At 45.7% G+C, this 54,143-nt stretch overlaps 1 protein-coding gene across 1 annotated transcript; it reads left to right on the top strand.

Moving 5' to 3' along the window:
* Positions 1–12,822: 12,822 nt before the first annotated feature.
* LOC311321209 (A-type voltage-gated potassium channel KCND2-like) lies at positions 12,823–52,190 on the top strand (the record flags this gene model as incomplete). The annotated part of the gene is made up of 6 exons (XM_084453149.1): positions 12,823–13,931; positions 44,965–45,127; positions 49,314–49,412; positions 50,344–50,439; positions 51,448–51,665; positions 52,010–52,190. 6 exons carry the CDS (start codon positions 12,823–12,825, stop codon positions 52,188–52,190), a joined length of 1,866 nt encoding a protein of 621 aa, XP_084309275.1.
* Positions 52,191–54,143: the final 1,953 nt, after the last annotated feature.

Genomic DNA, 54,143 nt, shown 5'->3' with positions numbered 1-54,143 from the left:
GCAGAGGCCCATAGACCTCCATTATTAAGGGGGTGCGCGCACACAGGAAAAAGGAGCTAGCTTACTACTGCACAGATCGGTTAAATGTTGGTGTGTACGGATCGGTTTCATTGAGGACAAAGCGACGTTTGAGCTAAACTTGCTATGACAGCGGCGTTCCCCTTTAAAGTAGTTTTTATATTCATATTAACTCATAGTAGTTAGTAGTTATAGTAGTTATAGCAGTAGTTGTATTAGTAGTTATACAGTAGTAGTACTTGTAGTAGTGTGTATATATTAGTGTATATATATATATATATATTAGTTTTCATACTGTATATTAATATGTATTTATAGTAAATAATAATAATTGTAGTACTAGCAGTAGCTGTATTAGTAATTATATTAGTACTAGTTGCAGTAGTAATAGTATTGACGGTAGTGAATAAGAAGGTATCCTCGTCGCCTGTCAGCTTGTGAAGGGTAGGAAGGAGTCACTGCAGCACAAGGGCATAAGCCACTTATTTGGTGCAGGTAAAAACACGAACGTTTCGAGTTGACATCTTCATCAGTCATGACTCTATGAAGATGTCATTTCGAAACATTAGTCTTTGGGAACCGATGTATGAGAGGTTTTGGTCACCCTCGTGGGGCCCAGAAACAGCCCCATGTGTAGGGACTGTCTGGGTCACCCTCGTGGGGCCCAGAAACGGCCCATGTGTAGGGACTGTCTTGGTCACCCTCGTGGGGCCCAGAAACGGCCCATGTGTAGGGACTGTCTTGGTCACCCTCGTGGGGCCCAGAAATGGCCCATGTGTAGGGACTGTCTTGGGCACCCTCGTGGGGCCCAGATATGGCCCATGTGTAGGGACTGTCTTGGGTACACTCGTGGGGCCCAGATATGGCCCATGTGTAGGGACTGTCTTGGGTACACTCGTGGGGCCCAGAGACAGATGGGGAAACAAATCAGAGCAGCTCCCGTGGGGCCCGGATAAGCATTCAGGATCTGCTAACCAACTATTGGACCCCAAGGCGCCGACTTCTGCCTTCTCCCGTACAGTACACAAACATATAAGTCGTCTAGGCTAGTTAGCAAGACTGGATAGATTCAAGTCATGCTAAGCTAGAGCTAGCATGGCTAAGCATAACAGGCGGTTAAAACTGTGTCAAACCATGAAAGGAGCCATGAAAACCTTTTCTTGAACAAAAGGAAATGGCAACTTATTGGTCTCAGCCCTGCTGACAGCGCCACGCTCCAAAGCTAACTCGTGTGGAGGGCCAACATTGTTGAAATATAGCTATCGGCTAAAGACACACAGTCCACCATCCCCACGCGGTCGTTTGCTTACCGGCGGCCCGGCAGGGGTGGCCTTGTGCTGTCTCTTAGGTGCCGTCATCATCGTAACCGTCTCGGCTACCTAGGTGCACATGTGCTCATTGGTCAAGGTGCGTGCAATGAAAATTGCTCAGTGTGTGTAGCTAGCTATGATTGGTCAAGTCAATAGGAGTGAGCCCTGTAAGGCGGAGCTCCACGAAATAGAACTACTGTAGCTTAGCTTTCTGTATATGGACACGTTTGGATGGTTGATAATGTCCTCTAACTACACATTTCAATTATTCATCAGTTTATACTGTACATATATTTGCATGTATTTTAGGGCTCCAAGGCATAGTTATTATCCTGTGGGTTGACAAAACATTCAATTATTCATGAAACATTAATCCAAAGTTTATATAGGGACATTTGACAGTGTTGCCCTCAGACAATCTTAATGGGAGTTGAATATTTCATTGAGCAGATCAGTCGAGGCTAAGAGTTGAGTAAGCTATCTGGAAACAAGATGCTCAGAATTAATACTTGCATCTCAACCTGGAGATTTAGATGACTATCTTTGCTTAAAATGTACACCTTCCTTAAGCATCAAGATGGTTGAATAACTACTTCACTACTTCATCAATACCAATGACCTTAGCTTTTTATCCCAACAGCACAGTGGCAAGCAGGCCAGGACTGCAGCAGTCATTCTGTTATTAACACGACTGTGTTAATAACACAACTGTGTTAATAACAGACATTAACAAAGTATACGCCTGCTTTGAAATTCAAATGTTTTTTGAAGGAGCTCAATTTGAAATTCATTATAGGTATACGAGGGCTCATTAATATGGGCCTGAGGAATTATGAATACTCTTGAGCCACATGTCTGTCATTAAGAACGGTGTCAGATCTGCCTGGGCTGGGGGGGCTGTTAACGGGAGCAGGGGGGCTTATCTGCTGAGCTGTAAAATGATTTTCTGTCTCTTGGAGAGATGTGGAGTGATACCAATGATCTGAGAGTAATTAAGATAAGGGCTCATATCACACGAGAAGGCCTTTGCACCCGAGAGACATGCAGAAAAAATTGAACGGGAAATAGTGTAGTTTAAAGCGAGACTTTGATTAATTGCAAAACTCTCAATGGACAGTCCACCCCCTTTAATTGAACTACCATCCAATAGAAGCAAGCACAGCACTGATGACCTAACCAACCCCCCTCTATCTTTAATAGGCAAGTTATCTTGTTATTCCTCTAAGGAGACCAATTCATCTCCCATTGCTCATGTACATGCTCTCTTGCTCTCAAGGCGAGGTAAAAAATACATCATTATCGTTACATCATGCTGTGCTTGGTAAAGATTTTCTTTTAAGGCTGGGATAACAAGAGAGAAGGTGGACAATAGAATTCCAATTGAGATTGAGATACACAAACCCATTCATTTAAATGCATTGCAGGTTAGTTTTTATCTCCCATTTGGTTAGCATAGGCTGTGAATTCTGCAGGCTGTTACAGTACGTGTTTAAAAGGATTTCACAGAACAAATGATGGGCTTGTCATAACAGTGTCATGTGTGGATATGTGATGCAGTATGGGAGGGTGGTTTAACTCCTACATAGTCTGTGGTTTTCAGTCCTGCTGTGTGTTTCTGTTCTACTGTATTTCTCGTTGGACCTTATTTAGTGGAAATCTTTTCCAATGACAGCTGATTCCTCTGAAAGATAGTGTGGCTGGTGAACAGAGCTGGTGATGAGAGAGAGAGAGAAAAGGGGGGGAAGGGAAAGATGTTGAGGAACTGATGGCAGAGGATAGCTCGCATGCTAGGCCTCATGATGATATCTCCCCCAGAACAAACAAGTATCACACAGAGGGAAACATTGATCTCCCAGGATCCAATCATAATACAGTGCATACTAACCCCCCTACACACATTTTCTATCTACTGTGTTCAATCAGCACACTTCAGAAAGTTTTTTTTTTTTTTAAGACAAATTGATTTGTTGTGTTCCCTCTTTCTGCCTTTCTGATCGATGGGATGGTTGATTGTGGCGTGTGTGTGTGCGTGTGTTTCTGTGGAGTTGCAGGGGGTGCAGTTCTAATGTTACCGCCATCTGGCCTCAGAGCACCGGGGCTGCATGGTGGGACAGCAAATGTCAGCGGACAGGCCAGGCCGTGCCAAGACCCGACTAATGATGTCACGCGAAAGGCGCCCACACACCACAATCCAAAAACCGTTTGGAACCAAACTCCCCTGACAGCAGGCTCTGCTTCCGCTCATAGAAAGCAGAGGGGATTAACTAGGAGATCTGAGAAGACATGCGCTCCAAAATACTTCCAACACGCATGGCCACGACTTGGGGATGTTTGTGAACTATTCCCTCAGTAAGGGAATCAAAAGGGCAAAGAAATGTGGACCAAGAGAAATTGTTTTACGTATTCATCTGAAAGTATCAAAGTCAGTGACATTTAAGCATCAATCAACCAGAAGGATAAAGTAGCCTAGTTATGAATAGTGCACATAGAGCCACTAATGTACTTTGGAGAATCAAAATTAGCTTGCATAGCATCGTAGATCAGATCATGCTTTTCACCTTGGTTCTGATCCCATGTATTCATGTGTAATTAGGGTCAGAATTGATACAGTATGTTTGGCCAATCAATGAATCAATCAATGAATCAATCAATGAATCAATGAATCAATGAATCAATGAATCAATCAATCAATCAATCAATCAATCAATCAATCAATCAATCAATCAATCAATCAATCAATATCCTTTATTTAACCAGGTAAAAAACTTGTTGAGATTAAAAACCTCTTTTCCAAGAGTGACCTGGCCAAAAATGACAAACAGGTAAACTACAGTCAGGCACACAATAGCAAGATTCCACCACAGGGCAATCACAGGACCAAGAGAGCTCATTTCTCTGTCCTTTAAAACTGACTTGAATTCCCCCAAAGTTATGAAATCTGAGAGTTTTAAGTCCTTCTGCACATCGTTCCAGGTAGCGGGGGCAGAAAATGTGACTCCTGGGACCTGCATCAGAATGATATCCTGAGAGCGCAGGCCATAATGACTAAGGTTCCCACACATATGCGAACGCAAATATGTAGGGAGAAGCCCAATAATGGATTTATAAATAAAAGTGAGCCAATGAGAGAGTCTACGGACAGATAGAGATGGACATTTCGCCACAGCATACAAAGTACAGTGATGTACACGATAGCTGCAATCAGTAATAAAACGCAAAGAACAGTGATACACAGTATCCAAATGGCCAATGAACGGTTCATCTCAATGTCCTGGTTTGCCTCACCTCCACCCAAAGCAGAACTCTGTGACTAATCTCTCGTCTTTTCTCAGTCATTACTTGGACTCTGGGAAGCAGACGGAGCGTCGTTTGGAAACCTGCCATGACTTGAGCTAAAAAGAAAACAACCTCCACTTCAATATGTGGTTGTGTTGCACAGATGGTGCAAACCTGTTGCAAACACAGTGTTAAGATGTTTAGATATTAGCATCTGTTCGGCTCCTCGGTGCTGGTGAGGATGCCACTGAGATTAGAGTAAACAACACTGCTGTGTCCTTGTAATGGTATTACTGTTTCCATGGTTGTTGTTCAGGGGGGAACATCCTACCTTTCTGTTTGAGTTAGTGTGTTTGGCAGAAGTGCACAGCTGCCTTTTCAACAGAGCCCACAAGGCCACAGGAGGGAACACTAAGGAGGAAGGTAGAGGAATGTGTTTTTACATTTCAAAGTTTGTGACATGAAATTTAATGAAAAATTTGGACTGAGATGGGCTTTCCAAAACCTTTGTTGCTGTTGAGTTAGCTTCTTGTTTCAGCTTCACAGAGCTGTGAGAGTTACGCTCAGAATCAATGTTTGACAGTCAACTCCCTATACCTGAATACAATTCCTACTGTACAACAACAAGGTCAGCAAGATGTTGAACATCAAACGTATCTTTCTGTGAAGGCTTTTGGAACTCAATAATGTACAGTACTTTTGCGATCCTACAAGCCCAATGCACGCACGCATGCACACACACACGCACGCACGCACACACACACACACACACACACACACACACACACACACACACACACACACACACACACACACACACACACACACACAGCTTCCTTGCCGAATGCAGTAAGGAACTAAGAAGGCCTATTTTATCTTACACTTCTGCAGGGGGTCAATAACTCATTAGAGGCAAGGCCAGAGGAGCCTGGGGGAGAGAGAGGGAGGACTGGCTCCTCTAGCTGGGAGGAGAGAGGGAGGACTGGCTCCTCTAGTTGGGGGGAGAGAGGGAGGACTGGCTCCCCTAGCTGGGAGGAGAGAGGGAGGACTGGCTCCTCTAGCTGGGAGGAGAGAGGGAGGACTGGCTCCTCTAGCTGGGAGGAGAGAGGGAGGACTGGCTCCTCTAGCTGGGAGGAGAGAGGGAGGACTGGCTCCTCTAGCTGGGAGGAGAGAGGGAGGACTGGCTCCTCTAGCTGGGAGGAGAGAGGGAGGACTGGCTCCTCTAGCTGGGAGGAGAGAGGGAGGACTGGCTCCCCTAGCTGGGAGGAGAGAGGGAGGACTGGCTCCCCTAGCTGGGAGGAGAGAGGGAGGACTGGCTCCTCTAGCTGGGAGGAGAGAGGGAGGACTGGCTCCTCTAGCTGGGAGGAGAGAGGGAGGACTGGCTCCTCTAGTTGGGGGGAGAGAGGGAGGACTGGCTCCTCTAGCTGGGGGGAGAGAGGGAGGACTGGCTCCCCTAGCTGGGTCTTCTACCTGGAGAAATTAGCATGTCATTGTGCCCCGAGGTCGGAAGGCTTCATTAGTAGCATGTCATAAAGTATGGTGGTCTGTTTCCAGGCCTGACACCAGTGTGCTATGCCACACATCACCGCGGCCCCTGTCCTCTGTGTACTGTACCACAACCGTCCTCAACCATGAAACCATGTATCTCATTCTCAATTGACATTCCATGCCAGATCCACGAATGAAAACAAAACGTAGAAGGAAGCCAGCTCCCTGTGTGGGGGTGCTAGAGACACAGGGTTTGGACTGGGGTGTACGGAGGAGTGTGGAGTGCACCGCACTGCCCCCCACTGGCTGCGACCGGAGGGGGGCGCCACAGAGCTGCCCAAGGACGGCTGCCCATTCACCTCCAATCATTCTTTGGACTTAGGCTCAAGACCGCTTATTTCTCCAAGGTGAAAATAAATGGAGGATATCCACCGACTTGGACTCAGGAGCAAATATTGATTGTCAATGGGGTTGAAATGTGAGTAGAGAGGAAAGATCCGCACACTGATATCTCCCGGTTCACTTTATTGAAAATACGCAACTTTTCGACCCTTAGGTCTTCATCAGGCAATTTGGGGGGTTGAAATGGCCATTTCTCAATGTGGGAAGGTCACGGAGACCAGGGGTTTTGCATTCCATAAAGCTCTCAACCTAACAATTGCAGCAATACCAAACATGTCCTGTTCACACACAAGTGTGCACACACAGCCAGGAAACGCACTCATGGGCGGAGGTCTGTGCTCTCCGAGCACCCTTCTTTGTTATTATTCTGTTCACCCTGCCCCAGTAATCATTGTCCACATAAATTGTTAAGGCCATAGAGGGCCGCCTGGTGACGGTGGCCAGTCCCTTTAGCTTAGTTTAGAGTTTAGTTAGTTAATTAATATTAGTATAGAATAGGATTCTACAATCCCCCTAATTTGTAGCCCAAAACATATCATTATCGTGATATGTTTTGGCATGGTAATCGTATTGTGAAAATGTGATATTGTGACCGCCTTAGTCCGAAATGAACATTTTGCTTACCTCCATCTGAGATGCCTGAGGTTTGGTTCCCACCTCTAACAAGGCTCATGAGCCAATAGTGTTCTGACGTTGGTACCACATGGTATGTTGGGGGGCGGGAACGATCAGGAGTCCTACTGTATACTATTGGTTCACAAGCGTTGTTAGTTAAAAAAAAAAATCGAAAATCTTGACTCTTGCACCTTTAACATCTTTGATCGGATGTTGTAGCCTACCCAGGTTACACTGCCGTAATCCCACAATGCAGAGAGTTTACAATTGTGATAGAAGAAAGATTTTCTTTCGTGAGACAGGAAATTCGTATACAAACATGGCTGCGCCCATTGTATGCAAAACAATGTACATTGATTGAAGTAAAATATCTATTGTTTTATGAGTATATGGGTCATTGTATCACTAGAAAATGTCACCAACACTGCTGCCATCTAGTTAACCTGATCCTCTCTCTTGACAAGCAGTGGCACGTTTCCAACGAAGGGGACTCATCTGTTTAATCATCTCAATCATTGAGCTGGACTGGACTAAATATAGATGAGAGAAACAGGACACACTGAGGGCAGTCACAATAGTCTGCACTATATCACTGCAGTCCACTCCACTGAGCAGACTGCTAAGTACAATATAAATGGCGATATAATCCAATCACTTTCAAACCATAGAACAGACGCTTGTCTTTGGGATGGATGTGATACAAGGGGGGTGGGGGGAGCATGTACAGTTGTGTATGTGAGAGAGAGCATGGTTGTGTGAGCATATATTTAACTGTGTGTGTGTGTGTGTGTGTGTGTGTGTGTGTGTGTGTGTGTGTGTGTGTATGTGTGTCTGTGTGTGCTGTGTGCGTGTCAGTATGATAATGAGTCCGTGATGAGAGATTCTGGACACGCAGTACCCAGTAATGTGCAAGTGCCAGAAGGTTGCCTCTGGCCACCATGGGCTCGGTCAAGTTTGAGCGGATGTGTTCTAACGGTGGGTTTTTTTCTGGACAATCTCTGTCCCCTCACCTCCAGGCCTGCACGGCCAACTCCACCTGCCCCATGGCTGTCAGACTCAGTGCATACTGAAAGACGGAGCCTGAGAATAGCTGAGCGTAAATGGAGAAAAGGCAGACTCCTAGAGGACCTTCTTAATTTCTAATCTCTTCTTTCCACATTCTCCTCCTCCCTATCTGCGGCTAAAGCTACTTTCTTCTGCTCTAAAATTCTAACCTCGGCTTCCAATCCTAAAAAACTCTTTGAAACCTTCTCTTCACTACTCCAGCCCCCACCTTGTACTCCCAACTCCTCCCTTCTCCCTGACGATTTTGCCAACTTCTTTGACAAGAAAGTTAACGATATCAGATACTCTTTCCCTCCTCCCCCGGTCAACGCTCCGTGCACAAACCTCATCCCCCCCACCCTCTCTCCCCTCTCTGCTCACCCCCTCCTCTCCACCTCCCACCTTATCCCACTTTTCTCCCCTCTCCCCCAACGAGGTCCTCAACCTTGTAACATCTAACCGCCCCACCACGTGCTCCCTAACCCTGTCCCCTCCTCTCTCCTTCAGTCTGTTGCACCCGAACTCCTTCCCTTCCTAACCCACCTCATCAACGCATCTCTTGTATCAGGATGCTTTCCCTCCGCTTTCAAGACTGCCAGAGTCACCGCCCTCCTAAAGAAACCATCTCTCGACCCCTCTGATGTCAAAAACTACAGACCAGTTTCCCTTCTATCCATCTAAAACACTAGAACATGCTATCTTTAACCAACTGTCTTCGTACCTCCACCAGAACGACCTCCTAGACTCTCACCAGTCCAGGTTCAAGGCTTGACAGAGACTGCCCTCCTTGCATTGACGAGTCACTCCATGCCGTGAGAGTGAACTCTCTCTTCTGTCCTGATACTCCTAGACCTGTCAGTAGCATTTGATACGGTAGACCACCAGATCCTCCTCTCCCCCCTCGAGGAGAAAGGCGTCGCTGGCTCTACACGCTCCCTGTTTGCATCCTACCTGACGGGCTGCTCCTACCAGGTGACATGGAGAGGGTCGATGTCGGAACCGCGTTGTCTGACTACGGGGGTTCCACAAGGGTCTGTCCTGGGTCCTCTCCTTTATTTCCTCTACACTACATCTCTGGGCTCTGTCATTCGCTCACATGGCTTCTCCTATCACTGCTATGCAGATGACACCCAACTGGTCCTGTCATTTCCCCCTTCTGATACACAAGTGGAGGCACGCATAGCTGGGTGTTTGGCTGACATCTCGGAGTGGATGACAACACATTACCTCAAGCTCAATCTGGACAAGACTGAGCTGCTGTTCCTCCCGGGGAAGGGCTGCCCGCACCGGGACCTGGCCATCACCATTGAAGACACAGTGGTGACCCCGACTCGGACTGCGAGGAATCTGGGTGTAACCCTGGATGACCAATTGTCGTTCTGCGCACATGTCACATCCGTCACACGCTCCTGCAGATTCATGCTCTACAACATCAGGAGGATTCGCCCTTTCCTCACTGATGAAACGGCGCAGGTACTCATCCAGGCCCTGGTCATCTCCCGCCTGGACTACTGCAACTCCCTCCTTGCTGGGGCCCCGGCGTCAGCCATTAAACCCCTGGAGCTTCTCCAGAAAGCTGCTGCTTGCCTGGTGTTCAACCAGCCCAAGTTCTCCCACACAACTTCCCTCCTCCGTTCCCTACACTGGCTCCCTGTAGCGGCTCGCATCCGGTTTAAAACTCTGGCACTAGCCTACAGGGCAGTGAAAGGAACAGCCCCCTCCTAGCTCCAGGCCATGGTCAAACCCTACACCCCCTCCCGACCGCTACGCTCTGCTACCTTGGGGCAACTGGTTGCCCCGTCACTCCGAGGCCCCTGTGGTCGAACTGCCCACTGATGTCAGGACAGCAGAGTCGCAGGCTCAAAACTCTTATCTTCAATTGCCCTATTAAGATCTGGTACTCTCCCTCTGGCAATAGAAACTGGTAGATTTAATGGAATTCCAGAAGAAGACAGACTATGTCCATTATGTGATCCTTGGGAAGTGGAAAATTAAATCCACTTCGTTATCTATTGTTCTCTATATGATGATCTAAGACATATATTATTTGAAAAAGTGTTTAAAACTCACCCTGAGGCATTCTGGCTGCGGGATGAGCTCAGACTTGAACTTTTCTTTAAAAAAGGAGTTTTTCAGATTGCCCAATACATTTGGAGGATACAGAGAAAAAGTGTGATGTTTGTGTAACGATTAACTGTAAAGTGACTGTAAGTGTGTTATCTATTTTACTCTATTTCGGTTTCTTGTTGTTTTGTGTGTAAAAAATGTGTTTGCTGAAGAAAGTGTGAGTGTCTCATAAACCCTTATGGGCTGGGCACCAACAACGGTGTGTGACACTAAAATAAACGAATCAATCAACTCTTCAAGAAGTACTACAACAATCCTCCCTCTTAAGCACCTATTGTAATTTAGATGGATTTTCTCACCCTTAGCTTTCAGCTCTAGATTATGATCTTAGTCACTTTAGGAAGGAGATGCACTTGTGAGTTCTGGCAAGTAGTAGATTACTAAAAATGACTGTAATGTAATGTAATGTAATGTAATGCAACACTGGGGCAGCACTGCAGAGAGGAGACAGCAATGACCAGTTCACATTACCCACATTACACAACCTAATCCCAGGATCTCAGGGACGCAGATCAAATCCCAAGATCAAACTGTAGGCAGGCAATGAGAGGCATGTTATCCCGCAGTGTGGCATCATTAAAACGACTTGTAGCTTGAACATGTTCGAAACTGATACCAGGTTCTTTGAAATCTCTTTCATGCATTTAATCCTTGGAGAGGCTCTGTATTTTAATAGGAAATCGTCTTCCTGAGCAGACTGGGGAAATCTGTTTGAAATGTCATATTATCAGAAGCGTTTGCTAATGATGTAATGAGTAAAATGACACTGAGAACGAAATTAAATCACATGCATACCTCCGCGTCAACACCAGTCACCAGCGAAGTGCACAGTCATTTCAAATGACCTTGACCCTCCTGCAATTAACAGGGTTTCGCGCCGGGGAAATTGACGTCTGCTGTCCTGTATGACGGGATAGGGAGCTCTCCATGGTACTGAACACATGACCTTGTCTGCGCCAAGGTTTGTGACGGCCAACACGGCAAGGCTGAATGGGATTGTGTGACTCCCTCCATGTTTACGATACTACGGATGCTTTCATTTAATGCTTTCTAATTCACAATATAAGCGGCTACACAGGCCTTTAGCGAGGCTATTTGACAGGCACGCGCGGACGCAGCTGTCTTGAATCCCGCGCGGAACGCGTCCTGTGTGCGTCATGCGTGTCTTAATTCCCCCTGGAAAAGAGGGTTTGCATTATAGTCTATAGCCTACATGAGAGACATTCATTATGGTTATTTTAGAATACGTCAGTGTGGAACTAGACAAGACTATATCAAAATGGGTAGCTTGTAGGCTATTGACTGTAGGCTATTGGCTGTTGAAGTAGCCTAATGTGTCGCAAATGTTCTCTTTAGGACTAGAAAATAAGCCGCCTAGCCTACATTAGCTACAGTAAATGTCAAATGCATCAGGGGAAGTAAGATAGCCTAACCCAGTGCAGCCCGCTTCACTTTCTTCCCTTCTATTCATTGAAAATGAATGAGAAAGCTGTAGCCTACCCAGCAAAAATATCTAAAAGCAACATTAGGCTAATTCGATAGCCTAATCATAATTCAGAGTCTATTCTAAAGTTAAGTAACTTCATTCGAATTAGTAGCCTACATTACAGAAGCTTAAACCACGGCGTGGGCGAAGGTAGGAAGGCTATATCGCAAAAAATGGTTATCCAATTCAAACCGTGGAGGACTCTTTCAGTCAGTAACTTCAGCCCTACTCTATGTTTGGGAGAAGCCGTATAATTAATTAGCCCCGCGTTGATTTTTTTTCCTGACACATAGGCTACCAGTTGTGGAATTTCTGATTGCGGAAAACCACTCCTACCACTGCATATTCCTCGTCTCCTCTCTCCACAGTCGGTTCCTGAGGGGGTGGTCTTGCAGTCGGCGTGAGGAGCAGAGTTGCGCTTTTATTGAGAAGCAGCTGCATCGGAAGAAAGCTACCGCCAACGGACCATAGTTCCTTTGCGGAATAGAGAAATAAAAGGTGGATGGATGAACGACTGATCACGGACTGAGAGCGACCGCACGAACCACATGCATTTTTTAACTTGTTGATGCAACATTTTCAGTGTTCTGGTTGTTGCATTTTCCATGATCATCGGAGCGAAGCGAGGCAGATGAGCTGCATTCAAGTGTCCGTCTCTTCGGAAAACAGGTGTTTTCGTCACAATATAGTTGAACTAAACATAAATGCAGTTGAAAGATAAGGTAAGATTAATTTTAGTTTGCTCGTGGCCCATGTGAATGTAGCCCACATAGCCTAACCAATGTATCCTGATATTATTCCCACTGCTAGTCTCTTTAACCTGTATAATTCCACAGCCCCATTCACATTTATTAGCTTACATTATATTCTCTATTTAAAATAATAAGCACCTTTACCCAGGACTGACTAAAGGGGCCGGGCGGTAATCTATCTTTGGGTACTTTAAACAAAATAATGTGGTAAATCGAATCTTCTGTTATCTCCTCTTTAGATGTCAATTCATCGCCAAACCACATCACTGTGATATCTGAAGGGTTCTGTAACACATAGACCAGCATGGCAGCAGGAGTGGCGGCATGGCTCCCCTTTGCTCGCGCTGCGGCCATAGGATGGATGCCTGTGGCGAGCAGCCCTATGCCCATACCTCCAAAAGACAAGAAAAAACCTCAAGACGGACTTATTATCCTCAATGTGAGCGGGACCAAGTTTCAGACTTGGCGAAATACTTTGGAACGGTATCCAGACACTTTACTTGGGAGTACAGAGATGGACTTCTTCTTCCACGAAGAAACGAGTGAGTACTTTTTTGACCGTGACCCTGACATCTTTAGGCATATCCTTAATTTCTACCGCACCGGAAAATTGCACTACCCACGTCAAGAGTGCATTTCTGCGTACGACGAGGAACTATCTTTTTTCGGGATAATACCCGAGATTATTGGAGACTGCTGTTATGAGGAGTATAAGGACAGACGACGCGAAAACGCGGAAAGGCTGCAGGATGATGAGGACGACGACAACAATGACATTGCCCCTTTGAACATGACCTTCCGCGAGTACCTTTGGCGGGCTTTTGAAAATCCTCACACTAGTACCACGGCTCTGGTCTTCTACTATGTCACTGGGTTTTTCATCGCCATTTCAGTTATGGCCAACGTGGTGGAGACGGTTCCATGTGGGCCCATGCCGAACAATGCCAGGGAGGTCTCCTGTGGAGACCGTTACGCAGTAGCGTTCTTCTGCCTGGACACGGCGTGCGTCATGATATTCACCTTTGAGTACCTGTTACGTTTAATCGCTGCCCCCAGTAGGTGCCAATTCATGAAAAGTGTGATGAGCGTCATTGACGTGGTCGCTATCATGCCTTACTACATTGGGCTGGTCATGACTGACAATGACCAAGTAAGTGGAGCTTTCGTGACCCTGAGGGTCTTTCGAGTGTTTCGGATTTTCAAATTCTCCCGCCACTCCGCAGGGCTGCGCATCCTGGGCTACACACTGAAGAGCTGCGCCTCGGAGCTGGGCTTCCTCCTGTTCTCCCTCACCATGGCCATCATCATATTTGCCACTGTGATGTTTTATGCAGAGAAAGGCTCCACGTCTAGCAAGTTCACCAGTATCCCTGCTGCTTTTTGGTACACCATAGTCACCATGACAACACTGGGGTAGGTGGTTGCATTTTGCACCTCTCATTGTGAATCTTAGCCTGAGTCTCAGATGAGGTTCGACAAGCAATCTCATTAAGGGCTGGTCTGAAGTTTATACCCACATTTATGGAACCACACCCATAGGTGGTAACTGACTGACTGGCTGCTTACAGGCCTAGCCAACTGAACCCAGGTAGGTATGATTCCTTCTGATAGCTTAGGCAAAAGATATAGCTTATTCATGGCTACCAAATGTAGTCCTAGACCTGCCATCTTTGTGTCCTCCACAGGTGTATCAAGTGGTCTAATTGGCTCTAGTGAATAGAATCCTATGCAATCAAGACAAATTGACACACCTGTGTAGGACACAAATATGGCAGATCTTGGACTACATTTGGTACCCATGAATAGCCTACTAGCCTACTCCAGTTAAGGGCTGGTAGGCCTGATGAGAACATTCACATTATGTTTGGCCACATCGAACCACATTGAACCAGGGCTGGACTGGCCATGTGGCGTACCGGGCAAATGCCCGGTGGGCCGGACCTACTTGTGGGCCGATCTAAAAAAAAAAGAGCTAACGAACGGCCCATAGAGCAGGGACAGCGGCCCATTGGTCCATTTTCTATACTGACACTGGGCTGGCCCAATGATATGTAGGCCCCACCCCTCCCTCTGTTAGTTTCTGGTGTTATTTGCGTGGGCCGTTAGAGAGCCAACTGGCTGGCCCGCAGTGAATGGCCTGTCCCCCCGTCAACAAATCGCGCAGCACACCCCCCCCCCCCGTCAACAAAACGAAACTGAAGGTGTTCCATCTCACCGCGTCGGCTCGGCTAGTGGCCTGACTGGGGCTACATTTCCCGGTAGGAAATATTCACCCAGTCCAGCCCTGCATTGAACTAACAAAAGCCAATTGTTAATGAGAGAGGCTACAGCAAGGTGTAGGTCAGGGCTTCTCTCTCTCCCTCTCCCCCCGTCTGAATTTCAATTTCATGCTCCTGAACAACTTCGGCTGGATGTGCTGATGCAGCATAAATTAATTAATCATGGTTACGGAGATTATTTTAATTAATTTATATTGATGTCTGTGCACTCATGCCGGCAGCTGCTCGTCTTGAGTTATTGTTCATTGAGGGTTATGTCTTCTCTGCGTGCCGCGGTGGGGCGCTTTCCACGGTGCTGAAACTTCCTGTCCTTCAGTGAGCTGCTCTGAGGTCAGCTCTAAGATCCTGGATGTCTGTGTTGAACTGCCGTCAAAATAATACTGAACTGCCGCGTCTGGCCTACTGAAGCTACACTGAAAATAACCAGACCGTTCCTAATTCAGGTGTATAAATACCCCGGTTGCTACTTTGATCACCGTTTCTATGCATGTGTGTTGCTATTCGTGTCGTCAAGAAAAAATGAGCCCGTCGTGTTAGCTTCCATGCCTCCTCATAATGGAAGATATTGATGAACGTTTTTTATTGAAATTGGGTTGGCCAGAGATTAGATTCTGACCAATGATTATGATGGACAGAGAGAAGGAGAGACGCAAACATAACTGCCAAATATAATAATACAGGCTAAAAGGAATGTCTGCACCTGTGAGACATCTTGCTATCTGCACGTGCAATTAAGTCCATGGATTACAATGATGACAATTAAACAGCAAACAGATCCAGGCAGCATCATATTTATGCGATTTGTTTTCAGACAATTCAACAAGTAGCCTAGTCTAGTCTAGCCACTAGCCTGCATTGCAGCTGGTTAGCAAACAGGTCTGTAGAAAAAATGTTGCCAGAATACTGACCATCTTGTGTTGGCCTTTCACTGCAAATAACCCCATTCTACAAAACATTTACAATAGTTAGGCAGACACTGACCACTTAACTGACAGGTCACTAGAAAGTACAGTATAAGCTACTAGCCTGCTTTCTAAATTGATTGGGATATCTTTGAATGGTGGATAACAACCCCCACCTCTGCAGGAATAAACCGTGTGTAACCGTGTGTAATGTGTGTTACAATATTGATAATCACCAAGGTAACCATCACTGTACCCATCAGTACGTTACTTTGTTTGTCATCTTTATGAAACTCAAGGCTTCTTTCACTAACTCAATATCTATTCACCTTTCATTCACCCACGAAATGGAGCATAATTACTGCTTGATCTCCACGAGTGGCATTGCCTTTGGTATTTAACATCATTATAAACTCCAGTTGGGGATTTGATGGATTATACCCATTATTTATCTCCAGGGAGCAAATAAGGTCGTGTCCCATTCGACACGCTGGCACAGATGGGTTTGAAAAAGATCTTCCACTGTTACAAGGACGAAACTGAAACTACCTTGGTTGTAGGGGCATTGTTGTCAGTCCTTTGTAACCCCTGACAGCTATGTTGATAGATTTGCAACCTGAGCTGAAGGTTTAATGCACCCTGACTATTGGAATGCTTATTGAAAGGCTCACTGGCCTACAGTGAAAATCCATCTCCTGAAGTCACCTCCCTTTCAGAGGAAGACTACCAAAGATTTCCATTCATCAATACATTCTGCCAGGGCTTTTATTGTTGTGTTCAACCCTCTTTAAAAAAAATCCCATCTCCAATGCCTCGTTGAGTTCTATGTTACTTTTGTCACTCTCTCAGTGACAGGAGAACCATTGTAGCATATTTTCCAGTAATCTTGAGACAGTTATTCACAGTGGGAGGAATTCTGATGGCCTGTTTCGAAGCACAGTATGAACGGACATTGATCAAAGTTAACTGAATTCTTGCTCAGGTCTGAAATGAATATTAAGTTCAACTTAGATTGATGTGAGTAAATCTACTTGTGTGTGTGTGTGTGTGTGAGAGAGAGAGAGAGAGAGAGAGAGAGAGAGAGAGAGAGAGGGAGTGGGGGGGGTGGTAGGGGTGGGCAGTCTTCTCTACTCAAGCCTGATTGAAATCTGATTGACTCCCGGACGATGGCCACAACTGCTTTAGACGATCACGATCACATTGTGGTACCTTTCCACTGCATATATTATTTTCAATGTCCCCTGCCGGCTTGCTCACACCCTATGGAGAGACAGTAAAGACAGTGGCATTTCCCCCGCTGCTGAAGGCCCATTGATCGTGCTTAAGCAGACGTGCAGACACTGGGAGAGCAGGGCCCCGGTTCTCAGGCACCTGGCAGGCAGCCTGAGCGAGGGAGAAGGGAGCCCGGAGACCAGCGGAGAATCAATAGCTCTGTGCAGCTGCGTGTTACGCCTCTGTGTCCCTCCGGCTTTCTGGCTGCGCTGGCTAGCAAACACAAGGAGACGACCCACGTGTCCCTCCCCGTTTACGGTGCCCAATCTGCGGTTGCATGAGGATATCATACGAGGAAGAACACGGCTCCGTGCTGAGTTGCCACTGCCAGGGTTTCACAGTATCCAAGAAAAGCTGTGATAATCTTCCAAATGTAAAATTCATAAAACACTGTTATTCAATATCTGGTCTAGGTTTACAGTAGAATATATTACCTGGTCTGGGGTTAGAATGAGGTGCCTTTGATCATCAAGGTAGCTCATTGAAATGGTTGCAGGGGTTTTAGAACCATGTCAATTAGGCTGAGATCCGGCCTGGAGAGGACTTTGCTTGTTCTTTGGTGGATCCACGTGGTCAGTGTGAACTATCCCTAGAGTTTTTTGGGGCACTTCATGTTGCCTTAGTGATTTAAGATGTAACTGGGTACACCGGCGAGAGCATCTGTGAGAATGGGCGGCGGCGGTATAGCTCAGGAGGTAGAGTGGGTGGTTCAGTGATCGTAGGGTCGGTGGTTCGAATCCCGGCTCCACCCGACTACCTGTCAAAGTGTCCTTGGGCAAGACAATGAACCCCAAATTGCTACCAATAAGCAGGCAAGCGCCTTGCATGGCAGATGTCGCCATTGGTGTGTGAATGGCGCTCCGGGCCAGTGTAACAACTGGATGGGGAGCGTGTTACAAATGCAGTACCTATACCTATAATGCTGGAGGTCAAGCGATGCCCACAGGAGAGGCAGGGTGGGATAGAGGGCAGCAGAGCAAAGAGGAGCAGGCATGCCCAGCTCTGAGCACTCATAAACGCACTCTCCCAATCCTAAATTTGCTTTGGTTCAACTGAGCATGTCCTGGTTCCTCCACACAAACCCAAACACATCACGTTTGCTTCCAACTTCTGACCATTGACAATTGACCATTTCTGCCAACCCGCTACCTACTTGGAAACATGACTCCCTCTGAATATCTTTTGGGGTGAAAGGTCACGCTAGGCCGTGGGACATAATGTAGCATACACTGATGTAGGTGGTCCATTTGTGAAACGGATGGAACGTTAGTACAACGCTACTCATATCAGTACACACTTGTCAGAGCAATGGCGCCAGCTACCAAAAGAATGGCTGCTGGATGAGATCCATAAACATGCCGGGGTCTTGATTTAAGAAGAAGGAAGAAGGTTAAGAGACAGCAGGGTCAATGGGAGGCCAGGGTCAATCTCTTCAACCACCATTATTGTAGCCAGCCTTGACTTAAGACCCATACCGCAGTCAACGTCAATATGCAAAACAGACAGTTCATGGTTGGATATCACACGCTGTTTGAAATCCATGACTCCAATCCATAGCTGATGTAATTGAAATGTACATGGTAGATCTTGAGGCTCTCTTACTCTAGCTGTTCCCAAGAGATAATAAATGTGTTTTTATTTACTGTTCATGCTGTTGGTTAATCTCCAAAGCCTCAAGAGAGATTGCTTTTTTCAAAGACAAGCATCAATAACATAAGTGGGCTCTTGGAGAATAAATAATGTACCTAGCATTGTGTGTATTATGTGCAACCGAATGGAGATAATACTGTATAAGTGTTGTGAGACCATATAATGCAGGTGCTTTGAACGAGGAGTGGAAGTTGTGAGATGTGGGCCATTAGCCTACAGGTTGGCTGTGGCCTCGCCAGGTGCTTGGATTGGGGTGGAGAGGCTCTGCTAATGGGAACCTGCTAAAGCCTCTTTCAAGTGGCAGGTGTCTCCATGATGAATCAGACATTGAAACATTTAACGGTAACATGCGCCCTGTATTTTTCCTCCCAACGGAAATATAGAGGAAAGGGGTGGAGAATGAATGGAGAAGGATGAGTGAGGAGAGGATGAGTGAGGGGGGGGATGAGTGAGGGGAGGATGAGTGAGGGGAGGATGAGTGAGGGGAGGGAGCAGGCAGACTTATTCAGGGAAGATTAGGTTGATTGTGAAAGATAGATCCTTTGAAAACGGCAGGGAAGCTCCTTTCAGCGCTAAATTGAAAATCCGCCTGCCCCAGCCTTCCTTTCTCCGCGCTCATTTCCATGATGGCGAGACTATTCTAGACTCCAGCAGTAGAGAATCTCCCGCTGAAGAGATTTACCCGGGAATTATCATTCGGGACCAGAGTGCTTGGCGCTTTCTAGCGCTATGATTGATGTATAGAAGAAGTTATCAATGTATTGATGTCAGTGTACAGAGAGAGAGAGAGAGAGAGATGGAAATACCAGAGGTAGGTCTCTGGTGCCTTCCATTGAGTTATCAGTATTGGTATTCCTGGTGCGCTGCAGTCTCTTTCTCACTCTTCCTCTCATGTTGTTTCAGAAGCGTAAAGGACCAGAGATGCACATATTAATGGCCACTGTGCCCGAGCTGCAACAGAGCTACTCGCCTGACGTTCCGTTGATGTCAGGCCACAGAATGTGGACTGCGTCTAGAGGGAAACATATATCGTCTCCCCTGACAACCAGTTTGATAAATCAACCATAGGGCAAGGACAAAATGTCTGTCCTTCCAATTCATTCCATTTTCTTGACATCTCATCTTAGAAGCTGCGCCGCATACTTGATGCTGGACGTTTTATTAATGCAGTTTGAATGTAGTGCATTAAACAGTCAAATGGAGTGGCATGTTTTCTATTTCATCTTGGGTAACAGATAGTGTAAGAACATAAAAAACGGCATCAGTATTTCCACACCGCTCAGCATTTTCCCTTCTCTCTTTTGCATTGCAAGCGTCAAAGACTAATGGAATTTCCCAGAACAAGATGAAAGTTACCGTGAACGAAGCCGGCATCACTGCATTAGGAAGTAAGGAGATATGTGATAAAAACACATCACAATTTCATTGTTGTTAGGGAGCATTTGCCCAGCCCGGCCCAGCCAATCCAATCTATTGTAGTAGCGCAGAAACCCCAACCCAGCTGGAGGGAATCAAAGATGTGGGAATGTTATATGAGTCTCCTATCTCAGAGCCTGATATGTTGTACAAGATATCAAGACGCAAAATGTATTCCCTCAGATCACTGGATCAAATAGTGTGGAAGTGATGAACCCAAGTCTAGCAGCAAGCTTATCTTGTCAGAGTGCTGTGGGTCCCATTTACATATGCATTTACATACTAATGGAAATGGCATGTGTGATCAAGGTGATCGGTGTGTGCACACACACAATGCTCCCTCATCACTTTTGTTGAAATTGAACAACAATATTCCAAGTCTCTCTTTAGCTCAATGCTTAATGCTTTACATCCCATTTGCAACCGAATTCAAACAAGCATCCCGTTGGTGGGGCTGGTTCTGCATATTGCCCCATGGGGAGGCTAGAGCTACTCTGGCCTGGCTTCAGGTAATTTGCTTTAATGACTTTGGCTTGGTTGTCCATCAGCATACAAAGGGTGAGGCTTTGTTTGTTTTCATAGAGAGACGTGTCAGTAGTCTGTCTGTCAGTAGTCTAACACCAATGCTCTGGCTGTTGAACATGTCTTTGCTCCTGGCATGGGCCTGCAGTGAGAGATGGTCATCACACACAGCTGTCAGTGTATTTATAGGTGCTGCTATTGTCGCATTGGTAACCACTGACGAGAACACTCCTTTTCCCAGACTAAATCAGTCCATCACTCCTAATTCTGGACATTTCCTGTTGGTTCCATTTCCTGGTAGTTCAATTTCTTGGGTGATTACAATCATAGCTCCACTTATTTCTATGATGGAAAATACGTTTTTTTTGTCACCGATAAACAGAAATGAACTGTTAAATAAATTATTCTTATCATTGAAAAATGAGTAGTCGATATGCCAAGGTTCATCTTTGTAAGTCCAAAACTGGTTACTGGTTCCAAGAGTTTACGAGTTTGCAAATCCGGGCTTTCTGGAGGGAGACAAGAGTTCAGCCAAAAGCCATAATAATATTCAAACACTGCATTACTATATATCCACTCTGGGCACAACCCATACATGAATATGCAAACCTCCACTAACCAATTATATGAGAGGGTTACCAGAGAGTAGGGCAGTTCTACAGGTCAATGGCTGACTCTTATGTGAAGACCCCAGGTCATTGTATGGTCTTGGGAATCAGCTACTAGTAGTATTAAGTAAATTGGGCAACCCCCTTCCTTGCTATCACTGGCTAAGCAGAGGAGTTTACACGAGGAGAGAAAGAGTGTTCATGTAAAAATGTTCTCACAAAGCCACATCCACATACGTTCTGGTTACACTGGTGTCAGACATAATAAAGATAGATTTTAATTTATCTATTCCAGTACTCTGTAATGTTCAGGTGGGAAAAAATCGATATATTTTTCTAAATTAATAAAAAAATAAAATGCATGGCACTCAGAATCATAGGAGAATCTATTTGAAAGGAAATCATCAGTTCTCGGTTAAGATATCTTACGGAGAAAGCCTCGATCCCAGATGTATAATGTGATTGTTATGCAGGCAGGCGGGAAAACAATTCAATAATGTCATGTTGAATGTGTCAGGAACAGAGTCAGACTGCGTGTCTACACAACATGTCGTTAGGGAGATCTCACTCTAAGATGACCCACAGGTGACACAGAGAGACTAGGATGATCAAAAAGATTTTAAAAAAAAAAGGCTAGAAAGAAAATACATATACTGGTTCACAGAACACCAGCTTTTCTCCTCGATATATAACCTGAAGATGGACTCACTTGTTTTTCTCAAAGTAATACTTTTTATGTGTAAGGTCACTTATTGATTTCCTAGCTAGCTATTACTTATTCTCAAGATGCAAGTTATATAGTAGTTTAGCACTAAAGCACAAGGACGCAATGTAAAGTCACTACCTGCAAAGTGCACTTTCCACTTAATGTGCACTGAGATGTGCCAGGAATCGAATCGGCCAACAACAAAGGTTATTAATCAACAGTGGCACGCTGAAAACACTAGCCTCGTAGCGGACACAGTCAAAGGCATTTCAGATTCTGGCTGTGTAACCCGTAGAGTTATTACAGTATCTGGGGCCACCCAGTGTCTGGTATCCTCGGCACAGTAAATGAATAATGCGGGGCCCTGCCCTGCCTCCATTTCATGCTGGCCCATTTTTGTGTGTTTATAAAGAGCTTCACTCTGTCTGCCTGCCAGAGAGGCCCTGCTGAGAAGAGTGATGTCAGCCTGTCACCCTGACGCATGGCAGCTGCTTCTTGCCTGCCCAAACCCCTATAAATAGCCAAACATGTCACCAATGTAGGCCAGGTGGTCAAACAGCCACAAAGCAGGCCATGCATGGGGGCTACATTTTTCTCCCTGATCCCAAAGCTATTCTTTTTTTTGACATGTTTTTCAGCATCATTACAGCATTAACAGTTATTTTCTCCTTGCAAACTACAGTATGTAGATCAATACCGTCCCCATTGGCGCAATTAGGAGTTCAATGTATACATTATGACACCAATGTTAAAACACACTTTACACTTCCATGTAAAGCCCCCCCCTGCAGGTTTTTTTTGATTGAGACCTTTATCAGGTGGATCACAGACTTCCTTTCTGACAGGAAGCAGCATGCCAAACTGGGCAAGCGCGGCTCTGACTCCAGGACCATCAGCACAGGCTCCAAAGCTGTTCTTTCCCCTCTACTCTTCTCCCTGTACACGAACAGCTGCACCTCCAGCCACCAGTCTGTCAAGCTCCTGAAGTTTGCAGATGACACCACCCTCATCGGTCTCATCTCCAAGGGCCACGAGTCCGCCTACAGGTGGGAGATGGACCAGCTGCTGTCCTTGTGCGGCCAAAACAACCTGGAGGTCAACACTCTGAAGACATTGATTCTTGTAGACTTTAGAAAGAAACCAACCCCCACCCCCATCACACTGAATGACACCCCAGTGATCACTGTTGACTCCTTCCCCTCCCTGGGCAGCACCATCTCCCAGGACCTCAAGTGGGAGCTGAACATCCCTCACCAAAGAAGAACAGCAGAGGATGTACTTCCTGAGGCAGCTGAAGAAATTCAACCTGCCAAAGGCAATGAAGATAGTCTTCTACACCTCCATCATCGAGTCCATCCCCATGTCCTCCATGGTTCTCCGCCGCAATAGACAAGGACGAGGGCAGACTGCAGCGCATCATCTGCTCCGCTGAGAGGGGGAACGGCTGTAGACCGCCCTCCCTACAGGACCGGCACGCCTCCAGGACCCTAAAACGGGCTGGAAAGATTGTGGCCGACCCCTCCCATCCTGGTCACGGTCTCTGTGATCCACTCCCCTCTGGCAGGAGACTGCGGTCCATCAGGACCGGGTCCATGCCCTGCAAATACAGCTTCTTTCCCACGGCCATCAGACTCATTAACAAGGCCCATGTCCCCCCACGATGCCCCCCCCCCCACACACACACACTGACTCTATACCCTCTACACCACCCCCCCCCCCCCACACACACACACTGACTCTATACCCTGGACCACCTGCACACGACCTCTGATTGTTCCACATACCTCAACAGTACACACATTGCACACACTGTATATATAAAACATCGCTCATCTATCACATTACACTCTGCACACACTGTACAGGTACATACACTCACCACAGTCCATTCTGTATATATTACATACATTGCATTTGTGCCTCCCTTTTTAATAGTATATATTTTATATATTGCACTGTATTTTGTTTGCACTGTATTTTATATTTGCATTTTTTTCTATTGCATATGCACTGTCTTGTCTTTGCACTGTTCACTGTCCTTCACCCTCGTCCCAGGTCATCTGTAACAGCATATGCCTCAACCCTAGTCACAATCCTAGTATGTGTGAACCATATACTTGGCTAATAAACGGATCTTGAAATCTTTGGATAATGAAAAGCCGCCATTGTTCTCCTTATCTGCCTTCAGCTGCGATCAGTGGTTTTATTTTTACCAATAAATTCCGCTAGATGGCAGTAAAAGACTCACGTACATTTGTTTACAAACGAATGGCCAGAGCCATATAAGGCACAGGGGGGCGGAGCAAAGGCACAGGGGGGCGGAGCAAAGGCACAGGGGGGCGGAGCAAAGGCACAGGGGGGCAGAGCAAAGGCCCAGTGCGACAGGCCACCAGTAGGGATGAGTCATTGAAGTAGAGCACTATTACGACGCTATGGCTCCATAAAACAATCTTATAACAGGTGGTTTTATTTAGTTTTGACAATGAGAATAAAAAATAAATGACTGCAGCTTTAAGTTGCGACAGTAGAATAGGTGGATGTACTGTAGCCCAAGCCTATTGTGTTGGGAGAAGAAAGGTGAGCTTGGCTGATGGATTGGTCTGTTGGATGGGCTGGTCACAGCAGGACACAGAGCCAGATCAATACTCCACAGCTAGATCAATAACACATCTACACACAGTCTTCTGTTTTGCCTGGAGAGGGGGTCAAAGGGGTTGGGGGGCATTTTGAATGATGGAAAGACAAATCAAAGTTCATTACATATTATGTTGAGATAACGTTATTTTGTAACATACAAACCCATGCTTGGAAAGTCCAATATGCACCTCAGAACTGCTTGGGTACACTGAACTGACCACACCCTCTGTTTGGCACTTGTTTGGCACTGTGCTACAACCTACCCTGTACCTACTTATATGCCACCACCCGTGACAGACACCTCTGCCCTATGGGAGACCGGGTGAGGATGAGGGTGGGGCAGCTTGTGTTGTAGAGGGCATATAATGTACTAGGAACCACTAATTAGGTCATGACCTTTTTATTGCATCTGTCATGACCTAATCCTTCTAATGATGGGTGGAAATACAACACTGACCTGCCATCGGACCAGCTGAGACCAGCTCTGACCTCACAGGCTAAGATTCAATATACCTCCTATATGCGTTGCTCTTTTGCCTAAATAAAACGAATATGAATATATTAAAGCAATATTAGCTTTAAGACGACTTTAAGTAGTGAAGAGAACAACGAATGTGAGAGGTGATGGATGGATTTGGGTGTTTGTAGGGGTGCTGTTGGACTGATGTGTGGGCGCCCACACAAAGGGCCTCCCTGCTGCGTCATCCCACCAGGAGCAGCCTAGACGCTTCAGGACTGCATCTCTGCATTCATCTCACTTCTATGTCTTAGTATCATGACTAAAGCGTAAACATGATTATTATTAGTCTCCCCCTGTTAATCCCTGTGACTGTGTTAATCCGTGTGGTGGAGATTATGTGTTTGGTTTCCGGCAAGCATGGCCTTATATTCACATAAGGGCAGCAGCCGAACAGTGAGCTTGTGGTTCTGGCTAAGATGGACATTCATAGAATAGGATGGAACCCGCACACCGATTATAGATTGATTCTTTATCTGGGTGACAACGTTTCGATCCGTTTGGATCTTCGTCAGGTCAGTTTAGTATTGCGATGAGCAGGCAAGCTAAACGGAACAGACAGCCATATAGACAGATGAGCGGATAGCATTAATAAAGGAGGTGCCGCTATTAATTTGACATTCAGCTGGGGCCCATTTAAAACTAAAGATGTAGGCACACACACACACACACACACACACTCGCGCACACACACACACACACACACATTTGTATTCAGACAAGCCTGTAATCCCAACTTGTTGCCAGAAGCCGTATGGATTCCTTGACTCCAGTGTTCCCTTGGAGGTCACCAGGGATCATGTCAGCCGGCCAGGAAGAGAGATCCCACATCAGGCTCTCTGATGTGACATTCAATTACCTCTAACGGTCAACTGGTCTCCAAGATTACAACAAGGGAGGGGGAGAAGGGATCTCAAAATCAATTTTGCGCAGGGTTTGTTACCATATTGCCGTGTTCCCCTTCTCCATACCCGTGACGATACATGTTGGTGACAGAAAAAAACGCTGTCATTCCAACCCGCCAACATTTGTTCACAGAAATGGAATCAATCAAAGTTAATGGACCGTAATCATCACCACAAATACCCTGTCACTCATTCGTGCTCCTCCAGAGCATCAGTCCTCTCAACAATATGTCAACGATGACACACATTTCCTTATTGACGCTTATACACATAGATAGAATTCACCAGCTTTAAAATTGTTCGCCCGCTGGTGGTATTGTAGTGTACATCACAGTGCTTTTTTGATTTATTTGCCAAGAATGGATTTGTAGCTCTGCAGATCTACAGCTCATTTGTCCTCTAGACTTGGCCGAGAATAAATGATTATATTGTCCATGCTGTGCACTGTTGGTTTCTGATTATAAATCATACACACATGTAGAATGCTTGGTATGGATGCGCTCCAGAGAGACAGTCCCACACGTATTGGTGTTTGATGAGTTTTAACAGTCGAATCCCGACTGTGCTTCACAGACCTCAACAGATGGAGGAGTCCAATTAGAAAGAAGCAGAGTGAACGGGAGTGGATCCTCCATCTTTATCCACCTCCCATAGGAGGTTCTCAGTACAGTTTCAGCACAGGCACTAAACAAACGCCACCACTCATTTTTGGGGACGTGAAAAAAAAGATGTTGGAAAGGTACAAAAAAGCCTCACATTTTGTTCTTTAATGTGAAATGGTCAAAGTAATTTGAAGCCGTTGAATATTGATAAAGCTCTCTGTCCATGTTAGGCTGTGAACATCCCTGTCTGATTGATTCTCCAGGGGCAGGCGTCCTGTAAAACGATGGCTTCGCCGTCAGCCCACGGAAAAAAAGGGAAGTGAGAAAATGTTTAAAAATAGTAACCCCCCCGGGGGTTGAGAGAGGGAGGGAGGAAGGGAGGGAGTGACGATGTGGGGTTATTAAAAGGAATAACCTTCATTCAGTCATGAATATGTTAACTATTTACCAAGACATACCCCGCTGAACCTGAGCTGTTGTGCATGAGCTCAAACATTACTACAAACATTACTGCTGCAATTATTCATGGGGGGGGGGGGTCTGTCCTCTCCAATGACAAAGATGCTTGAGTGATATGAATAATAAATAATGTGTATTATCAAGCAAGCATTCTCCTGATTAGTGCCCCAAGGGTCACTTTAATTCAGTCTTCGCCAGCTCCTATGGCACAAACTTGAAATTCATTGCCACCGAGCAGCATTGTTAATAAAGAAGAGATTGTGTCCACGACTACACAATCTCACACATGACTAACCCCATTTGTTCCCTTGTAGAATGATCTTTGCTTTATGTTATTTTTATTTTTTTTATTTTATTTTTTAACAACAAAGCCCCTGAGGTATTCTCTTTCTGTCACCTTTGTGATTTGACAAGAGAGTTCCAACTCACGAGGGCGGGCGGAGTCGGTAATGATGTCCCTGTTCACGCATGAAGCCGGGCTGGAGAGGCAGGTGGGGGGAGGTGGGCCCTGGAGGTGGGCCCTGCAGGGGGGCCCTGGAGGTGGGCCCTGGAGGGGGGCTCTGGATCCGGCGCTCCGGTGCTGTGTTCAGGGCTCTGCTCCACTCGGCCCCGGGGCCCGGTCCACAGCTGTTGGAGAAGGTGCCTCTCTGCCAGCCCTGCCGGGCCCGCTTCACAACCCTTCCCCCAAGGTTCTCAGCGGTTCCTGGTGCCGGATGCTATCTGGGCCCACTGCTGCGGCCCTGCGCTCGGTGGAGAGCTTGAATACGTCTCTCCCCTCTCATCCTTCTTTTTCTCCTCGTATCACCCGAAGAGCTGAAGTGTTCTTTTGAGCTGGCAGCTGCTGTTTGGTGTTTTTAAATGCCTGGAAATATTGTCTTCTTGAAGCCTGTCTCAGACATTCCCTGAGGTAGTCGATGCGGTAGGGGACTAGTTCATCATTACACTGAAGGAAAATCTCTTACAAGCATTTTTAGCTGCACATCCTCGGTATGTTTGTGTGTGTGTGTGTGTGTGTGTGTGTGTGTGTGTGTGTGTGTGTGTGTGTGTGTGTATGTGTGTGTACATAACTGTATAATGCATGTTCCAGCTTCTCTCCAGCTCTGGACATGCTGTATATGAGCAGCAGACCCAGAGATAAGGGGAGCAGGCCGTAGGGAGCAGAGGGAGCAGATCAGACGCTCTGTGAAATCACACATCACAGTTAATCTCTCACTGTCTACGTCGGCGCTGCCGCCGTAATCTGCTGTCAGAGCGACGGCGCTCCTGGACCGGTTCCCCTTCACGCCACGTACGTCCTAATCCTCAAGACCTTTCCCTCACTTCCATCACCTGACCTCTACGTTCAAGGTCAAAGGGCGGTCTGAACCGTTTCTTACCATTGCATGATCGATCCAGTGGGTGGACCCCGATGTTTGACCTCCGACCCTTGAGTCTGTTTACGTCAGAGGGGGGGGGACGTGCTATTCTTAGGAGCACAGCTCTCTGCTAAAGAGCAATCTGGAGCCCCTCTGTTTCTCTCTCTCTCTCTCTCTCTCTCTCTCTCTACCTCTCTCTCTCTCTCTCGCCTGCATGGCGATTAACCTGTGATGAATACAGAGTGAGTGCATTACCATAATCGCTTGACTGATGATTTCATTTTATCTTCACATTTTCGCATAATCCAAAGCTATGCAGTGCTCCCCCCAACCCCCCCCCCCCCCCCACCCCCCTAATTCCCCTTTCATGTTCCTCTGCCCTCCTCATTCAACCATGGAAGAGTGTCATTTTATTATCTAAATGTTACACTGATGTTTTATTTTTTGCCACTGGCTCCAGAAAGTAATGTAAAGAGAAATGAGGGGAAAATCATGTGGAAGGAAGAAAGAGAGATGGCCTCTGAGCAACAGTGGAGTCAGTTTACTTGTGTTTAATTACATCTGGGCTGATCAAAGAACTGGATCTCTCTGCCTCTAGTCTGCCTGATGCGAGGAGGCTGATGAAAAACACTGTATTTCTGAAGAGTAGGCGTACACACACACACACACACACACACACACACTCAGCCTGGATATTCATATGTGAATACCCTCACCCCACACATTTGTATGAGGGTGAATACCCTCACCCCACGCATTCGTTTTATTAGGAGTTTGCAGACATCTAACCTTCATGTACAACATCTATTAAATCGCAATTAAATTAAACTGCTAGAGGGAATTATTCACAATGACGAGAGGGGGGAATGAAGTGAAGGTATTTAGGTTTGTGATGGGAACGAAACCGTGCGGCCATTTTGCACAGCACAGCATTTGTTTTCACGTTTCAGCAGGCAAAATGGAGAGATGGGAAAGAGAGAAAGAAAGGGGAATATCATAAAATGGAGAGATGGGAAATGAGAGAAAGAAAGGGGAATATCATAAAATGGAGAGATGGGAAATGAGGAAGAAAAGGAAATATCATAAAATGGAGAGATGGGAAATGAGGAAGTGGTGCTGGCACTACATGGCAAAGAGAAGAGAGAGAGAGAGAGAGAGAGAGAGAGAGAGAGAGAGAGAGAGAGAGAGAGAGAGAGGGCCCTCAGCTCATAGGGAGAGGCAGGTCCAAGCAGAGCAAGAGTGAGTGAAAGTCATCCTGCAGAGCGGTAGAGAGGAAAGCTTTTTTTAATTCACGCCTGACTCTCTTAAGACGATGTCCTGAATAAGGAAGCCTGTGAATGCTAAAGTCAAAGCCATGGCGATAACTAGCTGCCTGGTTTCACAGGGGTCAGGTTTAAGATGGGATTTGGATGGGCTCTGGGAATACATAGAGAGAGAGAGAGAGAGAGAGAGAGAGAGAGAGAGAGAGAGAGAGAGAGAGAGAGACGAGGTGCCTTTGCCAGAGCTATATGTGAAGGATTATTCAATATGTTTTATCTGTCTTTGCATGGCTAAAAGAGAGATACTCAATGGCCTTTGTGCCGGCTGTGCTCTGTCAGAGCCCAGAGTAGCTGAATGGTGCAAAATCAATGCTAAATGGACTTCTCTGCATAGCAAGACTTCATTTACATAGACTGCAGCCAAACATAAAGCATCTTTGTTTTATTTGACTTGAATTCACCAACCTGGAAGACAAATTAACTTTTCCTGTGAGGCTGTGCAGACGGCTCTCAATTTCAATACAGTTCAATTCAAGATTTTATTTCAAAGCTTATAACCACTTAGGAGACTTTCACTGGAAGAAACGAAAACCATAACTAAAAAACAATAAAAAATAAAAAGTAAAAATAAAAACACTACAAATCACTGCAAATGCATCCCACGGTTTGAAAAGGAAAAGGAAGAAGCAAAGCTTATCTGATCCATCCAACCCCCCTCAACCAACCCCCAGCTCTATCTATCTGAATCCAACCCCCAGCTCTATCTATCTGAATCCAACCCCCAGCTCTATCTATCTGAATCCAACCCCCAGCTCTATCTATCTGAATCCAACCCCCAGCTCTATCTACCTGAATCCAACCCCCAGCTCTATCTATCTGAATCCAACCCCCAGCTCTATCTATCTGAATCCAACCCCCAGCTCTATCTATCTGAATCCAACCCCCAGCTCTATCTTGACGTTTACGCATTTGTTTCTTCTCAGTGATCATGTCGTCCAGATGCAAATGACAAAAAAAAATAAAAAAATAAAAATAGATCCGCACTCCCGATTAAAAAACAGGTCGTAAACGCATCCGTTCTGCTGCTGTCATGAAATAAAACAAATATCATAACCGTTAATCGGGAGTGAGGATCTATTTCTTTTTTTTTCATGTCCATCTGGACGACATGATCACTGAGAAGAAACAAATGCGTAAACGTCAAGATAGAGCTGGGGGTTGGATTCAGATAGATAGAGCTGGGGGTTGGTTGAGGGGGGTTGGATTCAGATAGATAGAGCTGGGGGTTGGATTCAGATAGATAGAGCTGGGGGTTGGTTGAGGGGGGTTGGATGGATCAGATAAGCTTTGCTTCTTCCTTCTCCTTTTCAAACCGTGGGACTCATTTGCAGTGATTTGTAGTGTTTTTATTTTTTACTTTTTATTTTTATTATTTCGTTCGTATTATTTTCTTTTCTTCTGGTGAAAGTCTCCTAAGTGGTTATAAGGTTCGAAATAAAATCTTGAATTGAACTGAATTGAAATTGAGAGCCGTCTGCACAGCCTCACAGGAACAGTGAATTCGTCCTCCAGGTTGGTGAATTCAAGTCAAAGAAAACAAAGATGCTTTATGTTTGGCTGCCGTCTATGTAAATGAAGTCTTGCTATGCAGAGAAGTCCATTTAGCATTCAGCCGCTCTGGGCTCTGAGAGAACACAGTTGGCCTAAAGGCCATTGAATATCTTAACTTTAATCGGGAGCACGGATCCACTTCTTTTTTGTTGAACTTCCGAGTATCTGCACCCGACGTGAGTCTACACTTTTGAAGTTGAGTGCGCCAGTCCTTTGTGTCCAGAGGGACATGCTCACTACACGCGGGCTATCATCACCGAGCTTGTTTTGAGAGGTTGCCGAGTGCAGTGCACCTGTCCACCTCGTACAGTACAGAGTCATTCAGATCTCCTATCAGACACAGGCTCATTGTGCTGCCCTTCATCCCCTGCAGTGGAGATCCGGCGTGCTAATCCCAGCACCCCTGGGGTTCCCCTGTATAGTGGTGGATATCTCATCCCAGCACCCCTGGGGTTCCCCTGTATAGTGATGGATCTCAGGAGGAGGATCAGAGCAGAGCCCTATCAGCTCACATACTCTAATACCACCAGCCCTTAGACTCTGATCCAGGGAGAGACAGCAAATCTGGGGTTGGGGTGGAGGTGGTTGGGGTGGAGGTGGTTGGGGGTGGAGGTGGTGGTGGTTGGGGGTGGAGGTTGTTGGGGGGGGGGGTCTTGGTTTGGGGGGTGGTAGTGTTTGGGGGTGGAGGTGGTAAGTGGTTGGGGGGGTGGTGGTTGTGGTTGGGGGTGGAGGTGGTGGTGGTTGGGGGGGTGGAGGTGGTGGTGGTTGGAGGTGGAGGTTGTGGTGGTTGGAGGTGGAGGTGGTGGTGGTTGGGGGTGGAGGTGTTTGGGGGTGGAGGTGGTGGTGGTTGGGGGTGGAGATGGTGGTGGTTGGGGGTGGAGGTGGTAAGTGGTTGGGGGTGGAGGTGGTGGTGGTTGGGGGTGGAGGTGGTTGGGGGTGGATGTGGTGGTGGTTGGGGGGGTGGATGTGGTGGTGGTTGGGGGTGGATGTGGTGGTGGTGGTGGTTGGGGGTGGATGTGGTGGTGGTGGTGGTGGTTGGGGGGGTGGATGTGGTGGTGGTGGTGGTTGGGGGTGGATGTGGTGGTGGTTGGGGGGGTGGATGTGGTGGTGGTTGGGGGTGGATGTGGTGGTGGTTGGGGGGGTGGATGTGGTGGTGGTTGGGGGGGTGGATGTGGTGGTGGTGGTGGTGGTGGTGGTTGGAGGTGGAGGTGGTTGTGGTGGGGGGGTGGATGTGGTGGTGGTTGGGGGTGGATGTGGTTGTGGTGGGGGGGTGGATGTGGTGGTGGTTGGAGGTGGAGGTGGTGGTGGTGGTGGTTGCTCCAAGGTGCATGGGCTGGGTTTGGGCTCTAAGGAGGTTCTTCTAGAGCCTGTGGAACATATCTGTCTGGGTATGGGAGGGAGGAAGCTTAATCTCCATACCCAGTGTTACCCAGTGTTACCTCAAGGTTAAACCTCTTTAAGTGACAGATTGGACGTGGACATGAGAAGTTCATGTTTGGTGTTGGTCTTTTGACACATGTTTATGTTCAGTTGGCATTGGACTCTCCCCATGTCCTCTGTTACAGTCAGCAGTTGCCTCTATTCTCATGTGGATGAATGGTATTTACTCCTGGCAGCTAAAGCATTGTAAACTGCACTCTACATTTCTGCAGCCACTATCATCAGTCACTTGAAATTTTCATTGAAGGAACATCATTTTTGTATGACTACATTTTTCAGCGGGACATTCTTAATGTCACATTTCTGCTCTCAAGACGTTCTCACAGCTCTCAGCATGGATGCTGGCAGTAAATTAATCATATGGGTAGTAAAACCCATGACAGTTTTAATAAATATTTAAGAATTTGGTAGATTTTGACATGTAGTACTCATTCCGTATAATGTGACGAGAACTCCTCTGGATAATATTTCTTTTTTGCGGGAAGCTGAATAATATGCTTTGGCATTAGCTGCTGCTGCTCATGGATTTGGTTAGATAATTAAACTTTCATTGTATCCATTATCTAACTGTCCGCAATGATAAAAGTACTGTATATCTTTAGATATTTACTCAGTATTTTATCCAAAGGTTTAGAGAATCCTATAACCATGGAGCAATGAAGTATGTTCTTGTTATGTTAAGAACATCTTCTACAGCTTCTACATAGCAAGAACATTTGTGAAGAAAAGTCCCTGGGAATGCTCTCTCCCTGCATTCTGTGGAATGGCAGTTTTTACCCAACTGAGAGCCTCACCGGATGTGTCCTTCAAAGCTGGGGACACTCATCGTTAGGGCTGTACGATATATCGTTTACGCATCGCCATTGCGATGTGCGCTTGCGCAATAGTCACATCGCTGGGCCTGCAATTTTCCTCCTGCTAGTCAAACTCAAACACGTCATGATAATTCAAAATTCAATAGCCTACTAATTTACCAGCTGGCTTTTTCTATCTCTCTACTCTGACCTTTGGAAATTGCGTTTTGACTATTATAATGCATAAAAGAATAACATAGATAGAACAGCTTAGAATAGCAGAACATATTCAAATCGAATAGAATATCCTAACAAAATGAAATACAGATAGGCCTACTTTTTACAATGCTGCGCAACCATGCATTTTAGAGAGATTGCCAGATTGGGCTGGACTTTGGTCAGCAGAAAATACTGCACAAAATACGCTCCCGTGGCTATGTATGGAAGCAATCAGTCATCAGTCTTATAAATCATATAATTAGGAAACTCATAGTCTATTTTATCATTGTTGTATAGCATAGGCCTATATTTTGTCTTGTCTATTTTTTGTAGTTTGCAAAGAACTTTCACGAAGGAAAGTAAAAGGGCTGAGGGCAGCTCAGTTGGTTACTCTAGATGGGCAAAAGCGCCTATTTGGCAATATTTCAGATTTAAACCCAATGCTAATAGCTGGAGAAACTCATAACATCAATGAGGCAATCTGTGAACTCTGGAGCTCGTGAACACCGTTGCTCTGTGCTGCGAGGCTGCGAAGCAGACACTTTCAGCTTATAATTGTAGACTCCCAAGCTTAATATTTCAAAGTTTTTTTTAATTAATTGAATGAGTAAAATACAATTAAATATATGTAATTTATTTCGTTTAAACAGTTCACATTCCTTCTCCGCCTCAGCAGACAGCAAACACGGAGATCAGTAGGCTACACCTGACATTGTATAATTCCATTAGCCTACTTTTCCTGATGTTTTAAGTTTGTGCCGTGGTATCGTTTCAGTATCGGTATCGAGATATTTTTAGCAGGTATCATATCAAAGTTGTAATTTTGTTATCGTGACACTGTATGGTAGTCTGTCTGACATAACATGAATGATTCAGACCAATCACAATTTTAGTTAGTTTTAGTTGAGTTTTTAAATGATGCTCAGCAGCGCTGCCCCGCCCCGCTGGAAGGCGAGCACAAGTCAAATAAAATGAAAATGACAGAGAAAGGGGACGATTTAGTGGTTAAAAGAAAGTCAACGTCTGACATTTGGCGTTACTTGGGCTCCTGGTTTTTGCCAGGTCTCAGTCTCACAGGTGTGGTGGATCGGGCTGTGCCTCTACTGTGGCAGGTGCTGGACTGTGAAAGTGGGGAAGTGAATTACCACTTAAAGGACTATGGAGCTCTGTGGCGCCATTTGCTTGGTCAAGGTCACACATTTTCATTTTTATCTTGTCACCAACCGAGCCGGACGGCCATGACAAAAGTGGGAGACGCAGACCCAAACTAAAAGTTTAACAATAATTTATTTGAAGGATAATGCACAAGCAAAATAAAGTCAACCTAAACTAAACTAATAAATATGGGATGTGTGGATAATCAGGAAATCAGTAGTGTAGTGGGTGTATGCATGAGTGAGATGGTGTGCCTGTGTATAGTGTTGTAAGGTTGCAAAGTTGCAAAATGAAAGGAAACCAATCTAACCAAGGAGAGCCAATTAAAGCTAACCAAGGAATCCAAACACAACTTAACTAAAGCCTATCACAACCAAAAGATATTAAAACAGAGGTCAAACACAACCAAGGACAAAATGGGTGCCTCCAGGGAGGAGAGGAGAACACCGAGGCCCTGCTGGACTGCAGGGGTTGATATCGGTCCCTGACAGCACCGGGCCCAGGTGCTGCCAGTCTGCTTGATTTCCCCTAATCACCGGCCACGCCCACCTGCTCCCCTGAAACTCATGGTGCGTTCCAGTGAACGTCAGATATATCGTTACTTCCCGGCTGTAAGGTCGGAAGGACGGCCTGTGGCGTTCCAGTGCTTTTGGTCAGAAACATCGGACATCGGACACATCAACAAACAACAACAAACATGGACGCCAGAAAAAAGCTAATTTTCTCGCTCATTGTTCATAATAAAAGAAAGCAAGTGGCACAAAACTCTTTGGCGCTTTTGCAGACCCACGAACAGCAGCGAAAACTCATTAGGTAACGTTAATGACATTAATAATGTATTTTGTGGTGCAATGACATTAATAGCCTAATGTATTTTGACTGGTGTATCAATGCTAATGATAACTTCCGCCATTTTTCCTGTCCTGAAACGTCATGTAGCGTCAAGAAATTAAACAAAATTCTGAAAGTCTGCAAGAGACTGACCTTGTTAAGAACTAGCCCTGATATCAAGAGACTGACCTTGTTAAGAACTAGCCCTGATATCAAGAGACTGACCTTGTTAAGAACTAGCCCTGATATCAAGAGACTGACCTTGTTAAGAACTAGCCCTGATATCAAGAGACTGACCTTGTTAAGAACTAGCCCTGATAACAAGAGACTGCCCTTGTTAAGAACTAGCCCTGATATCAAGAGACTGACCTTGTTAAGAACTAGCCCTGATATCAAGAGACTGCCCTTGTTAAGAACTAGCTCTGATATCGCTGCATGAATTAGAAAATAGTAAAAATGGATATCTTGCATTGTCATCTTTGATAGTCTTTCAGTAATTTAATTGCAGTGACTCATGTGGATTCAGATGGTGCTGTTTCAGGAAGTACTCAGCTGTTTCAGGAAGTACTCTGCTGTTTCAGGAAGTACTCAGCTGTTTCAGGAAGTACTCAGCTGTTTCAGGAAGTACTCAGCTGTTTCAGGAAGTACTCAGCTGTTTCAGGAAGTACTCAGCTGTTTCAGGAAGTACTCTGCTGTTTCAGGAAGTACTCAGCTGTTTCAGGAAGTACTCAGCTGTTTCAGGAAGTACTCAGCTGTTTCAGGAAGTACTCAGCTGTTTCAGGAAGTACTCAGCTGTTTCAGGAAGTACTCAGCTGTTGAAGATAAGGAGGCAAATGAACAAACAGTCCTCTGCGATAAAAGAGGAAATCTCAAATTAAGGAAATGTCAAATTAATTTTGAAGCATATTAATTAGTGCCATGAAACAATGAGAACAGATAGCGGTGCCTGGGATCGAGAATGTGGCAAAGCAGTATCTTGATACAAATCACTTGACAAGTCAAAGTGATTAACCCAACTTATTAATCAAATTAGCTGTGTTCCATTGCTCTTCATTTCTTCATTTCAGCATCAAAGCCCAGCAGATCAAAGTTTGTTAGGCATTAATACATTAAATTACAGTCATTTAGCAGACGCTTTTATCCAAAGCGACGTAGGAAAAGCCAATGTAGTACTTGCCAGAACTCAAAAGTGCATCTCCTTTCTAAAACAAGTGACTAAGAGCATATTCTAGTGCTGTAGGTAAAGTGCAAGAATAGCAATCTAAAATACAATAGGTGCTTAAGAGGGAGGATTGTTGTAGTACTTCTTGAAGAGGTGAGTTTTGAGCCTGCGACGAAAGATGGGCAGCGACTCTGCTGTCCTGATGTCAGTGGGCAGCTCATTCCACCACTGCGGGGCCAGGACAGAGAAGAGCTGTGACCGCATCGATCGACTGCAGGGGCCTCGGAGTGACTAGTCGACCCGAGGTAGCAGAGCGTAGCGGTCAGGAGGGGGTGTAGGGCTTGACCATGGCCTGGAGGTAGGAGGGGGCTGTTCCTTTCATTGCCCTGTAGGTTAGCGCCAGAGTTTTAAACTGAATGCGAGCCGCTACAGGGAGCCAGTGTAGTGAACGGAGAAGGGAAGTTATGTGGGAGAACTTGGGGTGGTTGAACACCAGGCGAGCAGAACTTAGTATGAGAAACTTAGTACCACCACAGGGGAGTAAAATGACACGATCTCAACCCCGTTGACAGCTCCTCTCTCTGCTGAGGGATCTCGCACAATCCTTCCTGAGGTGTCATCACTGCTAAGCTGTTGGCAGCCATCTCTGAACTATCAATTACTGGGACATGAGGAACGAGGGGTTTATTTTGGACATGTCCTTCCTTGGTTACATCAGAAACTGCATCCGCGTTGCCACCTCGGATCGCTGATCATTGAGAAAGTTTGCAAGACCCTCACTGTTAAGGGTGTGTCTCGTGTGTGTGTGTGTGTGTGTGTGTGTGTTGTTGATATGACCGTCAGGTAAGTTCTCTGTCTTGTTTGGGAAGTCTAACAGTCCCAACCTGAGCTCCTGCCAGTGGTGTAGATGTCCATGCTATCTATTTGTTTAGTGGTTTCATGTGGTTTCATGAAAAATGGCTTGTATTTTGAGTGAAGAGATTTACAATTTATATTTTGTAAACACATCCACAACTTTTCTCACGTACCACTTACGAAATGGCAGTCAGATTTCAGACAGGGTTTCTGCAAGACGATCAAGGAGCAAGATTGCTTTTTCAAGATGGGGAACAGGTTTAACTAAATCCTGTTTTTCATACGTGGCGGGTATCTGTGTATGTTTCGGTGTGTGTGTGGGTTTCGTAGGAGGTGGGGGATGGGGTGTTGGTGATTACATTATATTTGTTTAGCAGGAGAAGTGGCCAGCTATGTAGATGCATGTCGGAGTTGTCCCTGTGATGCATCTCAGGTCAGTCTTTGAGGTCACTGATAGGGTTGACCTCACCAGCCTGGCCTCTCTCAGGTTGTTCCAGCAGCTCATAAATGTTTGATCAGTCTATTACCCCTGCCAGGGGGTGTTCAATCCCCAATTCCGGGTCTTAGATATTCCTCCTGATCTGTTCCATTCATCTTACCGACGCCACGCGGTGAAGCCTCGGCCTTCCCTCTCAGTCATAGTCATCCCACAATGCAGTAGCATTTCCATAGGATGCCTATGCACCGTCTCTCAGCCAATCAGAGTGCTAGTGTGGCTGCAGAGTATGGTTGTTTGAGGTGGGCGGAGCTCTGGGGCTGGATACTCGCTCATCCAGACACTCGTCTTCCTACTCTGCGGGCTGGATTAAGATCTAGCCATCCATCTTCATGTCTCCAGGCCGGCGGTCAGCCTGGGAGGCAGACCTTGATGATAGCAGTAACTGAGAGGCAACAATGTAGGACATTACTCTGCCTGCTGTTAATGCTGCTCTCCGGTGTTATCGAGAAGTTTGAATCTCTGTTGAGACTCGCTGTCCTGTGGGCATCCATCACTATTGAAGAGTTGTGTAGACTTTTTTTTCCTTCAGTCTGCACTGGTTATGTAACTTTGAGCACAATATGAGATCAGGACAGTTGCAAATAGATACAGTATCTGAGGTGTGTGGTAGTCCATCCCTCACAGAGTCCTCTCTTATTGGATTTAAACTAGAGATGCAGCGATCCACTTTTTTCAGTTCCGATCCGATTCTGATACCAGAATTTGGATATCTGCCGATACCGATCCAATACCAGCGGTCTTTTTTCTTGAATCATTATTTATCATTAACTTAATTAATTGGGGGGCGCAAATTACATCAGGTAAGTGGGGGGCTCTGGGGAAGAAAGGTTGAGAACCCCTTCTCTAGTGTAACCAACTCGAGCAGAGCACGCAACTCAATACTTTCACTTTCACTCGCGAATGTTCTTTGCAAACTACTTAAAACTTTTTTCAGCATAACGTTTGTTTTCGCACCAAACTTTTTGCAAACATAAGCAGACAGTCTGAAAGGTAGCGTGGTTTGGTGAACTAGACACTGGACTGAGGGAAATGTGAATTGTAGCCTAGACTGAATGGATGAATACCTGAGTTGAGATGCTTGATGAATTATATATTAGTTGTGTTGTAAGTCAAAGTTGTATCCCTACCCCTCGGAACATTGACTTTGCAAATAGGATATTGCAAGCAGCTGTCGAACTAGTCGGTAGTTAGCGTGAAAAATCTCCGAATGGGTGATCCTTTGGCTGGCTCCATGTTTGCTCCATGCACAGCTTGTTGTGTTTGCCGCCTGGGGTGAGTAAGTTGCTTGCACATGACGTCACATGCTGCGCATCGCATAGAAATGGATAGAATAGTCTGGTTCCTATGGATCGGGCTCATTGCCACCGATATCCGATCTAGTTATTTATTCAATATCGGGGCCGATACCCGATCTAAATATGGGATCGGCGCATCCCTAATTGAAACATATTTTAGCCACCTCTGTAGTACGAGAGAATTCTGCCTGAGTATGTTTTTGAATGTTGTATCTCTTAATAGGCGTTCAAGGGTATGTACATTATCTATAATTGACACATGCTGTGGAGCGAGGGCCGTGATTACATAAGGAAATGGCTTGACCCGTAATGAGCTGTAAAAGGGATTGACATCTGAATTGGAATCATTCGAGTCGAAAGCAAACTGTTGTACATGAACTCCCATCAAGCGTGATATTAAAAGCGTAACTTTACATCCTCTCCCCTGGCTGTGGAAAAGGTCTGCCTGCTGGACCAGCATGATGGAAACCTAAGGCGAATGATTCAAGCAGCCGGCCATGGGCGCTAGACAACTTCATTTATAAAATAGTCAACCTCCCGCGTAGCGATACATTCACATTAGCTGGCTGTCCAGTGAGAGACATGTGGCTGTCACCGCCGCTGAGCAACGCTAATGTCCTCTTATAGCTGCATTCATCTTCTCCAACTCTGGGAAGGTAATGTTCTTCTCTGGTCCTTAACGCATTAGAGGGTCTTGTTTCCCTATCAGTCACTCACCCACCTGTAACCCCACCAGCTGACCGGCCCACCCCTGTAGTGGTGTCACGTATGACATTTAGAGAAACACAAGACGTCAACCGAGGTTCATGATTGGTTATCCCACATCGTTTGAACCAGCCGCACTCTTATCTCTCTGGTAAGGCTCCCCCTGGCCTGATGCTGACTGATGGTCATTCACAACCACGGCCAGGCTGTGTTCTAGCAATTCTGGTAATTTTCCTGTTTGTGCTCTGCACTATTAATTGCGTTGGAGGAAATTGAGTATGCTGCCTCATTATTTGTTGCTATTGAACTACGACCGCTTCTCAGCGCAGAGCAGAAAGAGTGTGTAAGGCATTCAATGTTTACTAATGGGCAGTGAGGCGGACCACTGCTGGGAGCGTGAGCTGGGCCTGGGGGGACCTGGGGGGGCCTGGAGGGACCTGGGGAGGCCTGGAGGGACCTGGGGAGGCCTGGGGAGGCCTGGGGGGGCCTGGAGGGACCTGGGGAGGCCTGGAGGGACCTGGGGAGGCCTGGGGAGGCCTGGGGGGGCCTGGGGGGGACCTGGAGGGGCCTGGGGAGGCCTGGGGGGGCCTGGGGGGGACCTGGAGGGACCTGGGGAGGCCTGGAGGGACCTGGGGGGACCTGGGGGGGCCTGGGGAGGCCTGGAGGGACCTGGGGAGGCCTGGAGGGACCTGGGGGGACCTGGGGAGGCCTGGAGGGGCCTGGGGGGGCCTGGGGAGGCCTGGAGGGACCTGGAGGGGCCTGGGGGGGCCTGGGGAGGCCTGGAGGGACCTGGGGGACCTGGGGGGGCCTGGGGGGGCCTGGGGGGGCCTGGAGGGACCTGGAGGGGCCTGGGGGGGCCTGGAGGGACCTGGAGGGGCCTGGAGGGACCTGGGGGGGCCTGGGGGGGCCTGGGGGGACCTGGGGAGGCCTGGAGGGACCTGGAGGGACCTGGAGGGAACTGGAGGGACCTGGGGAGGCCTGGAGGGGCCTGGAGGGACCTGGGGAGGCCTGGGGAGGCCTGGGGGGACCTGGGGGGGCCTGGGGAGGCCTGGAGGGACCTGGGGGGGCCTGGGGGGACCTGGGGAGGCCTGGAGGGACCTGGAGGGACCTGGGGAGGCCTGGGGGGACCTGGGGAGGCCTGGGGAGGCCTGGAGGGACCTGGGGGGACCTGGGGAGGCCTGGGGAGGCCTGGAGGGACCTGGGGGGACCTGGGGGGGGGCTGGGGGGACCTGGGGGGACCTGGGGGGGGGCTGGGGGGACCTGGGGGGGCCTGGAGGGACCTGCTGAAGTGACAGAGCTGAGGATAAAAGATCCAGAAGACAGTTTTATTTTAGATTTACATTGAGTGTAGACAGCCTTACTGCCTCACTGCAGACGGGTGCATTCATCTCACTAATGGGCCTGTTCTGTACCTTCTGATATATGCTGCACACCATTTCTTCTGCTCATGTCTTCTGAACATGTGAATGATGTTGGAAAATGATGAGCGTAGAGTAAGAGACTTTATTTTATTTGATCAGGAGGGATAATGTGCATTGATGAACATTTTGTGATAAAATGTAAACGCGCCCAATTATGTGCAAATGCACCCAATTATGTACATGTGCATAAGTAAGATACAACATTTTAAAACACTTACCAATACAATATCACAAAGCACCAAAAACCCCAACATTTCTATGGCACTTCTTGTTAAATTTTTAGATGCGTAATTAGAGTCCCTTCTATTCCCTTGTGACCCATACTGTACACGTTTGTATTAGCTACACAATGACTTAGTAGACCAAGGCTTACTTCCCACATAATTCATACAGTGATTCTTAGTACCTTCAAGATAAAACCCATAGGCATATCTCCAGGTTTCTGCTAAAGGTTAAAAATTGTGGGTGAGGATCCAATCCTATACCACTAGACCAGACCCTAATACACAAATTGCAATCAAGTGAGTTGTGAGCAATTTAAGTTTTTAGAAACCTCTTCCAAACAAATGTTTTATCATTAACTATTTGATAAATGCTATTAAATCAAATATTGTACTGGAGAGATATACATTTTAAACGTGCAGTAGCAAGTAAATACAAAAGGAGTTAGTTAAAAGCTAAAGTGAAGAGATACGTTTTTTGCTTTCTTTTAAAACTATTTAGCGACCAATTACTTTTGGTCCCTTAAAAAGGAAGGGGGCGGGGGGCATGTATAAAATTGTATGTAATTTCTACACTGTTCACCTGATTTGAATGTAAATACCCTCAAATTAAAGCAATGACCAATCTTGTACATGAGACAACATGTCTTAAATTTGATAAGATTGTCCTAACAAAGAAGTCCATATTAATTCAGAATTTTACAATGATGGAAGGTTCCGTTTTGTTGTTTATATAAAGACAAGTTTACAGGACTTGTGGAGTTGGCGATAGACCAGGTAGTTAAACAGTAGTTGATGTGGGACAAGATGAGAGAGATGCTGTATATTCTTGCAGCTTTTGTAGACATATGGTTTCTGAGATGCTGAAAGTTGACCAGTGTGAATTTGAGATATTGCATACTTTTTAAATATGTCCTTTAAATGTGAGATTACAATCAATCCAAATACTTAGATATCTTTATTCAGAGGAATTGATACAGTGCATCCGGAAAGTGCTCACTTCACTTTTTCCACATTTTGTTACTGTATGTTACAGCCTTATTTCAAAATGGATTAAATTATTTTTCCCATCAATCTTTGTACACACAATAACCCATAATGACCGTGTAAAAAAAAAAAAGCTTTGTATAATTTTTTGTAAATGTATGAAACCCCCCCGTAAATATCACATTTACATACTGTAGGTAGCCTATTCACACCCTTCGCTCAGTACTGTGTTGAGGCACCTTTGGGAGCGATTACAGCCTCAAGTCTTCTTGGGTATGATGCTACAAGCTTGGCACACCTGTATCTGGGGTATTTCTCCCCTTCTTCTCTGCAGATCCTCTCAAGCTCTGTCAGGTTAGATGGGCTCCACTCCAAGCAGGCTGTCATGTGCCTTTTACTGAGGAGTGGCTTCCGTCTGGCCACTCTACCATAAAGGCCTGATTGGTGGAGTGCTGCAGAGATGGTTGTGCTTCTGAAAGGCTCTCCCATCTCCACAGAGGAACGCTGAAACTCTGTCAGAGTGTCCATGATCACCAGAGTGATCATGTCAGAGTGACCATCGGGTTCTTGGTCACCTCCCTGACCCAGGCCCTTCTTCCCCGATTGCTCAGTTTATCCGGGCGGCCAGCTCTAGTAAGGGTCCCGCTGGTTCCAAACTTCTTCCATTTAAGAGTGATGACGGCCACTGTGTTCTTTGGAACTATCAATGCTGCAGATTCTTTTCTGTACCCATTCCCAGATGTCTCTGAGGTTTATGGACAATTTCCTTGACTTCCTGGTTTGGTGTTGGCTCTCACATGCACTGTCAACTGTGGGTTATTACTACTTTACATACTGTACAGTACAGTAGAAAAGTTTGTGCTTTTCCAAATCACATCCAATCAATTGCATTTACCACAGGTGGACTCGACTAATCTAATCACTGCCAAAGGTGCCTCAACAAAGTACTGAGTAAAGTGTCTGAATATTTATGTACATTTGATATGTATGTATATATATATATATATATATATATATATATACAGTATATGTATACATACATATATATATATAAGGCTGTAACAATGAAGGGGTGAGTACTTTCCGGATGCACATGAAGAAGAGGTCATGTGATTCATGTGAAGTTATCAGGCAGGGTTGGGGGCTGGGCTTCTATTTCAGCTTGACTCTTTCAACACATCCAACATCCAGTTCCTGATTCACTGCATTTTACAGCTAGGGTTAAACGTTAATTTTATTCAAGGACCACCAAATACAAGCGCCCTCCTGTATTCTAAAGAGGGTTCTGTCTCACTATGAACTATACTTTGCTTTCTCTGAATGTGACTCGACTCGCTGTGTCTCTCTCTGGCGCTGTGGTTCGGCTGGTCTCAGGGGAGTGCAGTGTGCTTCGTCACTGTGGGGAAGCGTTAGTCTGCGCCAGCAGGTGTGTAATTATATATGAAACATGGTTTTAAAGAGGAGCAGCGTGGGATCGGGGAAGTAGGCCAGCCGGCAACTTCAGAAAAGTTATCTTTATTGTTTCCCACAGGAGATGTGACTTTTTAATGTGTATGCATAAAATATTCATGTCATCAGAAGTATTTACAGGACTATTAATAGGCATACAGAATGCTTAAACAGTTAGATCCGTAGTGCAGTAAACAAAATGAAGATATAAGCCTTCCTTAAAAGGCGTGATATTATCAGCTGGGGAAAATCCCCAAAAGAGCATCATTGTTGGCCGAGAGTACGATCACCACCAGCCGTTCCCCGACATCCTCAGCATCTGCCAGCACTCAAGAGAGAAGGGAAGACCCGTGTCAGAGTTATGCTTAATAATGTCCAAAACTCCCATCTGAGAGACCCCCTCCACACACACACACACACACACACCTCCAATATGTCTGTTTTTGGCTGTAGTACCAATACCAGACAGGCCTGTCAGCTCCAGCCCATGACAACAGGAACTGAACTCTGCCATCCCCTATCTGAGTAGGCTGCTTCATGAAAATGCATAATCTGAATACCACTCCTTTTACATTATGTCTAGTTTAATGCATAGTTTAATGTACTGTCTTCTTAACATTGTAAAGTGCATGTACTGTAATTCATCTTGTGTTAACTTGATGCAATTTGCCCCTTAATAAACTTGAACTTGTAATTGCTTCTCTGTTTTTCAGGTATGGTGACATGGTGCCCAAAACCATCGTTGGGAAGGTGTTTGGGTCCATCTGTTCCCTGAGTGGGGTGCTGGTCATTGCCTTGCCTGTCCCCGTCATCGTGTCAAACTTCAGCCGCATCTACCACCAGAGCCAGCGGGCAGAGAAACGACGGGCACAAAAGGTGACTTTTTACCTCACTTTCTGTCCAAACCCCAAACCACAAACAAGAAGCTTCCAAAAACACATCAAATGTGTTTGTGTGTGTGCATGCTGTATGTCTGTGTGTGTGTGTGTGTGTGTGTGTGTGTGTGTGTGTGTGTGTGTGTGTGTGTGTGTGTGTGTGTGTGTGTGTGTGTGTGCGCGCGCATGTGTGTGAGTGTTTCGGTCTCCCCCCAAAACTGCACCATTCTGAGCCGCACCAGACTATTGACGCCATTCAATTCGATTGCTTGGCATGTTGGATACATTGGATAGCTTATGATTGGTCACATTGTCCTGTAAATACTACTTTAAATATATGTTAATGCCATTGAAATAGATGACCTTTAATAGTCTATGGGGAGCGTTAATACCTACTGTATACTCATTTATAGGGATGCATTAATCCAGCCATCCCAACATTGACTTCATATCAAATGAACCTTGGATAGTCCTGTACATTACTTATTCCTTGAACCTGCTAGAAAACTACATTGACTGTAATAACACAATGTATAACACATTGACTGTAATAACACAATGTACAACACATTGACTGTAATAACACAATATATAACACATTGACTGTAATAACACAATGTGCCTTCGTATAACGCAATGTGAGACTTTGTTTACTATTGTAAGAGTAGAGAATATTTGAAGGAATAGAAAGAATGACAAATCTTTTGCCGCATGTTGGCTATATTTTGATGATCTGTGCACTTTTAGACACATCTCTAAAGTTATGAGAACGAACCCAGCAGTTTCCCCTGGCGGTTATTTCTGCAATACAATTCACACCCACAACACTATTTATGTCTGTCCAACATTTTGACGGTTTTCTGCCAAGTCAGAAAAGTTTGCACTCACAAAATTATAATCACAATTCCTTCCTTTAGGCCTTGTTCCCTGTCCCATCTTAAAATGTAATCCTCCTTCTACTTTAGAACACGTTTTGGGGGTACTGAGTCAGAACAGACTGTTTTCATAAACAGACGCTGGAAATAGACTTACCTTGCCAGAGGCAAAAAAAAATCAAACAAATTATTATTACGTTTTACTTATATTAAGTACTAGTAACTGTTCATAGTGTGAGGCAAACTTGTTTAAAGCTCAATGAGAACTTTTTTATGGTTCAATATTCACCTTTACTTGCTATTAGTTTATGAATTGGCCTTAGCAAGACCCCAAAAATATTTTTCGTGACATGAGACAGCATGAGACCCTGTGAATTTATTATTTTAGTATTTCGGTGTACTGGCTAGTACACTGGCGGGAAATCTTGTGGTGGAAACGGAAGTGGCACATTTCGCATGTCACAATATCAGGAAGACAACAAACACTTCACCCCACAAAACGAAATCTACCTGCACATAAAAGAAAGAAGACTGGTATTTGCCTGCATTGAAGCCATCCTTCCAGAAAGTAGCTACAATCTTCCAATCCAGTCTGCGCCACGCGTGTTTGTTATAATTTTTTTCCCATCATTACAGCGAGTGAGTGGGAGATTGTGGGAAGTGTGGTTCTTAAAACGCAGTGCCAATTTTATCACGACCAGAGGGGCTGCCAAAGTGCCGAGTTGTCTTATATAGCTCTAAATAGAATATTATTGGATAATATTTGATATCCATGAAAGCCCATGATTTTTGTGCGTGGCTGTAAGACAGCGCACCATAGATAGCATTTGTCTGGTTGTCTGTCCCTCCCTCCCTCCGTCCCGTTGTTGACCTGCAGTTCTATGTTGCAACCACAAGAGTCAGTAGTCCCAGCACACCAAAATAAATACACTATGACGCCACGCAGTTTCAAGTTCCTCGATAATATAGCGGATAGGGCATCTGCCTTCCATGCGGAAGGTCAGGCATTCAAGACCCGGTGGGGAAGATTTTTTTTTCGTCACTGGATGTTATAGAAGCTATGTAAAAATGTTCAGAGTAAGTTAATTTAGCAATAGAAATCCATAAGCCTAGAGCCAATGGGCCTAGGATATAGACAATAAACTACCGGTGGAATGGTGGTTGAGCAATAGCAGGAGCATTCCGGATTACTAGCGGACCGCTGTCTCTGACGCTAATAATCTGCCAGAGGTCCGCTTGCCATTCGATGTGCAAATGGCCAGGAACCCGACAGCGGATTCGGACGGAGGTCCACCAACGGATGTGGCCAGAGGTCCACTAGCTCGTCCATCAGGGACCCGCTGTAGGTCCGCTAGCCTTGTGTTCAGGGGTCGAAATTAACTTTTCAGCTCACCAGCCAAATGTCTGGTAGATGAAAAATTCTACCCCCCAAACCTTTTTTTTTACCAGCCAAAAAATAAAAATGTATATAGAGCCTTTTTGTGTTGGAGAGAAAGAGGGTAGGGTTGGGGAGTGGGCACCCCTGAACCTATCTGGAAACAAGCGGGGGCGGAATTGCAAAGTTCTGAGGGCACGTTTTGCGTCGCGTAGACACACAGTACATTTGATCTGCATAATAATTGCATTATGGTGGTGAATTAAAAGTGGTTATAGCAGATTCCTGGTGCCACAGCTCCACAGCACAGGTGGGGTGGTAGTCCTGAAGTGTCCCCCACTGAAAATATTAATCTACTGTGACAAGTAGCCAACCGTTAGCTAAATAACAAACTACTAAGCTAACTATTCCATAGGAATGAGCCCTAACCATGCCAGCTGGGCAAGTTGACTTTGCTAGCCACCTACCTAACTTAGAGCTAATGATATTGTACTGCTCGTTTGCTGCAACATATCAACTGATCACTTGTCAAAACAAATTTCACAAAACTGTTTATGCTAGCCAACAATCTCAAATAAATGTTAAGCTTGTTCGGCTATCTGGCACAATGGTTAGCTACATTAGTTAGTAAGTGAGAGACAGTCCCAGTCAGCTAATGTAGCATAGCTTTAGATGACAAGTTTGCTAGCTGTGATTACCTTGATCACCAACATCTATCAACGTGACACAAATGTTAGATAATTAGTAGTGTAGTAACTGTACCTAGCAGGTCAGATAGTCCCCCAAATCATTTTACAGCTTGTTTTGTTTATGATGCACAGCAGCAAGCGGATCCACCGTGCGAGAGAGAGTGCTCTTTCCACGCTCGGTTCAAGCACCGTTCATTCCCTTGTGCGCTCACTGTGCTGTATGAGCCAAGGCTATCTTACTCGCGCAGAGCCAATGCTGATATTTTATTGCAAAAAAAGTAATCCATGCTATGAGCCACAGGGGTTGATATTTTGTTAAGCGCTGAACCATCAATGCTGATATTTTGTTGCAAAAAACATCACCTGCCAAAGTGGCTTCCAAAACATATACGCCAAATTAAAAAATATACACGCATTTGGCACTTGGCAGGTGTTAATTTCGAACTCTGCTTGTGTTATCTAGGTTTATCCCTTACCTTTGTCCATAAACAGTAGTTGAACCAATTGCAGCAAAATAGCTAACGTTACAGGAATCATCAGTGTAACTGCTTTAGCCACTGACCACTACCATTAATGTTATGGAAGCTGCTGCTAGTTGTTGTGAGCTCATGAGCTAACTGGCTATCCCGTTCTTATTGTGCTGGATTAGAATTGGAAGCATTGGAACTGGTGTGCCCAAGCAACAAGACCTATCTTAATTTATCAGACATTATTTCATGTCATTTCAATTCACAGCTATTTCAGTGGCATGACTAGCTTCCGTCCTACCAGTCCTGCACAGAAACAAGCCAACCACGCACATAAGCCAGGCTGGACCTGGCCTGGTTTACATGTTATAGGCTATTGTTGTGAGTCATTCCGAGTAGGCTGTATGTTGATATTTGCCAACACAACAGACACTGGAAATCTAATGCATGGACATAGACATCTGTTGCTTTTACATTAGCCTATGTATTTACAGGGAAAATTGGAATTAGAAAATCAGTTCACTGTGCGGCCACAGTCCACTGATGTGTGTGTGCGTGTCTGTGTGTGTCTGTGTGTGTGTGTGTGTGTGTGTGTGTGTGTGTGTGTGTGTGTGTGTGTGTGTGTGTGAGACAATGCACCTCTTCTAAATCAGCTGACTGCAAAGCTTACAAGGTGGTTTCAGGCAGCGCTCTCTCTGACTCCTGCCCTTCCAGTGAAGGGAGAGCCAGCCAGCACAGACTCTCCGGAGCGATTTAAACAGAGGTGTGTTTGTTCAAACAGATATCGCGGATTGCTAAAATCCGTGCAACGAAGAGCCGGGGCACTAACGCTTATATGCGCTACAAACACAATGGGCTCCTGAACGACCTACTGGAGGAGGTAACGAGACCACGGCGGGGTCGACCGGGCGTGACTGGTGCATGCCGCTCTGCTCTGGGCCATCCCGAACACACAGGGGCTTCTCATGCCACGGCGGAGGGGCTGCTCACACCTTTACACACAGGGCTGCCGTCATTCCAATGCTTCAATGTAGTCGTCCTCTCTAACAGCACCACTCACGCCTCTAAGCTGCAGCATTGACATACTATCTCGCTCTCTCCGTCTCTAGTATCTCTCTCTTTTTCTCTCTCTCTCTCTCTCAACGCTCTCTCTGGTTTGGCCATGTAGCTGGAGGTCCAGGGGGACTACTCTCCAGCTCCCACTGCTGGGGGAGACCTGCATTACACACCGACGTAACTCATGAGGACTCCGCTGCATGTCTGTCCAACAGGGTTTGGAGGGGACGGGAGGAAGCACAGATGTAGCCTCTTCATGTGGAGGGCGTCCGCTCCGCCTACATCTCCTCTAAACTCCATTTTTCTTTATTTCTGTGTTGTTTACATTGCTGACAGGGCATCGTGTTGATAGAGCTTTATTTCTTAAGACTAACATGCACAGCATACTGTAACACCACCCAAGAACCATTGAGGGCCTCATCGATGTGTTTTTGTTTAAGATTGCAGTTGTGTTTAGAAGAATTAAGTGTTAAGGACCACCTTTATGTCCAGGTACCTGTATTCGAAAATGACATTTCTAATTTGAAACAGGCATTTTACCCCTTGTCACAAAATCTGATATATATAACCGAGAAATATTTATTTACATCCATGCACTTCTAAAATGTCTCCCATCTTGCCAGGTTCTCAGTCGGGGCAGTGTGTGTTCTCCGTTGTATGTTGTGTGCGCCCTCTCCCTCCTCAGCTGGCCCATGTGTGACCCCCACGCTGACCTCTGACCTCCCTCATTCATATCCCCTGTTTATCTCCTCAAGGCCTGTAAGGAGGCAGGGCAGGTCCTCATCGGAAAGTCCAACCCTCCGTTTGACTGCCATCATCACCACCTGCTCCACTGTCTTGAGAAAACCACGGTAAACCCAACACGCAAACACGCATTGACCTCTGACCTGTACACTCTGTCTCTCCTCTCCTCCACTAGCTGAACTTATCATCTGTAACCTATACTCACAGCAGCTGGTGTATTTGCACCATAGCTGAGAATTATTTATATATATTTTTTATTCTTATAACAGATCGTTTTGCATATGAAGTTATGAATTCTTTGTATTGTCTTTACAAGTTTATATCCCTGGTTACAGCTTTCAAATATAGCCAGTATTCATTGGTTTTCATCCCAAGGACTGTTGCATGTGTTAAATGCAGGAGGTAAAAATCACTCTAAGTGGAAGCCAAAAATAAGATCTAGTCCTCCAGTCAGTAACATTATGCCCTCAAAACAGACAAACCCACGTCATAGTACACTATGTATAATTCAAAGAGATAAGAGCCCTACCTGTTAGCTATGACAGGGTTTTGGCCCAAGTCTGTGGAGAGTCTTCCTGCACTTGCCCGGGTAGTAAATCAATGTTCCAGAGACGGTCTCCTCCTCTCAGTAAAAGGCCTGAGCACCTGGGAAAGTGCCCAGAAAGTGTTCTTCCGATGCCGGGCACATGTTTACATCAGGAACTCTTAAGCTGTGTATTATAGATGACACAGTGCAATATACATGAGAATCAGAGTGGGAGGTTGGGGAGGAATCGTGACCTGAGACTGTGAATCAGCCCTGTGTGGTTTCACGCTGCCATCTGCTGGCCGACTCCCAGCCCTACAGGGAGCCTGACCTTCAAGTCCCGCTCGTTCATCAACAAGACAATGATGGAAATCGCATCACAGATGGTACTTGATGTGGACATCTGGGGCTATATAATTGTATTCCCAGGATATAGCTTTTTTAAATATATATGCGCCAATGTTTCCTTGCCTTTAGCGTTGATGTCATTAAAATCTTTGGCAATTACAGCACAGTGAGTAATGCAAGTAATGTGCTTAAGTGAGATTAATGCGTTGCCCTTTCAATGATCTTCACCCTTCTTCTCCAGAATCACGAGTTTGTGGATGAGCAGACGTTTGAGACCAACTGTATGGAGGTTTCCATGGTTAACAAGACGGGCTCCAGCTCGTCCTCGCTGTCCTCGTCTCCTCACGGTCTCTCCTCCTGCTGCTCCCGACGCCACCGGAACAAGAGCCTCAGTCTGCCCAACGCTAACAACCAGGAGCTCAGCACCATCCAGATCAGAGAGAGGCCGATGGCCAACAGGTAGGTCTCTCTCTCTGTCTCTCTCTCTCACACAGACACACACACACACACACAGACACACACACACACACACACACACACACACACACACCATCCAGATCAGAGAGAGGCCGATGGCCAACAGGTAGGTCTCTCTCTCCGTCTCTCTCTCTCTCTCACACACACACACACACACACAAACACACACACACACACACACACACACACACACACACCATCCAGATCAGAGAGAGGCCGATGGCCAACAGGTAGCTTCTCTCTCTCTGTCTCTCTCTCTCTCTCACACACACACACACACACACACGCACACTTGACCCTGTTTTTGTGTCTCCCGTCTGGTGTAGTCGTTCCAGCCTGAATGCCAAACTAGATGAGAATGTTTCCCTGAAGTGTGACCAGCCTTACATCACCCCCTCCGTGGTCAGCCTCCCCGCGCCCGCGGTGAGCGCGCCAGGCGGGGGCGGAGGCTCCACCAGCGCCGGCGTCTACTCACAGAGCAACATTGTCAGAGTGTCCGCCTTGTAGACGTTCAACACACCCGTCTGTCTGTTCTCAAGAAGCCCCTCGGTGCTGAGCAGGCAGTGAGAGAACCTGGAGCATCACCCTGCCAGGAGCTGGTGGGATTATCAGATTAGTAGAAGTCAGGGTTGGACATATTGAAGCGCTCCCATCTTCTGCTGGACTCAGCATGGGATAAGACTGGTGTTGCTGATGGCTGCGTTGGAGCAAGGGGACACAGAAGCCTTTCTCCTCCAAGCACAGGAGGGCAACGTGTTGGTGGAATTATTTGAATATCCTCCCATTGCCTGAAAAAAAACACAAAAAAAACCACCAAGATGAACTTTATTTTTTGGAAGATTTAAGTGTAGTTCTACATGTCGTCTTATAATTTAAGGATGGAAAGGGGGAGTATTTTTGGAGTTGTCGGTCAATTTCTTGTCTGGAGGTCTTTCTTGACAACAGACACACTCAAGACAAAGCACACGTACAGTAGATGCAAGCAGTGCAGGTCATCCTTGTGAATATTAGATCTGTCATGACCACAAATACACACACACACACACACACACACACACACACACACACACACACACACACACAGCAAACATACAATATTGGTCCTTGATCAATTTAATTAAACTAAGACTTCATTCACCGTTGTAAATTCAGATACTTTGTAACATCTGTTCTCTGGAATGAAAAGCCACTGTGAATATTCATGAACTGGATATCACTGCCAGTTGGATCTTTTCCGCGTTCAGAAATATGTGTGAAATGTGAAAGTGAGAGTAAAAATTACAAGACTCTGTTATGCTTACAGTACATGTCTGGGATGTTGAAAGGGAACCTAATGTGAAAACCAATCTCAGTAATGTAACTTGCGTATTTCACTTTGATTGACTTTCAATCAACTGTTGAGAGTTGTAGGCTAGATGTTAGTTACCAGATAAAAGATTGAATGTAATGTTCTTATGAATGACACTGATAAAAGCTCTCACATGGCTGTGTAGACCAAATAAGCCAGTGTGGTCCTCTAAATTTGAAGTTTTACACTTTCAGTAACACTAACATATTTATTGTTTTGTGTAATTTATTACATTGTCAATACACAGCCATGCCTGTAGTAACAGTGTAGTTGCATAGGAGCGGCTGTGTACATACAGTACTGTACATGGTATTACAATCTAGCGGTACATTATTACACAAGTTGAACAAGGTTCAAGAGCTCTCTAGGGGTAAATTAATACAAATATTAATCTTGTTGTGGTAACACAATTTTCAGATGCAATTTTGCCACACCCACTTACCCCTGCTGTATGGTTACATTGTAATTAATATGTACATGAAGTTAGTGTTACCAATCTTCAAAATTTAATTTCTAACCCTTATTCACTGCATTTTCTGAAAGTGAGACATTGGTAAATAGCACTGTGTTAAAAAGAAATCATTTTGTACATTTGTTTGTAAGAGTTGTAAATATCTGTTAATCTTCATGAAGCACACTTGAACCTTAATCCTCTGATTTCTAGGTTAAGTTAACAGTTCACATAATATTTGTCTGTTGAATTGAGGATGTGCATGCTTGCAATATTCAGTTTTATTCAATTAAAATGTCTGCTTCCTATTGGAGGTTTCGTATGTATCATAATGAGACAGGGGAGACATATAACGTCAGGAGAACAGTGAGTTTAATGAATTTCAGATCTTATGGACAATGTATATAGAATAAGGAGAAGCAACAAATAATCACAAATTGTGCATTTGGTGCAGTGGATAGAATAATAAATAGTTCTAATAAAAACACTCCACAAATGTCTTTTTTTTCCCCATTAGTTGATGTGTTGGACTGATGGTGGATGTGTTTCATAACCATGTTTTCCTTGACACAGTATTGTCCCCTAGAGGGTCCCAGGCCATGAGACAGAGCCTGATGATGCTCACACAGTAGGTTAGTACTGGCAGAGCAGGAGGGCATGT

The sequence above is a fragment of the Borostomias antarcticus genome (assembly GCF_949987555.1).
Source record: "Borostomias antarcticus genome assembly, chromosome: 18".
NCBI lineage: Eukaryota > Metazoa > Chordata > Actinopteri > Stomiiformes > Stomiidae > Borostomias > Borostomias antarcticus.
The sequence above is the reverse complement of the archived record's forward strand: the minus strand, read 5'-3'. Positions and strand labels throughout refer to the sequence as shown.